Source organism: Telopea speciosissima, chromosome 10 (assembly GCF_018873765.1).
Source record: "Telopea speciosissima isolate NSW1024214 ecotype Mountain lineage chromosome 10, Tspe_v1, whole genome shotgun sequence".
Taxonomy (NCBI): Eukaryota; Viridiplantae; Streptophyta; class Magnoliopsida; order Proteales; family Proteaceae; genus Telopea; species Telopea speciosissima.
The window spans coordinates 47,638,695-47,709,253 of NC_057925.1; the positions used below are offsets into that span (position 1 = coordinate 47,638,695).

The window sequence follows — 70,559 nt, forward strand, 5'->3', positions numbered from 1 at the left end:
ATCATAAAAAATGGATGCATCAGATTTATCTTGTGATTTTTGAAAATATCACCTTCCATTGTCAAGATGTAACTACAAGACCTAGTTCTCACCTCCCCATTCCTCCTATAGAACATGATAGAATAAATAGGCAATGCACATAACTCTTTTCCTAATCATTTAAACTATTTCAACTTTAATTATTAATTTTATGGGAAAAAGAACGCTACCTAGTTATGAGATTTTCATCCTCTCAAGTGCAGTGCATTGTCCAGTGCACCTTTAAAGTGCATCAAACGATGGCCATTGCACTTGGGAGGATAAAAATTTCCTAGTTATGTGGTTCCTACTTCCAAACACGCAAAATTACCGTTCCACCCCCAATAAAATCTAAACTCCCATCCACGTTAAACCACTACGAGTGATCTCATTGGCCCCAACACTGGTGGAAGGGATACATCAGTGAGTGATTTCTTGCCCTAATTTTATTTGTAATCGAGACTTTAAGATTTAAAAATTAAAAAAATAATGTAAAATTTCTAAATAAATTTATATTTACGGAGACAGTTCTACGAGCAAGCGGTATAGAGGAGCACACCAATGAAATGTGATAGAATGATCCAACATCAATGTGTTGGTTGAAAAAGAGGGGAGTATTATGAGAAACCCTTCAAATAGGGAGGTATATATGAGATTCCACTTGGGAGAGAACATTAATGTGGGTGGGGGCATATAGTTTCATTTTTGAGCTGGCGTCGTGGATATCTTTTCCCCTTATAATTATTTTTCCTAAATTGGAGAAAATTTCTAAGGTAAACATACCACAAAAGGCACAACATGATCTGATAGTCCGTAGTGTCCAGATCACAAAAATTGAATAAAAGATTTGGAAGTACCCTGGATTGTTGATTTGTAATCTTCTTGGGTCCCCAAAGTACTGTTGTCTTCTAGACCACTAAAACCTTTATTTCTTTCCCTGATAATTCTTCTGAAAAAAAAAAAAAAGAGGCACCTTTGGACAAGTTCTTTTATACCTTTTTCACATAATAAATAAGGGGCATTGTTCTCTGTGCCACAGCGGAGGTTGCGCCCAGGCACATGGGGGTGGGCGCAATGATCATCTTGCCCCCCTAAGTGGCAGGCCCATGTGTCTAGGCGCAGCCTACGCTGCGGCATAGAGAACATTCTCCCTAAAAATTTAGGTTTGTCAATCGGTACGGTTTTGGTAATACGGTACGGTTTCAATACGGTACCAAAAAATAGGTACCCAATACCGATACCGTATCGTACCATTTAGGAATCCTATTTTCAATACTGCAACCGTACCGCTACGGTATGGTTTTGATACGATACGAAAATGGTATATATATAATACAAAAATGGTATAAATTCGATTTTTATAAACGATATGTATATGAAAACGGTATATATACAATACAAAAATGGTATGCATATAGTACGAAAACGGTACGATTTCATTTTTGCATGTTTACACCCCAAAACGATACTGTTACGATACAAATTCGATAAAATGGTACGGTTTCGATACACACCGATAGTATGACCATAAAAACCGTTATCGTACCGTACCGTGGTCAATACCGTTTGACCATACCATACCATTTTTGCAACGGTGCGATTTGGTGAGATTTTGCACGGGCAATTTCGATTTCGGTATATGATTTCGGTTCCAGATTGACACCCTTACCTAAAATAAAAAGATTTTTGCTTGCATTTTTGTAATTTCCTTCTATCCTCAATAAGGGAAAAATGAAAATCTTCTTACACTGCCTGATAGGAACCATCCCACTTTTTCCCTTCTCAAGACATGGTTCTCTATTTGAGAGTGTAGCCTTTACTAGTGCTCCTTATGTTTATCTCTCCTTATCCCTAAACAAGGGGTATAGATGTCTTTTTATTGAAAAGGACAAATATAAACACATGATTGCGCTATTTTAGTCAGACAGGCATAAATGTTCATCACAAATGACATAAACAACCCTGCCTCTTCTATTTGACAGAGTCGATGAAAAAGAATCTCTTGTGTACGAATACCTTTCCCTTTCATTTTTATAACTAATTTTAATTTTCAGGAGCAATCAGACAGATTCTATTGTAATCCTTGGAAAAAATCGAGGGCAAAACTTTAGTGTAAATCCGTATTGTGCAATAGCCCTTTGCAAATGCATTTCCCACAGTTGGATGGTCCAGATTTGATCTCTTTACTTTGCTTGATGTGAACGTCAACAATATCAAACAGCCTAGATGCAGCAACAAAGATGCCCTCACTCAGAATCGTCTGATCTGATCTCTCTATGTTTTCTGGAAGAATCAGAATCAGAGTCAGATCATCATGGATGATAGATTATGGATGACAGATAATATATTTTCATAAAAATATTAAAAAAGGGATATTTTCGTAAATCAACGCATCAAATCCAGAAAGGCTAAAAGACGACATATAAGTCGGAGAGTCCTATCGGAGGACCCACGTACCGTCGACCCCCACAAAAAATTAAAATTTTAAATTAAAGGTCAAAAGTGATGGTCTGTGTCACACCCTCGCACCCGCTCTTGAAGAATCGCCATTGTCGAATCTTTGGAGCTTCATATTTAACCAGTTTAGAAACGAACCTGAGAGATCAAACCAAATGTAATTTTTTTCTTCTTCTTCTACACTTCTAATGCTTTCCTTCCTTCCTTCTTCGTCTCCGTACGCCTTGAGCTGATCTTTCGTTCCGCCATGGTTTCGCTAGCAGGAGATAATCACTCCAATCGATTTCTCTCAACAACGCAGACTCATTACTCTTCCACCGCCATTTCTTCTCTTCATGGTTCTAAGGTTCAGAGGACTCCCGGTCGATCCATGCGAACGATTCGTTCAAATCTTTTCCAAAACGATTCTTGTCGCTCATTTCCTTCTGCTACCGACGGAAATTCCGCTGCCGTCTCCGAGAACTTGTCGGAATCTGTTATCGATTTCAGATTGAGAGAGCTCTCTGTGGAGAGCAACAAGCCAGTCAAGTTCTCCGTTGCGGAATCTGATCTCCTCGACCTTTCTCAAGCTTTCACTGATTTCTCTGTTTGCAGTAGTGACATCTCCGGAGAGTTGCAGAGGTTAGCTTGCCTTCCATCGCCTGATCATGTTCACAACCCTGACGCCGTTGATGTGGAATCCAATTCTAACAGTGAAACTTTCCTGGAGTCATGGTTAGGGTGTATGCAGCGCGAGAATATCTCCTCAGAAATCCTCGACAACGCTCCCCCGGTAAATCTTGAACCAGCCGTGAAGGCATGCGTTGAAGGTCTACAGTCTCCGTCCATTGCTATCAAACGCTTGGCCGCGGCGAAGCTACGTCTTCTCGCTAAGAATAGATCTGAGAATCGAGCTATCATTGGTAAATTCGGTGCTGTTCCTGCCTTGATTCCTCTCCTCCGCTGCAGTGACCCGTGGGCGCAGGAACATGCTGTAACAGCTCTTTTGAATCTCTCCCTCCATGAAGACAACAAAACCTTAATTACCGATGCCGGAGCTATAAAACCTCTCATTTACGTTCTTAAAACCGGCACCGAAGTGTCGAAGCAGAACGCTGCTTGTGCTCTGCTCAGTCTCGCGTTAATCGAAGACAACAAGATTTCAATCGGTGCATGCGGAGCTATACCACCCTTGGTTTCTCTGCTCCTGAACGGCTCCACTCGTGGGAAGAAAGACGCGCTTACCACGCTCTACAAGCTCTGTACGGTGCGGCAAAATAAAGAGAAGGCCGTCAGCGCCGGAGCCGTGAAACCACTCGTGGGGATGATTTCGGAGCAGGGGAGCGGTTTGGCGGAGAAGGCTATGGTGGTTTTGAGTAGTTTGGCCGCTATTCAAGAGGGCAAAACGGCCATTGTCGAGGAAGGAGGGATTCCGGTTTTGGTTGAAGCCATCGAGGACGGATCGATCAAAGGGAAGGAGTTCGCTGTCTTAACGCTCCTGCTACTTTGTGCAGACAGTGTGCGGAATAGGGGGTTGTTGGTTAGGGAAGGTGGAATCCCTCCGTTGGTCGCCCTCTCTCAGTCGGGAAGCGCTCGAGCGAAGCACAAGGTAAAAATTATAGTTTGGGGTTTTCTTACTCTCTATTTAGGGTTTCTAATAACTGAAATTTTGGTAGCGAATTTCGATTGCAACTTGAAAAGCTTTCGGGTTATTAGCCCAATTTGATTTGCTCAATTTCTTCCTGTGTAGCTCACAAAATCTTTGTTTCAGCCAATTAAAGTTCTTGCCTGTGTTGTTCACAAAATCCTTGTTTTTTCCCTTCTTCTAATTCAGAGATGAGTTGATTCTAACTTTGACTTTGGTTGTGTGACTCCACAGGCTGAAACATTACTTGGGTATCTGAGAGAACCGAGGGAAGAGGCATCCTCTTCTAATCCTGTGTAGTGGTAATGAAATTCATAAGTGGGTTCTTGTCTTCCTGACTGTGTACATAGCTGAGTGAGTGATCTTCTCATGGTTTTGTTTGTACAGTCTGTGAACTGACTTAGGTTTTGTCTTAAACTAAAACTAGATGTTGAGTGTTTTATGTCTTGGTGGGTGATCCTGGGTTTTGTATGGGAGATCCAAATTTCTACTGAAACACATAAAAGAGTTTTGGTTTAGGCCTTACAAGATCGATCTTAGAAACTGTGTTCCAGTAGGTCCATAGCAGGGAAGGAGTGAGAAATGGAACTAGAAGGGCTGGAGTTATATTTGTTATAGATTTTTGTGTGTGTTGGTGCTGGGTGATATAATCATATATAAATGTGTTGTGTGACTTGTGTCTTTCGTTGATCTATCCTTCCTTGTTGACCAGATGATTAGATCCTTATCCAATCCATATTTCTTTCTCTGAATCCGCTTCCATAAATTATATTGTGAAATCAGGAACATCTATGGACTTTTTGACCCAAGAAAGTGATATAGGTGGTGGGTTCCTATTGGATCCAGAGGTCACTATACTCGCAACCACCATGACAGCACCAAACTACCTTCAGTTTTCTTCAAATCCGTCCTCGGCTGCAGTGATTGTAGTGGAATTACTCTCCTGGGTGAAGAAATTTTTTCTTCCTTTCTCAAGTGAGGCTTTCTCAGCACCACAGTTTGTCTGCTGTTTATTTATGGGGATAGTATATCTCTAGACCAACGGTTTTCTGCGCCCAAGGTTTTAAATAACGGTAGTGATAACGGTATTAGTCTTACCGTGTAATGATATCGATGTGGATCCGTTGTATCGGATTCAATTTGACAGTTTTGGCCTCAATTTTGGTAAGAGATTTATTTTCTCAACATTCTACCCCAATAAGAACCGGTAGGTATCAGTATAGGGATCAATTGATATGCGTGATCCGATTCTAATACTTAGAACCCATTGACTTGCTATTTTTATTCATTTATATTTTCGCAAAAAAATGGCTAACCAACTCACAAGGGTTTTGATCCTTTTACAATTTCCGGTTCTGTTTGAGCTCATCATTAATTTAAACGAGATGTTTGTTTTGTTCTAAGGTTCTAAATCTCGGTTTCGATGTCAATTTTGACCCTGGCCGAAGCTGAGATTTTCCAGGTTTAGTTGAGCCCTGGTTTTTTTGGGGCAAAACTCGACGTGTCATGGGCTGGTTAAAACTAGTCTATAGCAGTTTTGCAAAAAAGGTTCCAATTTTATCGGAGGGAGAAAACGCCATCGTGATCATAACCGTCTTGGGGCATCTGGAATGACTCCTTTGCCTCCTTGTAAAGGCAGAAATTTCGGGCGCCCAAGGCGGTTATGTGTCTAGGCGTGGTCGTACACTTAGCACATGACCGGATAGCGTTCTATTCCCTTTTATCGGATGTTTCCATTTTAAAAAGATGTTTTGAAACAATAAAACTTGAGAAAAGGTGCGTTGGGCTCCTCTGTAGCGCGGCAAGGAGTGTAGCGTATATCCTACGGTTCATAGTGTTTGGGCATGCAACCCAACACCTCACCTGTGTGTTGGGTTGCATGCTCGAACACTGCGGGCTATCGAATGGTGTGCTACAAATCATTTCACCCTAGGGTGCCCAACATGTGTGATCCGGTCTCTTCTTCGTAAAAGATCCTATTGTCCTCTTGTGAGCCAACCTTATGAATCTGTGATTGATGTATGATGTTAGTTTATTGAAAGTTGGTGACATGCCCAATCCTCTCCCATAAAACTTATATTATTTGGAATCTTAAAGGAAGATTTTATGAAAATACTCTTCGGACCAAACAAAAAAATTCTAGGAACTGAACTTAGACTCCAACTCATCATTTTGACATTCAGCCGAATCCCCACAAATAATTGTACATTCCATGTACTATGGTCCAATTGCTTTGTAACTCCAACTTTTCAAACTATTATTTGAAGGGACAATTTCTTAGATTTACTTAGATAATAACGAAAATCATAAGATAAGTAAGTTTCAAATTTGTTTTACCTCCATTATTTTCCATTTTGAAAATATTTATTTAATCTTCAAAGTTGATTAATACTCATGTCATGTAAGAATAAAATAAAAAATAAAATTAAACTTTCAAAATTATTCTAAATATCTGTTTTTTAAAAAACAATGGGGAAATACGACAGAAGGGTCGCCATAACTTTTTCTACTTTTTTTGTTTTGTTTTGTTTTGTTTTTAATTGTTTCTTTAACTTTTGTTTTGTTTTGTTTTTATTTTAAAAAAATTTATTAAATCCCCTGAAAATGGTGCGACACTCAGAACACCCCTTCTACACTAACCGTGTATAGTCTACTGTTAATTATTGTTATAAAAGAACTATTTTATCCTTGTACTAAAACTTTAAAATTAAATTTACAATACTACCATTTTCTTCATCTTCAACCTAAAATACTCCATCGCCTGTGCTTCGCCGGCAACACCGCCATCGCCGCCTCTGCTTCACCCTGCAACACCGCCGTCGCCGCCAGCTGACGAGAATGCACACCACACCTCCAGGGAGCGGCATCGGCACATCGGCATGTCTCCTGAACAGAAACTGATTGCAAGTTTTGAAAAAATGAAAACAAATTGGAATCATAAATTAATAACGAAGCCCTTTCCTATTTAAAAGTTCCAGCTTCCAAATCCTTATAAATTCTATCAATCTTATCTTTCGAAAGTTGAATCACAGATTCAGAAAGGAGGGAAAGGGGGATTGGAATGAGAGAATACTGAAAAGTTTTTTCCCTTTTACTTCGTTCTGCGCTGTTCTGTTCTTCTCCTTCTTCTAAAACCCTAGATTTGATTCAAATATGAACGAATCTCCATCTCCATCAATCTTGCCTTCAGATTGTAGATGCTAATGGGTCCGACTCTGATTCTGTCACCGACGACGAAGATCAGGTAAACTTTGTTATGGATTTGTTTGAACGACGACGCATACAACAATCGTATGTTATTGATAGCAGTAATGACTCGGCATCGGACCCGTTGGCCGAAACTCTTATAAATGAATCGAGTTTAGGGGTTCTTTAGGCTGGGAATCGTTATATGAATATCGATTACGTGGAGCTAGGGTTAGGGCTGGGTTTCACTGTACATGGTGAGGAGAATCAGAACTAGCTCCAAGAATTCAGAGCCTGAACCTCCGTTTTTGGTCATCGCGAGAACGACCCACCACCTCCGCCACCAATCGGGGTTGCAACAAAGCTGTCGGCAGCATTATCCGACTGCGGCCGAGAGATCTCAACAACATCTTCTCCGCCGATGGTTGCGCTTGGTTCGATGGTGGCTGCGCTGGTTCGATGGTTGCTGTGTTGGATGCACTGGCCGCCGATGGTTGCGCTCGGCCTCTCCATTACAACTGACGGAAGCAATTTTCATTCTTTTTAAATCAAAAGGGTAAAAATGTAACTTCACTTTTTTATTTGAGGAAGAACATGGATATTGGGGGTTTTAGATTTAAGGGTAAAATAGTAACTCTACACTAGTCAAGGGTAGTTTAGGGATTTAACAGTGTAAAACTAACAGTAGGGACTAACGTGAGTATAGGGCTCTAATGCAGGGGGTGATCCGAGTATCGATCCATTTTCAAGGGGTGTTTCATAAATTTTCTTTTATTTTTTATGACTAAGTTTCTTTCCACCAATTGTGAATGAGATTCCATTCACCGCGGGAGGGGGGGGGAGAGGGCGGGAATAGGTATTGTGAGGGTATTTTGGAACATATTAAAACCCTAGGTGGGGTTGGTGAATGAACCATCTTTTATTTTATTTTATTTTTTTAATATGTTTTTATCATTTTCTATTCCAACAATTAAAATGTACTGCCATTTGGATTCCATACTATAGCTTTTTTTTTTTTTTTTTTTTTGAGGGATAACAATCACTTTGATTTCTATTCCTACAATTAAGGTGCACTTTCATTGGATTTCACAATTTTTAAAACACTTAAACTAGGTTGGGGCAATTTTAAAAGTTTTCTTTTATTTCATTCTAACGTAATATGAGTACTAACCAACTTTGGGAATTAAGTAAATCTTTTTAAAATAAGAAGTAGTGGATGTAAAATAAATTTGTAAACCTAATTATCTTTTAATTTCCATTCTTATCTAGTAGATCTAAGTAGATGGAAATGATGGCCACGAGTTGGGAAAAAATCAGAGATCACAGACTTCCCATTGCAGCTAAGATTTTCAGGTCCAAAATAGAACACCAAAAAAGGAAAAAATCATCGAAAATTCCAATACCATTCATTTTAACTCATAAAACGAGCTGCAAAATAGGGATTTTGTTTCAAAGTAACTATCAAGGGCCAAAATTTACGACATTTCTTGACAATGATGTAGTTTGGTAGAGATTTCCAAGCTCCAAAGCTGAGAATTTGATGAAGAAAAGGAATAAATATTATAGGGCCCCAATATTATAAAGAGGGGGGGGGAGGGAAGGAGATTTGGGGCCTAGGATGGATTTGGCGGTGGTCGGTGACTCGGTGGGAGTACAGGGCAAAGGTGGTGGGGGTGGTAGGGGTAGGGGTGGAGAGGAGGACAACAGTGGGGGTGGCGTGAAGTTCAGGGGGTAGGGGTGGGCAGCAACAAGAGGTGTGGTTCAAGAAGAAGAAGTTAAAAGGCAAGTTGGTAATTTTAACTTCACTATTTTCAATTGAATAGATGATAAAGGTAAAATGGACTTTTCCATTCAACCACTAACAATAGGCTAACACCCTATTGACCTCTTTTATTCTAGTGAGCCTCTTTGGGCTGCAACATGGTCGGGCCTTTTAAAACCCCAATCCAATCTTGAGTCCCCTTAGCTGGGCTCAAACCCGGCCCGATCCGACCATGACTCAAGGCCAAAAAAATCCAACCTTGACCCTCCCTTAGGATCGGGCCGGGCTTACCCTAATTGCCCCTGACCATGGGAGGGGGGGGGGGGGGGAAGGGAGATGCATGGATTGGTCAGGCTGGGAAGAAGAATAAGAATAATAAAGAAAGAAATAAAAGAAAGAAAGAAAAAAGAAAAAAGAAGAAGACAAGGTCGGGTTGGGTTGGGCTCAGCCCGAGGCCTCGATCCTAACCTGGCTCGGCCCTGACTCAAGGTTGGAAATTCCCAACCCTAACCCGTCCTCAAGATCATGGTATCTCAACCCAGACCCTGCTCGAGCTTAGGGCGGGCCATGGCAGGCTCGGGCAACTAGGGCTAAACTTGCACCCCTGGAGCCTCCCTTATGCATGGATGTAGTTCACGATGTTGGCACGGATATTGGTCGCCGATAATACCAGTATTGATATTGATACCAATATGAGATCAAAACATTGTTTGTCATAAAAAAAAAAAAAGTGTAAAAGTTTTCGTGCACAGTCGTGTATGGTGCATGACCATGTCTGCACCGTTGGATGAAGATGAAGGATTGTGTACTATAATACGATCATACCAATCCAATGATTGAAGGCACACCATACACGGCCGTGCTGTATATGATATAATAATAAAACGGACTCTCTCTTGGTTCACTCCCCCCACCCGTGTCGCACTCTTGCTGTTTCATACATTGCTCTTCACCTTCCCAGCAACTCCATTAACTCTTCTTCCCGTTACTTTCTGCGGATTCAGTGAGGTTGGACACCGTGCGAACGGAGGAAGGCTTTTCCACATCTGAACCCTTGGCATCGCTGCAGTCGCCCCATTTCCCCTTTTTTCTTCTTGCTTTTCTTTTCCTGGTGGCCCTGGCTGCACTTTTGCTTGCTTTGTGCTTCTGCTGCCAGTTTTTCCTTCTTCACCTGCTTGAGGAGTAACCCTGCTTTGATAGGCCTTGCTCTCCTTGCTCTTTTTCTTTTAATTTTCTCTCTGCTTGATCCCACTATTAGGAGTCTTGCTCACTTTTTCTTTGGTTTTTTTACGGATTATTGTCTTTCTGGTTTTTAATTTTCTCTCTGCTTGATCCTAGTGTAGGGTCTTGCTCTTTAGTTGCTGGGTGTTTTTTCTTGTCTTTGTCCTGCCCTACAGGTACCCTCGCGGATTGGCTGGACCCTCCTCCCGACGCCCCTACCGAAGCCGTTGTAGGTTGGACTTTGGATTGCCTTGGCCCAATGTAATTGATGTGGATGGCAAGTCTTTTTCATTTGGGTTACCTACGCCGTCGTCTGAGGTGCTACGTGACCATTTTCTCAAGATTTGGGCTACCTTAGCTGCCACTGATTTCACCTGGGTTGGCGAAGGAATGTTCGTGGTGCTCGTGTCCTGTATAGCTGCTCGTGATCTTTTGCTTTCCTTGTGCCCCTGGTGGTATGATCGGCTTCTGTTACAGTTGGTACCCCACGCTTTGGATGATCCCCTGTATGCTAGTGACCGTGAAAACATTTCAGTCTGGATGCAAGTTAGTCCTGTACCTGTGGAGGCCTTCTCGTATGACACCATTAAGCAAGCGGGTTTCCGCAGGGGCAAAGGTTTATGTTTGTACCTTAAGTCTGAAATGGAAGCGGCCGGTGCGTACTCACTCCAAGATTCATAACAACAGGGGTGATATTCTGCCGGTTGGGTTATCTTATGATGCATTTCAGATTTGTGGATTTTGTGGTCGACTATGCCACCTCTCTGCGATTTGCCCGTACTCCGATGGTGTTTCCACCGGAACTGCTTCTGTTTCCTCTTCGGGGGGCCTCTTTGATACGGCTATCACCACTCCTTTGCTGATAAATGTCACTGGTTTAGAGGATCTTTCACCACTTGCGGTTGATTAAAATATGGGTACTCTGTGCAATGTTGTTGGGCCTTCCCGGCCAGTTCCTTCGACGCCTATTATTACGGAAGTCAACGATGAGTGGCACCCTATTGCTGAGGATCATGGGTTGGTCATTGCAGACACGAACTGGGAAATTTCTGATTCTGAGGTTTCGGGAATTGGTCTTAATGCTGGTTGGTTTGATTCTGGGTTTGAACTACCTGTGGTGACTGTTACTGTTGACGCCTTCTTGTCGCCCACTGCTGCGTTTTTTTCTTCCTTACTGGAGGATCATAGTCCTGCCTTGTTGCCTGCGCTGATGCCTGATGTGATGCTTCCTCCTTTGCCTTTGGCACCTGCGACACCGACTGATCAGCCACTGCCGCTGGACGTTGATCCTTACTTGGGTATTTGCTCCAACCCTTTGGTTTAGGAGGTGGATGTCGGCCAGCCAAGTGTCTTCGAAGGGAATCCTGTGGAGAGCCTCTCCCCAAAAAATACGCAACTTCTCTCACCCTCCTATTAACCCGTCTTTGGCCCATGAGTTATCTAAGTTTCGCACCTCCCTCCATTTTGCCTTGTCTCGCTCCACTAATCCTGTTGCCCTTTTCTCTTTGTTGGTTGACTGTCTTGATGCGCGATGTAATGTTATCTACGCTGATCTGTCGGGTTCTTCTGATCGGAGCAGCCCCACTCCTGGTTCCGCGGTGATTCCGGCCTCACTGCATCCATTTAGTATCCCTGCATTAATATCTCATCTCTTTATTTTTTTAACTATCTTGCTGCCTACTGCTTTCTGCCTTTGCGAACTTCATTACCGGGTTCTTTCTCGGTCGTTTGCGGTTGTGCGAATTTTCCGATGCTGTATGTTTTCTTGTCTCTGTTATTATTTACTTATCATCATGCTTGTGTTTGCTTGGAATATTCGTGGTCTCAACAATAAATTCTCTTTGAAATGCCTGAACTTCCATCTTACTAAGCTTAAACCCAATATATATAGTTTTCTTATGTGAAACCAAATATGTGGACCATGAGAGTTTGCATAATAAGGGTCTGTTCTCCAATTACAATTCGGTCAAGTGCTTGAACAGTCTGGGTATTCATGGAAAAAAAAGGGGGTTTGTGGGTCCTTGCCCAACCACATGTTACAATCCTCTCTGCTGTAGCCATGGATAACTTTATTGCTCTACATATTATGGATAACCTCTTCGGTTCCTGGTGGTGCATTGCTATCTATGCTCCACCACAACCTACGGCCGCATCCTCTTCTGGGAACAATTGGCGATTTTTCTCAGGACTCTGGATCACCCGTTTTGTGTGTTGGGTGATTTTAATGAGTTGCTTTCGCATGGAGATAAATTGGGAGGCACACCATTCCATTTCTCACATTCCAACCTCACTCTTCAACAGTTACTCGCAGATTTCTCTATGGATGAAGTTCTACTTCCTGGTTCTAGATTTACTTGGACCAATAAACAAAAACCTCCTAATTAAACTGGTGAAAGAATGTCTGGACAGAGTTTTTGGTACACAATCCTAGTTTGATCTTTTTCCTCTTGCTTTCCTTTCTAAATTGTCTCCTATTGGATCTGATCACAATCCAATCTTGTTTTCCACTACGGGTAACCGTCCCTCTTTTAAAAAACTGTTCCACTTTCAGCAAGCCTGGGTTCATCACCCCGAGTTTTTTTCCTTTTCTCACTTCGGCTGGAATTCCATTTCATGTAGTAACCTCTCAGGCAAACTTGCGGCTTTTTCTTTTTCCTTGAAAAAATGGAATAAGGATGAGTTTGGGCACGATTCATTTCTGAAGAACCAGCTGTTCACCTCTTTCTTGAATTCCTCTGACAAAGATACACTGGATTTTGATTTGCTTTCTTCGGTAAGTAAGAAAGTTAATTGGATTTTTTATGCTGAAAAAGCTTTTTGGTTACAAAAATCGAGACATTTTTATATTAAAGATGGTGATCATAATACTAAATACTATCATTCTGTTTCCAAAAACAATTTGCGAAAGAGGAAAATTGCTTTTTTACGAGATGATCATGGCTCTACTTTTTCCAACCCTAAGGATATTGCTCATGTTTTTGATACATTTCTTGATGATCTGTTTCAAACTACTAGTCCTCTTGACGCAAGTTTTGTAGAGTGTTTGTTTCCCCCTATCGTTGCTAACGGTCAGCTGGACCACTTGACTTCTTTGCCTAATATGGAGGAAATTAAAAATATTGTGTTTTCCTTTGGACCTTTGAAAGCACCTAGTTTCGATGGTTTTAATGCTGGTTTTTTTCAACAATGTTGGGATTTGGTTGCTTCTGATTTATTACTTATGGTTGTTGAGTTCTTTAATAATGGCTCTCTCCCACCTGGTACCAACCATACACTTGTTTGTTTAATACCAAAATCTGATATTGCAACCACTATGGGTGATTTTCGTCCTATCAGTCTCTGTAATGTTACCTACAAGGTTATTGCAAAATTAATGGCAAACAGAATCAAAGGTTCTCTTCATTCTTTCATCTCCCCTTGTTAGGCTTTTATCCCAGGGCGATAGATCAATGATAATATCATTATCGCCGAGGAGATCTTTCATTTCCTCAATCATTCCCGTAGTAGGAAGGGTTATGTGGCTATCATGATTGACATGTCGAAGGCTTATGATAGAATTGAATGAGGTCTTCTTACTTCTATTCTTTCCTTTCTAGGCTTTGGTGAGAAGTGGGTTAGTTTAATTTCTCACCTAATTTCTTCGGCTTCATTTTCAATCAAGGTGGATGGTAGCCCTTTTGAATATTTTACGGCTTCTCGCGGTATCCGTCAAGGGTGCCCTCTGAGTCCCTATCTGTTTTTAGTTGGTATGGAGGTCCTATCTAGACTTCTCACCACTTATCGGGATCTAAATTTGTTTCGAGGTGTTAAAATTTCTAGACATGCACCTGAAATTTCACATCTTTTCTTTGCTGACGATATTTTCATCTTCTGTCATGCAACTTCTGATGATCTTCTGACTATTAAAGCTACCCTGGACCTTTCTTCTGACCTGTTAGGCCAACAGATTAACCTCTCCAAGAGCTGTTGTCATTTCAGTCGATCTGTGCCCCGGGATATTAGACACTCACTCTGCTCTCTTATTGGAATTAAGGAGATGACTCTTGACTCCATAGCCCTGGGTACTAACTTGTTTTGTGGCAGGTCTAAAGTCAAGGATTTGGACAGGGTGATTACTAAGATGCAGAGGAAACTTGCGTCATGGAAATTAAATCATTTGTCTTATGTTGGACGATGTGTCCTCATCAAATCTGTGCTGGCTTCTACCCCAGCTTATCTTATGAATTACATCCGACTTCCTCGCACCATTTGTCAACGTATTGACTCCATTTGTTTGAATTTCTGGTTGGGTAATTATGGTAGAAACAAAAAGAAATCCACACTTGTGTCTTAGGATAAGATGTGCTTACCAAAAAACCGTGGAGGTCTGGGGTTTCGTAAGGTTGAAACCCATAATCAAGCTCTCTTACTGAAACTTGGCTGGAGGCTCATCACTGAACCTTCATCTTTGTGGGCCCGACTACTTAAAGCCAAATACTTCCTCAAAGTTTCTCTCTTCGACCCTGCTACAAGGGTCAAGAAGGGATCTTAGACTTGGAACAGTATTTCCCACATAATTCCTGACCTGAAGAAACTGGTGCAGAAAAAAGTAGGTAATGGCAACTCTACATTTTTTTGGTATGACAAATGGGTACCGGGTTTTCATGGTAACCTCTCTAGTCTGAAGACTTCTCTGATTCTGGATTCTGATAGATATCAGACGGTTAGTTCTTTTTTAATTGCTAATGGATGGAACTCTGATCTGCTTCAACAATTGCTTATCCCCCCTTATGGTTTCTCATATTCAATCTTTAACTCTCTCTAATTCTAAGGATAATTGGTGTTGTTCTCTTGCCAAAAATGGTATCCTCACAACTAAATTAGCTGCTCGATACCTTACCTCTCACTCTGACAATTTATCTGTTGTAAATTTTCATTGGTGGAGGTTTTTTTGGAAATTACATCTTCATCCATGATTTAAAGTTTTCTTCTGGCATTTGATACATGCAGGACTTCCTACCAGAGCTATCCTTTCCAAATGGATCTAGATTGACTCATCTTGTGCTTTGTGTGGACATGGTGTTGAATCATCATGGTACCTTTTCGTTTCTTGTGATTAGGTTAGATACATTTGGGCAGTAGGACCCTTGGGCTTAAGAACTAATTCCATGGCGTTTAATAATATTCAGTCTTTATGTTTGTTTTTTTACTCCCTTTTTAGCGTTTTTATGATAACTTGTTATTTTATATGGTTGTCTAGGAATAGAACTACTACTGGTTCTGGTGTGGCTGACCCCATGTGGGTGCTTCATTACACTAAAAAATGGATCATGTACCATGATTTATTCCCCCCCATGTTTGCTTCCCCTCATGGAATGGTTACATCGGATTCTACTCCTCCTTTTGGAACGGTTCTTTTTCAAGTGCCTATACTCAAGTTTGCTGTTTTGTTCTATGCAGGATGCTTTAATTCAGGACTTAACCATGCTGGCTGGTCATATTTCTTTTTGATAAATGGCAAGATTAATTTTTTTGACACAAGAACTATAGCTCAACGGGAGGTATTGATCATGCTGCCAACATTGGGTTGAAGATTAAAGAAGTTTGGAGTGATAACCAGTTCATCTCTGAAACTCTTCCATCTCTTACCAAATGTACTTGGCCATGGGTGTTGTTTAAGGATTTCCTATACATATCTGATCACACCCCCGATGTAACTTTTGTTAATATTAGTAACCATGTGTGTCTTGCATACGTTAGGAACCTGGCTAGAAATGCCTGTAACCTTGATTATGATAACATGTAAGTTTGTGTGTGTATTTCTTCTCATCATCAAAAAACAAAAAAAAAACACTATGCCTACCCTTTGAAAAAGAGTCAACTATCATATAACCGACCATAAATTGAACTTGTCATGCGTTTCAAAGTGTAATTAAGTCTCCACTGTCAAACTGCCATTCGTATCGAAGCCATCGCTGTACTTCACAATTTATTGGCTGTCTGGCTGGCTGGTTAGATATAATAGGGAGACCGAAATGGGTTGGGTTCCCCGAGTGTCTCTGGTGGCACCAACCTCGTCATTGGGCCCAAACAAATTTTTTTTTTTTTCCAATGAACTGCCCAAACAAATTTGGTATAAACTTTTTCCCATATAAACTATACTGTAACCAGCGCATTAATAACCATCTAACCTTTTGCTAATTTCAATGTTAAGTACAAATAAACTACCAAATAAATGAGGGTGTTACATGTAAACTGAAACCGTTCATCGCAATCGAATTGAATCATTCAAATCAGAATTGTTAAATTATTTAATAAATGGTTTGGCTTTGGTTTAGAAAAGTTAATTGCGAGTTTGAAATATATTTTTTGGGATAAGACCATTATTGTCAGTCATTTCACACGTGATTGTGTCTGTGCCTAAGTACACACTACGCTGTAAGGCCAGTTAGCATTTTTATTCTTTGTTTTTTAGATGAAAACCTTCAAGTTTGAATAGTTTATAAATCGTTAAACCAATTATATTTAACCTGATTAGACAATTTACGGTAGGTCTCCATATTTTGGTAAATGCACTTAGAATTTAGAATAAATATGCAAATATGCAATAAGGAAATAAGGAGTTTAAAATCGAGAAACTGTTTAAGATCCGTTAACAGTTTAAAGACCATTTATGACCATAACACCTCAAACTGGTAACAAAATGGAGATCAAAACCGTTTAATACCAGGATACCAAAACTGTTTACGAACTGAGAAACTGAAACCGTTCAATAAATGGTATCGATTTCACTTACAGGAAGTCAGAAACCGTTTAATAATCAATTTGGTATCGATTTCTGCATTCTACACTCTGAATTAGGGATGTAAATGAATAATCAAAATCCGTTTCCGTATCCATGTCCGTATTTGTTTAGCACTATCCGAATCCGTCCGAAAGCTAAACGGATGCGGATACGGATAGGTTATAGCTATCTGAAAAGTTATATTTACATGTAAACGGATAAAATATCCAATCCGTATCCGTTTAGCACTCTCCGAATCCGTCCGAAGGCTAATCGGATGCGGATGCGGATATAGCACTATCCAAGCAGAATCCGACCCGTTTACATCCCTACTTTGAATTGAGTCAAATCGAACTGTTTAACCTGACACCGGACTGTTTAACACCCTTACAGATACATGCACTCAAGGTTATAAGTATCAGTATCGGAATCAAAGGCCATATCGGCCTACGATAATAACGATACCAGTTTGGCATCAGGCTGTATCGGTCCAGGATCGAAAGAAATTTCAGAAAAGAGATTGTGTGTGCTGGCAGATACCTTGATCCATGCTTGCGCTGGATGGAAGGTTTTCAAATATGCATCTAAGAATAGCAGGAAGGCTCAATGCAAAAAAATTGCAGATAGTTGGAGGACTTCTAAGGTTTTGGGAATCAAAATTTGGGCCCACAAAATTACAGCCCATAACGTGCATCAGATTGCCAACCCTTGGCAATGCTGGTTACCCACCTGTACCCCTCGCTAAAGTAAAGCAATAAAAAAAAGTATTACCCAGTGCACGAGGCTCCCACCAGTACGGGGTCTAGGGAGGGTCATAATGTATGCAGTCTTACCCCTACTTCGTAGAGTGGCTGTTTTCAGAAACTCAAACCCATGACCATTTGGTCACAATGAGCAGCCTAACCGTTGCGTCAAATAAGGAACCCTAGTGGTTGCTTCTCTCCTATTTGTGTAATAAAGGCTGCTCGCATTTTTGAATGATAAAAATAGTTGTTTTTATCATCTGAGAATGCAAAGTTGACCTAGATACCAAACACAGCCAAAGTAATCATTTCTAAGATCAATCTCAATTCCGGGTGATTCGAAATGACAGATTCAAATCGTTTTTATAGTGTGCATAGTTTCTCTATAGCTACTCGGTGGGTGCGAGTATAGGTAGGGATGTAAACGGATCGAATTCGGTCTGATAGTGGCATTATCATATTCGTATCCGATTATATTCAGATGGATTCGGATAATATCCTATCGGTTTTCGGATGGATTCGGATAATTTTCGGATAGTGATTTTTTGAATATAGGTTCTCCAAAATGGATATGAATACGGATCGAATATGATTTTTTGACTATCTGTTAACATATTTAGCGTTTTTAGGATGAGGGTTAGGGTTGAGACTTGAGAGTTCAGTAACTACCCTTTCTTCTACTCTTCTTAGTCTTTTATTCTCTTACATTTTTTACTTTTGATTTTTTAATAGATATGTAATTCCATGTATCACATTGGATAAAACAATATATATAAAACAATAGCAAATCTAGAAAAAGAATCACATTATTTTAACTTATAAATTTATAAAAATAAGCTAACAAAATCCAATAAGGTAACTTAAAACAATAGACAAACACAGAGTTATATTTCAGATATTTTATTACCATTGAACTGCTAAACGAATCGGATAATAATCGGTCAGATAGGGGGATTATCATATTCGTATCCTATTAATTTCGGACGGATTCGAATTCTCCTAAACGAATACAAACGCGGATCGAATACGAATTTATGAATATCCATTTACATCCCTAAGTATAGGAAAAAGAAAGAAGAAAAGGTTTTGGTGCTTTCTCTCATGCATTCGTCGTACGTGGGTTGTGGTGTAACGACGTTCTCTCTGCCAAATAAAGAAGGGAAGGAACAACATCAATATAAATTGAATCAAAGCTAGTCCTGGACATGAGATTTAAAAACAAAATTTTGTTATTATCAACTTAGCATTTTGGGGGTAAAAACATGACTAATGCACCAATAAAAAACAAAAATTCTTTGGTAAAATTGGAAAATTTTCATCCAAGCGTATCATTCACCCATCCATATGGTTTTATGTAATCAAGTGTGGTCCGGTTTCGGCTCCTTGTCGGTTCGAAGACCAAAATACCAGTTAGTTAAGCCCGTGGACTCAATGGTCCATTTTTAAGATGACACCGTCAAGCCTGGGCGACTGATCACTTCTAGATGGGCCTAAGAAGATCAAAGGCCCACTTTTCTTTTATCAAACTAATGGGCCCCAATTTTAACGTGAGAGGATTTTTTTTTGGGGGGGGGGGGGGTTGGAATTTGGGTCTGGAAAGGAATGGGAAAAGTTTTAGGCTGGCCCAGGCTTGGCATGGCCCCAAACCATTGGCTTTGGGTTTTGAAGAGAGGCCCAGCACCCACATCTATGAAGTGGAGGGAAAGAATTGCAATATCCACAATCTTAGTTATCCATTTCATTTTGCTAAAGGGAGTGAAATAAAATGTTGGACAGAGTTTCTCTCCACCAATGGTGAAGAGAAAATCTCTTCATACACCCCCATCTAACTTTTTGATTAGGTTAAAAGAAGGATATTTCGGACCATGAACAATAGGGGATGAGACTTAATGATGAATCCATGCCTAATCAATCAATAGTGTCACATCACCATCTCTTCACTCTGGGTGAAGGAAATACTTAATCCTGAAATGTTTGGTTATATTGATAATTTTGTTCAAAAATTTTAGTTTAACTATTTGTCTATACCAATTAAGGCATCAAAACTGGAGTGGGTTTAGGAATGAAATGAAGATTTCTTTCATATGACAAAACAAAAACCCGGATTAACCCTAAGTTGGAATTTTTTTTATGGGCTTCTTCGATTATAATGAGAAAACTTATAAAAATGGAATTTGGGATTGCAATTTGGTCCCAAAAGCTAGAATGTAGTCTAGTCCTAGTGCACTTATTTATGTTCACGTGGAAAGATGATATGATCATTTTAACTATTGGATAGAGTGGAGACAGTCTTGATTAGCCACATGTAAATTTTCAGAGCCTAATTTCAACCTTACTATCTTCTCATGTATTGGCATGCATTCTAAAGGGTGTCAAAAATAAGAACGGACCAATTAAACCAACGTTTATTGGTTTGGTATTGATTTTGATTTTAGAAAACCGTTAAAAGGCCAAAACTGACCGTGGGATTTCTCTTTTGCCCCAAAAAAACAAAGAGCGTCTCCATTACTCATAATATGGTTTAAATAGTTAACAAAATAAATAATAATAATAAAAAGTTTCCTCGTTCATATTGTGAGAGAGAGATTTTGGGCTAAGAATTTGTTATAAAAAAACGGAAAACAATTTGCAAAATGTAGATCGTTGTCACTCTCTCTTTCCTCCTGACATTTTCTCTCCTCCTTGACCATATAGGTCAACTTGCATACAAATTATTCGGTATTTTCTCTCTCTTTGTTTTTTTTTTTGAGTAAATTATTCGGCATGTTCTTCCATGCAATCATTTGGTTAGAGCGGGAGATTCCAATATATGTGAGCGGTGTAGCCCCCCCCTAACAAATATAACAAACTAGCGATTTCAACCAATTATGCTAGCAGTTGTCTTTTGGAAAGGTTTTGTTAGAGGCGAAGGATGAATTGGTAAATGCAAATGAAGAAGGGATTCCTTGGGTTTACAACTTGGGCCACAAATGAAACTCAAATTTATTGGATTTTGTTTTTCATAAATTTGGGTTGGGGGATTTTCAGCCTAAATGTTGGGGTATGTTTGAGAAATCCTTGCTCAAGAAGTTTTGAACACAACCTAAATTTATACAAATGTTCACGTAAGTGTGCATTCTTTGCCTAGAAGAGAGATCACTAGGCTGGGCTGCGCATTTGAGATCATGAGCTGGGACAAATTGTTATAAAAAAGTCAAAAAAAAAAGATAAAGTTACAAATTATTTGACATCCTTAATAAGTGTCAACAAGAAAATTCCTTAACTAAATATACATGTAAAAATAGAACGGTAGTGATTCTCTGAGCCACCAGGGTACCCTACACTCTGTCACAATAATTCTTTATTCATTTTTAAAGGAGAGATAAAAAATGAATCAAAACTTTCTGTGAATAAACATAGGTTATGCAGATTATGATACATTCTTTTCCCTACACACAAATATACATAAGGGAAAATATAAATTCTCATGCCGACTGCAGAGGGGTAGCCAACACCCTCTCTCTCTCTCTCTCTCTCTCTCTCACACACACACACACACACACACACACACACACACATATAAAATGACTTCTCCACCCTTATGTAAAAACTGATTTGTCATTCCTCATTGATGCGCTCCCCTGCAATGACATATATCATATATGCATCTACCTTATCGTTGTTTCGTCTTTTTTTTATTTTTTTGGAACTCCTCTATCCTCATATGAGTCCATTGTTGCTGTTATACTTAACTTGTCTCAATTATTTAAATCGTGTGTATTCTCTCTTATCCCTAGAGAAGCAAATGTTGTAGTTAACTCTCTAGTCAGGAAGATTTTATCTACTTCGTGTGTGACAGTTTGACCGTTATCCACTCCATGATTAGTGAAACTGTGTTCATGTCCAACGATCGTGTTCTACACGAGTCCTTCCATCAATAAATTGCTATTTACCAAAAAAAAAAAAAAAAAAGTCTAGGCTTTTAGCTCTCTCTTACATATAAGGTAGAACAAAACTTATAAATAGTATTGGATAAGAAAAGGACAATGGTGATTGTTGTCAATGGTACAAACTTCAAAGAGACCTTAACAGTGACTGTTGGAGAATAGAGAGTCACTCAGTCTAATTAAACAACTTTCAGGCTTTCTTTCCTTTCAACACTACATTCATTTTGGTTCAATTAAGTCAAGCTTTGGTTGCTATTCTTCCAAGGCACTTCGAAAATATAAAATAACAGAGAGAGAGAGAGAGAGAGAGAGAGAGAAAGAAAAGGGAATCAGACCCTAGGGATCAACTTAAATTTAAAAGAAAAAAGGACAAGTGTGTGTTGCTTTTATCTTTTTAAAAAATTGATCCTTTAACCCATCTTTAGCTTTTTTTATTTCCCTCTTCCCAAAATCTTTAGCTTTATCATTAAAAGAATACTAGAATGCTATAATGGTGGACTGGTGGGATTAATTAAATAGCCTTTCTTTTTAATTTTCCCTTTTGTTAAAATAAAATTTTATGTTAATCTTTCACTTTCTACAATTCTACATGCTATATAAGGTATAGTCATCTAGAAAGCCTATCTACATCAGTTGTTGCCTCTCCAATTTGAATGTAATAATACAAAACTTATCATCATTGATTGTTAAACATGTGGCTTGACTATCCAATGAGATGTTGAAAACTTCATCTTTTTTTTTAATTTTTTTTGGATTTTTGTGTTTCTTATTTTACGGTTTGATGAGGAATATTTCAGATATCCTACTACCCCGAGGAGGTGGTCCAGAGTAAGGGTGAGGATCATATATAATATAGGGATCATTTTTATACTCGTATCAAATATGTGTGTATGTATATATATATATATATATATTCCATTCGTTGAATGAATAGATGACCTTCGAGATTTTTCATACCAACTCTAAGTACATAAGATGAATCATTGAATATTTTTTTTGTTATTCTTCCATTTTCAACAATCCAATATTTTCTAAACATCCTCAAAAAGGCTGAATCAACTTACAATTTGGTGCCAAATTTACTCCTCCATGCTTGCTACTTGGGTAGTACTAAATGTGGCAAAGGCAGCTAAGAGGGAATAATTTTTAGAGAAGTTTTTGATTCTCTAGGTGACTATAATCACATTTTATGTTTTAGGGATAACAATTTCATGATTTTTTTTTTGCTCTGTCGGAATGTATTTGCAAATCAATAAACTTGTATTAAATATCATATTTGGCTCTCCTCCAATCGAGACGGGAGTTGGAGAATCCAGTCCAGCAAAAATAGGGGTATTTGGGTCATTTCATAGGCAGACCCCCTCCCTATTAAATGATCAAACCACCCCCTTGTTTTTGCTGGGCTGGATACTTCAACTCCCGCCACGGCTGGAGGAGAGCCAAGTCCTTAAATATCAGAGCTAGCTACAAAATTATCTATATCCTTACAGACCAATGTCCTTAACTTAGTAAGCTTTGCTTTTTTCAGCCAAGCATCTAGTGAAGAGGATTTAAAGACTTAGTAGAAATTAGAAAAGTTATTACAAACCAGATAAAGTTCAAGTAGTAAATGAAAGAAGGGCCATGGCCAATTCATCCCATCCTTCTTAAGCATCATAAGTGGAATCCCATTTTCCTGCATTCTCCAATCCCTTGAAGGAGAGAGCCCCAGTTTCGGCCTCGATCTCATTTCTTCTTTGGAACCCAGTCATCAATCCTGAATTTCTCTTAAAAAATAACACAAATTTTGCTTCTTGCAGAGAGAAAACTTTTTCATTTTCTACCTGAATCATTTATAAGATTTATTTATGGGAAAATCTTAGTGTATCCAAAATGGTAAAAATAAAGAGTCGACAAAGGATGTCAATCGGTTCAATTTTGATTATTCAGTTCAGTTAAGATATAAATGTTAAACTCAAGAATAATAACTCATTTTCGAAACCAAAATCGAACTGATTCGGTTTGCATCGGTTTCGATTTTATTTGGTTCTTTATTTGATTTTAATTCAATTTAATATTCGCTTTAGATCCTATTTTAGGTGTTGGGACCAACATTTTACATCTTCATCAACAAAAAAAATAATCCACCTTTCAAAATATTAAAAAAAAGAATAGAATTTATCATCCACGATGATTGAAATATTAAAAAAATATATAATTTTACCCGGTTCCTTATTTGGTTCAGTTCAACAATTTTAGTCATGAATCAAAATCAAAACGAACTGAGAAAACATTCCAGCCTTTGAAACTGAATTGATTTACTTTGGTTTGGTTTTAAATAGTCAGTTTTGGTTTGGATTCTATGTTGAATCTCTTACGAGTTGTAATCTTATTTTCTCCCTTTTAAGATAATACTTCTTTTTTTTCTCCAATGAGGGTAAATCCTGCCATTTCACATAATACTACTTTAAATATCTTTAAATTTTTTTTTAACCTTATATTAAATAACTTTCATGAATAAGATCAAGAACAATAAAAAGAAAGTTACAATTTCTTAAATTACCATCATCTACTTATATTTGACTTTCATCTATGATAAGAAGCATTTATACCAGTCAAATAATACTTTACAAAAAGATCATTCTAGAAAATCAGAATTTACAGCAAAGATTGCTGTGGGCATCAAATCTTCTCATGTCCCTATCAAGTTTGACTAACTAAAATTAATTTATCAAAATAATTGAAATTTTTTGGTATTCGACTAAAAAAAATTTCCACTCTGCCTAAACGATACAACGTTGCTTGGTTTATACACTTATTTGTGTCATTGAAGGGTGATGTGATGATAAAAATAATCACAATTACAATAATATATAACACATTTGTGATTTTTCGATAACCCTTTTTTTTTGAAATTCGATTTCTCATTTTGATATGATTTTAAATAATGATCAATGTGAATACATGATTCAATGGTTGTGGAAACAAAGGAAAATCAATATGATAACAAGACCCCGGCCACATCAATGTCATTCTTACATTTTCAGTCCAAAATGAATAAGAAAAGTAGTTCAACATTTAATCCAATGTTTCATAATTTATAGAAGGAGAAAAGTTCGCAAGAGGTGGGATAGTATTATTGAGGCTTCAGAGTTCAAACCACGAATGGAAATAAAATTCCCCCTATTGGACGAAGTGCTGAATTACCTTTTAGTATGTGATTTATGTCTCTGCTCCGTCTTGAGACCACCATGGTTTGTAAGACCAAAGAATTCCTCCCTTTAAGAAAATTGCCATAAGAAAAAAATGGATTTTGAATGATTTTCCTCCACGATGTCACAGGGTGTATCAGTCACTGTCATTATCGATATTGATACTAATACAATATGGTTTGGGCCGAATCGGAACCATACTGGGTGAGTCATTTTTTGACCGATACTTCCAATCTATATTGGTATCATATCGATATTAGATACCAACTATAGAGATATTAGGTACCGTCAATATGTACACCAATAAAATACTGAAACTTAAAACCATGCTTCTCTCCTCATTTTGAACTTAAAATTTTCCTATGATATGAATATATCCATCTCGCAACTTGTGAAATGCTAGACATCACCAGGCATGGTGACAGTTTAGTTTTTCTAATATATTAATGAATTTATCAAGGTTTTCTTTTCAAAATTTTCAAGGACATGACCCACCCCAAATAAGCCAGAGATCTAAATCAAATACCTCTTTTCTGAGGCGAGTGTCAAGTCAATGTGAGAAAAGCTGAAAAAAGGTCGGTTTGGTGAGTTGGACGAGGAGACCCGTCTGCCCTTTTCTTGGCCCATCTCTTCTCCTCCTCAAAAGTCTACTTTGATGGATAAATCCACCACTCTCTCTCTCTCTCTCTCTCTCTCTCTCTCATTATATGAGAAAGTAATTAAAAATAAATAAATAAATAGAATGTTCTTTGTGCTGCAGGCTGCGCTTAGACACATGGACAGTCTGTGCAGGGGCAGGGTGATCATTGTGCACACCTCCATGAGCTTAGGCACAAGTTACGCTGCAGCACAAAGAACAACGTCCCACATAAATAAATTATGTGTGAAAGCATAAGGGACATGGCCTTTCTTTATCCTTTCTTGGGTCTAGTGTGGCCCAATAGGGTTGTTTGGGTGTTGAGACGGAATCCTTTATAAAAAGAGGACTTGATCATCCTAGTTCTTCCTGGCCATCTTGCCGTAGGTCCTACTGCCTGTAGTTTTAAAGGGTAATGTGATCATTGGCCCAGGTCGAATAATATCTTGGGAGGAATTGATAGCAGGGTTATGAAAATCGGAATCGGAGATTGAATCGGTCAGTGTTGATCCTAAACAATCGATTCCAATTCGAATCGACCAATTTATTGATCCAAATCCGATTTTTTAAACCATGCTTGATAGAGAAACGGCCCCATAATCAACCAGATCCTAAATTTGACCCATTTCTATCCCTAATCGAACTTTTGATTTGGCCACTTCGGGTCATAGGGTTTTTTTTCTTTTTTTTTAATAATTATTACTTCTACCTTTTCTGTGTCCCAGAATTTTATTAGTTTCTCATATGGCCTTGGCTAGAAAGCATATAGTACAGGTAGCCCCCCAAAAGGATGTTTTTTTTTTTTTATTTATTTATTTTTGGTGCAATTCAAGGGTCCATGGGCCATCAACTCCATCAGGGCCCCACAAAGAGGCAAACAAAGGACCCACAAGGGGTCAAATATGGTACCCAAAGGGAGGTTAAACTTAGGACCTCTACTTGCTTAGGTATGATTCATTGCTAATTGAGTCTCCTTAGGTTTCATAGTGCTTTAAGGTATGAAAAAGGTTTCCAACATAGGAAGGGCCAAAATGGTCACTAGGATTGGTCCTTTCTATGATGGATAGATGATTTGTTTGGTGGCCTAATCATATGGTATGATCTTCTTCTTCTACCTTTGGATTCTTTGATTGTCTATAAGGCTCCTAGTTCCTGCATGGCCCACCTAAGAAGGGTTTTCTATGTGGCCCCAATATTTGTCATGTAGTAGTTTGGAAGAGGCACGGATATTGTGGACAGGTATACTCCAAGGTCTCTACTCACTTATCAAATTTTAGTCCATGCGAATTTTACCAAGTGATAGAATAGAACTTTGAAAAAAAAAAACCAAGACTTGGGAAAATGCACATTAAAGGCCTAAGATACAAGTCCGAATGCATACCAATACACTAGGGTATTGAATGAATTTATACTCGCAATTTGACACATCACTAATCTAGACCATTTCTTCTTTTATCCATTAATCTTCAAAAAAATAGCCATATCTTTTTTTTTGTAATAATAGCCATACCATCTCTCCACATGAAACAATAAGAAAGGGCCACGTAGGGATTCCTTAATTAGGTTGAACAGAACACCTTTTTCCTTCTTTTTTTTTGGTAAAAAAATTACTCAACAAAACTATCTGTATACAATTTTCACATAATTATTTTAGGGGAGAGGCTTTGTATCGATCATAAACACAACTGTCAGATAGGGATGAGCATCTCCCATCCAACGGTTGTGTGCATTATTCACAAAACATTTTGCCTTATTTAAGGGAAAATCTTGTAGTAATCAAGGTTGCCAACAACAAGATTGCAACATTGCATTTTTCTAATGTGGATAATTCTTATCATTTCACATTAGAACTGAATTAACTTTTGGAAAAATTATATTGTCACCCCCTGAGGTTTGTATAAAATACAGAGCAACCCCCTATGTTTCTAAATTATACAACCACACCCCTTGAGTGGATGGTGTTAAATAATACATTTTAAATATCAATTTTGCCCTTTTGTAAGATTATAAACCAAAACCTATTGCAAGACAAGTTATTTATGTAAGATGTAACCCTCCATCGTTCTTTCTTCCTTACGGCCATTATACATGTAGAAAATAATATGTCTCGTTTATAATAAGGAACAGTTCTCCTTCAACCTCACAACTGAACAATGAGGACTGCAAACCAGTTCCGTAAGGTAAGCTGTAACTTCCTGAAAATCAAAGAGATCAGAATAGTGCTTCACCGATAGAATCGCCCAAGCCTAGAAAGTGATTCCCAAACCAGAAAATAGATTTCCAAAGCAACATGGACAGATCGATGGGTGAGTTGTAGAAATTTCAGAAAATAGAGTAGGTCTTTTTTTTGTAAAAAAACAGTTGAATAAACACACAACTAAAGCTAGGATATATAAGAGGAGAGATCCCACGTCGCAGTTCTTGGTGATGGTCTCAATAGATATCACCGATACGATCCTCACACTTCTCGATTTGTGTAGTAGGCAGGGGATGGTGTTGAACACTGTCTCAGAAGATCGCCATCTGGAGAAGTTGCAGAGGACCAGAACCCTAATCTGATTCGAGTAACAGGGCAAGGGAAGGGGGTGGGAAGGAGATGGTGCTCACACCCCTAATAAGGATATATTAGTCATTTTAAGTCATCAATTACCAACACCGTATCAATTAACGAGAATAATATAACGGAATGGGGCCGACTGCAACAACTAACCAAAGCTCAGGGGGTGTAGCTATATAATTTAAAAACACATGGGGTTGTTCTGTATTTTATATAAACCTCAGGAGGTGATAGTGTAATTTTTCTATTTTATTATAACTCTTTTTTATCTTTTTTAATAATTTTTAAAAATAAAATAAGAATCAATTATAAAAAAATTACAACTTGTGGGGACCAAAACTTGTTTGTTGGCCAATTTAGTGATAAGAGGGTGTTCCTATTATTATTATTTTTTTTGGGGGGGGGGGGAAGAAGTTGTTATATTATTAAAAAACAAAAAGAATTGAATTCAAATCACTACATGACTAGATGAGTCATCAACAAATATATCTACCAAGTTAGACAGGTATAACGTGTTGGATTGACTTTTGTCACAACCGTCAGTCTACCTATGTAGAAAATGGATCTGACACTTGGGCCCCCATGTGAAATGACCATATCCCCCTTGTTTTTGTTGGGCTGAACCCTACGACTCTCGCCATAGTTGGAGGTAATCAAATTGACAAAAAAATACTGAAGAGGGCAGGAAGAGTAGTTCTTTTTCATATCTTTTTAATTAACTATTTTTTTTCATAAAAAAAAAAAATTAAGTGGGCGGTTTTCTACAAAATTGATTCCCATGCTTTTAAACTATTACCTTTAGGGGGGGACTTTTGATAATTATATCAAGTAATGTGATAATTTTGATTATTTGATATCTAAAAAGTACAAGTAAAGATTTATTTCTACCGAAAATTTGGATCCCACGTGGTAGAATGGTTGGTAGAGCTCCACTACTCACCACCTAAAACAAAATTTTCATTAAAAATTACTCAAGGAAAAGGGTTACAAAAGAAATTCAAATTATAGAGGAAACACTTCAATCTAGGGGTGTAAGTTTGGCCATGATGGCTGAACAGGGTCTGGGTTAAGATACATTGGCCCTAAGAACGGGCCATGATCAGAAATTTTTGGCCTCAAGTAAGGGCGAGGGTGGGTCAGGGTTGATGCCTTGGGCTAAGCCTGGCTCTACCCAACTTAACATTGTCTTCTTCTTACTGTTCTTTCTTCTTTTTTCCTTTTTCTTTCTCCTTATTCTTCTTCTTACCAGCCTGGCCAGCCCATGCATCTCCCTTTCCCAGCTTGTTCAGCCCATGCACCTCTCTTCCCTGCCATGGTCAGGGCCAATCAGGGTCAGCCCTGCCTGACCCTGAGGGCAGGTCAGGGTTGGAATTTCTGGCCCTGAGTCAAGGCCGAGTCGGACATGGGCCCAACTAAGGGGAATCTGGGATGGACTGGGGTTTTAAAAGACCTGGCCCAACCCGACCCTATTGCAGCCCTACTTCAATCTTTTAGGACTGTTTTTGCCTTTGGTTTTTATCAAGAAAAATGAATTTTTTTTAATGATTTTTATCTAAAAATAAACAAAGTTAAAGAACCAAGAAAAAAAAAATTATATATTTTTTGCATAATTGAAAATTCTACTTATTTGATTTAAATATCTGCTTATTATTCCCAACTCAGTTACTCAAGTGTGCTTTATCCTATAATCACTCCTTAGGTGAATAGGTAGTAATTTAAGGAAATCTAAATTTCAAGCTTCAAGAGGTCTCCAAGTGGTGGTTAAAGCTCTAATTTTGCTGTTCTTAAAAGACTTGGCTAGTAAACATACCCACCATAATTTGGATTAATAAACATGTACAATGGATTTGTTTTGCATTAATAGCTTGAGCAAACAATTGGATGGAAGTGAGTTTGGACATTTTGTTACATTTCACATGTTGAAATATTTATCATTTGGTCTTAGTAAAGTGGATTTGTTTAAAAATTTTAATTCATCATTTTGTCAAAAGTTTTAAGAGCTAAATCTCTTGTGGTTACCCCTTGAATCCAATATAGGGAGCTAGGTAATTTATCTCCTAGTGTCGAGAGCTAATTTAAGCATTTGTATTATGTTTATATTAATTTGAAATAATCTAGTAATTATTCTTAAATATAAATAAAATCCTAAATTTTCGTAATTTTTTTTTTCTACAGAGCAATTTCCCTTGAGTTAAAATTTACAAAATGAATAAAAAGGATGATGTGGCAATTCCAACCATGAGTAAATAGATCTATGTAGTTAAGATTAGTAGCATGGACCACCAACCCAATATGCAACCAAAGCGATAGACCTTGTTTCCAAATTTAATAGGACAAATCCAATTATTGAATCCAACATGCAAATTAGTTAAACTATTTTTTATAATGGGTGTCATGTGATGTTTCCTCAATGGCCTATATAAGTAAGCTTGCTTTTGTGGCCTAAATATCAATCACATTACAGCTTTTATTAATTCACATTTTGTTGATATAGTGGTCCTGTGTTTAATTTATTCACGGGTAAATTTCCAAGTAAAATAGATTGCCACATGATGATATAATTTTTTTTTAACTAAATACTAAAAAAAATTAAAATTTGTACTATTACACTCAACAATTTGAAACAAATGAACAAAAAATTAAATACATAATAGATCACATGATTTGAGACAAGGCATTATCTCGTCTTTAGTATTAATAACGAAAGGGTAGACACTAAAAAGACTTTCTAGATTTATCACTTCATTTTGTGAAGTTATTATTAACATCAACATCACTTATTTTTTAGTGAGATGTAAAAGGCAATCAAATTTGTTTAAGTTATTGTCTGTCTTTAGATAAAATCCATATATTGTTTTTATAAAATTAGTATAATAATTAAATTATTAGATTTTTTTTTTTTTTACATGATTTTTAACTAGGACCAAATGAAAACTTGAATAATTAGTGCTTGCGAAATAAGGTGAGACCCCAACATATGATTGGAAATGTTAATTGAAGAAGACCACCAAATATAACATTTAGTTTATCAATTGAACTCTCCATCTATCAAAAAAATTAAAATGACAACTATAAAATATTTTGAAAATATTTAATGAAAATACAAACAATAAAATGTATTGAAAGTTTCTTATATTCTTCAGTCTTTACTGGCATTCACCAATCATCTTGTGTGTGAAGTTTAGTGTTTCACAACAAAACCTCGCATAAAACCTATTAAGATAAGGGGGTAGAAAATAGAAATGACGAATTTTGAATAGATTGAAAACTAGATAAACCAAGCTGTGTTTATAGCATGTTTACTAGGGAAGTGATTCTGAACCAACCCTTAGCCTGGATGATCCTGTCAGTGGCATGTGAGACCGGATCAATTTCCATTCTTTAGTTCTGGATATTGTATATCCAAATCTCGCATTTATCATATTATCTATCAGTGTTATGTATCCTATTTTCCTTTGTTTGGCGTTGGGCTCGCAGCCTCGCATGAATGAATAGCCTTGTTTTCTTTAAAATAAAAAAAAAAAAATCTAAATAAAAAACTTACCTACAATAATTTGAAGCCATCACATGGGATATGTTCATGTGGCAAATGTTGCAGGGCGACAAGATAAGCCTCACAAAGGTGGGTATCTTTACCAATAAATAAAGAAGAAAATTTTAATGAAAAAAACGCTATAGTAGTATTCCCATTCCATAAATGTGAAGTAGAGACAAAGATTTGGGTTTTCACATCTTCAGTGGATTTGAACAACTTCCAAGGAATTCTCTTCAAGTGTCGTTTAGTTTTTGATTGTTTTCCCAATTTGCAGGTATAATTAGAGCAAACAAGCTACAGCAGAGTCACATCCACTGCGAAGACTCCTCGATTGACGAACTAATCAGTAATCGGTGACATATTTTCTCGATAGGAACCCAGCCAAATCCCCCACGAATTCTTCTGAAATCGGTTTGACTTTGGTGCAAAGTGAAAAAGAAAGAAACAATTTCACCATCTCAATTTGAACTTTCCTTTCCTTCCTCTTTTTCTTTTCCCTTCTCTCCTTTTCTACTTTAAATTCTAGTCTTATCTGTTGATTTTCGAATGGTTTAACATCAAACTTTATCGATTATTGCTTCTAGTACTGTCTGGGTTACTGAGTTTTCTCTTTCCTTGTTATACTCCCTTGGATTCTGCTAATGTTTCAATCAAAAGAAAAATCTTAGGCTTTATCGGATTCTGTTTGTGTCTGCTATTACTGTTTTAGGGTTTTGGTTTTACTTTTAAGCTCGGGATCTGGGTTCTGAACCAATTCATCTGAAACTCTTTAAACTCTTATTGTTAAGCGTTCTTGGTTTCGTCTTGAGAACTTGTATTTTGTTTGGTCCACAGCTAAAGATTTTCTGAGTAGAAGAGTCTTTGATTCTAGTGTAGGTTTCTGCAGTTTTGCTGTTGGATTTGGTATTTATCAATTAGGGTTTTGTTTGCTCCTTCCTTCTACACCAGCTATCTGTGTGTGTTTGTGTGCTTCCGTGTTTAGTGACCATGGCATCCTCAAAGTCGTTCGTGTCTCTGTACGAGAACTCCCCTGTTGTTGGCGAGCCCTTTAGCCAGAGACGGGGTCTTACCCTCCAGAATTCCGGCAGCTTATCAGGGGGGAATGGCGTCCATGAAAAGGAAGCCATAGTAGCAGATTCTGAAGGCTTCATCGGTGTTCTTGAAGTTTACGTACATCAAGCTAGGGATATCCATAACATCTGCATATACCACAAGCAAGATGTCTACGCCAAGCTTTGCTTGACGAGTGACCCTGAAACTACTGTGTCCACCAAGATCATCAACGGCGGAGGGAGGAACCCAGTTTTCGATGATCATCTACAGCTCAAAGTTCGGACTCTAGAGTCATCTCTCAAATGTGAGGTCTGGATGTTAAGCAGGGTGAAGAACTATCTTGAAGATCAGTTGCTGGGCTTCGCATTGGTGCCTCTGTCTGATGTCCTCGTGGGGAATGGGAAGCTGGCACAAGATTTCTCCCTCTCTTCCACAGATCTCTTCCATTCTCCAGCTGGGTTTGTCCAATTGGCGCTCTCCTACAGTGGAGCATCACCAGATGTCTTGGAGATTCCCTCTCCGGTGGCGTCTGCGAATGCGAAAGCTGCCGCTGCGCCTGATTCTGAAATACCGGATTCAATCTCCTCTGAATTCGATAAGATCGAGTTCCCAGATCCTAACATCGTCAATGAAAACCAACTGATGGTTTCTGAGTATTATGGTATCCCATGTAGCCCCTTGGACTCCCAGAGCTCCGAGAGCTTGGCCACTTCAGAGACCGATAATCACCTTAGTTCCAACGTTGGTGATGGTGCTCATGTGGTTGAAAGCTTCTCAACGGGTAGCTTGGATTCCCTTGAAGTTCAGAAGAGTGATACTCCGCCGAGCAGTGTTTCGACTAATGGGTCTCCCCCTGCTTCAATTCCTAGAAGTTTTCAATCCGTCCCTGATACTCCAGGAGATAGAAATTCTTCAGTTGAGGAGCGCCAATCTCCAGTGAAAGAGAAAGGAGCCAACGTTGGAGAGGCTGATAGTGAAGCCTCTAGTGGAGTGCCAAGCAGCAAATTTTCGAAACCGCTCGTCAGTGTAAACATTGAACCAGAGCCAACGATGGTGCAGCAGGATATTGTGGACATGTACATGAAAAGCATGCAGCAATTTACAGAGTCTTTGGCAAAGATGAAACTCCCACTGGACATTGACAACGAGCCTAACAAATTGGGAACTGCAACTCCCAAGTCAAACTCTGATCTGAAATCACCAGCTTCGAAGGGCACTGGCTCCAGAGTGTTTTATGGAAGTAGGGCTTTCTTCTGAACTCTGACTTGGGTCAGTTTGATGGATACACAGGTGACTTAGATTTTAGAATCAAACACTAATAGTAGTAGCGAGTAAGGGAGCTTTGTACTTCAGTTTGTAGTGGAACTTTACTTTACTTTTGTGTGCTGGAATACTCCAGAGGTGACTGGGAAAGAACACTTTGTATGTGTTATTACATTTGTTCTTACCACAGTTCCTATCGCCATGTATTTGATTAGTCTATCATCATCTTTCCTGCTTTTTTCTAGTGATTTGGTTACTTTTTCATTATCTGGATTGTTATTTGTTCGAATTCAGAAACGTCACCAAATTATGCATATCAAAACCCTACAGCATGTATCATGAAATTCCAGTTCAAGTAATTAATAATGTCTTGAGGTCCATCTAAGCTATGACAGCTCACATGAAAAATGCAATAGAAAATCAGACTTGGCCAGGCAATGCATTTAGCGATAATTAGCTTTACTCTATTCTTACATATTTAAAGCTGAGGATACAATGGAGTCAATACAAGTTTATCCAATTCCCTTCAGATCTTTCTTTTGTTTGGCTAATTTTTGTTTGAACTGACTTGGAATCCTGGTTATTGAAATACATATCTAACAGAAACTTGAAAAGCCTGAGACATGAGGGGGCAGAATTGAAGTTTCTTTTATTGGACATTCTGCCTTGCCCTTCCCTTCGTTTCAAATAGGCACTTCAATTACTTCATTCGCTCTTATTTGCATATGCCTCCTACAAATCCATGCAATCTGCCCATCATCTATGTATCTCACTCTCCAGAGGCCAAACTTCTCAGCAATCTGTCTTCCTGTTATGCATCCTTGATCCTTTAAGAAATCCACAAGCCATTGCTGAGCCATTCTTAAATTTTGTTGAAAGTCCCTCGAGTTTTCTCCACCTCTCTGTCTTGCTCCCTGCATCCGTCCAATAGCTGCAGCCCCCATTGCTCCAGCTGCCATCGCCCCAGCTGCCCCCGCCCCAGATGCCCCATGAAGAAGTGAAGAGTCAACAAGGTGAGCAACTTCCCTGCTCAAGTCGGGTATCATCTCTCCCATCCCTGCTGCTAAATGGACTCCTATCTTTAGCGCAAAAGTTAACAGTGTCATGAATTTCTTCATATGCGGAACTAAGCACTTTACAGCACTGTTGTCAACTTGCATCAGATCGCACCCTATCTGATCTTCGACCACGTGCATTTCTCGCCTGTATTCACATAGCATTTGAAGACGCAGTGCCGACATGCCAGAAAATATGCTGGTAACAAGTCTTCTGGAGTAGTTCTCTGCTTTTACAAAGTAGAACATGTGTGGTAGTTTTCTTTCTTCAAGTTGAACATTGTAATTCACAAGGTAATTCACTTTGCGATGAAGCTCAGTCAATAATCTGTGCTCATAATATCGCAGCCCTTGTATCTCCTGTTTTAAGTCTCTGATTTCCTGTTCAATTATCTTCAGCCTCTGAAGAACTGCTTCAACACCCTTGGCAATTCCGGCAAATGTTGGTTCCACTGTTCCATCTGGTTCATCACCTGCTGCTGCTGAATTAGGGTTTGGATCATCAGGGTTGTTTTCTGGTGTGACTGCCAGTTCCACAGCAAGATGGTAGAGGTCATGATATCGTCGATGCAGTACTTCTCGGAAGTCATCATCTGATAGGAGATCCCTGGCATAGTCGAACCCAGCTCCTAAAATTGGTTTTCCTCCATCTGATACTGAACTCCAAGTATGCTGATAATCATACATGCTATCTGCGGGAACTGAGAGCAGTGCCTGTTTTAACCGTTGGAGAGGCATGAACTGTGTTTTCCTGTATCTGGGAGGGGTCAGACATTTCACACATTCCGGCCGGAGAATATTCTCAGTCAAGGTCACACCTTGGCAGAGACTCTGGATTGTTGGGATTATGAGCTCCCTGAATAGTTTGAGAGTTTCTGTTGGATTCTTTGTGGAGCATGCTAGGACATCAATGAAGTATCCCAACTGCCCTCCAAGCTCCACTCTAACATATATGCCATTGATGGTTATTGAGATGAGATACTTCTCCAGACTGTAAGTTGCTCCATGCTGATTCATTGACCCAACAATCTTGTTGTGGAGATGCACCTTCACAAAGCAGATGAGGTTTGGGGGATAAGAAAGAATAAGTTTATCTGGCAAGCAAATGAGATGGGTTTAAAGCTGCCTGCAGGTGTTAAGTATATTGTTTCCTCCATTTAATTTTGTTTTTACAGGCACCAGGTTCCTCCAAGGAGAGTCCCAGGGTAACATAAATTAGCCTTAAATTTGAACTTTTGGTGAACAAATGTACCCAATTTGAAGTTTGAAACAACTTGTAAATGTAATATAATTTAAAAAGTGCTGAAAGAAAAAAGAAGACAGAAACCTGTCATCCCATATAGCAGCAACCTAACAATTTTGTTCTTTTGTGGCCCAACAAATTTCGTAATTGAAATTGATTCTTTTGTCACATTATGATATTTCAACCCCTTGAATAGCCCATTTGAGAACAATTGGATTATGACAAAATTTGCAAAGATTGGCTCTCCTAATTTTTGTTGCTATTCAATGCTGTGTATGAACAGTTCTTTAATGTTGGATAGGTGATTGATGAATTCTTGCCTTGAAATGAAAAAAAACTATGTCAATGTGATCTGTTCGCGGTTTTAAGAATCGTGATCTGATTGACAGTATCGCCGATTTGTATTGGTATTGATCACGGCCAATACAGACCAGCCAATATGGTAAGGGTGTGGTTTTTTTTTTTGGAAGAAAAATGCTGTTTCGATCTGGAATCAGTATCGGTATTGGAGGCACCCGACCGATACTGTCACTGATTCCATGAACTATATCCATGGATCTGATCACTTATCATGGTTTCCTAATATTCAACTATTGATTTTCCTTACTGTACTTTTCATATGTTATGATGTTCCCTCTACTTTGTGCAAAACTCACTTCTCTTGGTTAAATTCATAGAACACAATTGAAAAAAAAAAGAGATGAAAAATCAGAGTACATTTGAGAAGGCAAGGGGGAAGGGGGGGGGGGGGGAGGGGGAGGAAAGAAGGCTATTACCTGCAAACGAGGAAAGAAGCCAGGAGTGAGAAACATGTGGCTTGAATCAACACACTCAAGATGCCTCCCCACATAAATGCAGCTGGGTGTGCTTATTTGCCATCGTTGTGACCTTCCCCTACCCTCTTCAAGAATAGAAGGAATCAGAAGCAGAGAATTTGAATCCCCAGGATCTTGTTCATAACACAATTCAAGTTTCTGCATCATTTTGACAAGATCACTTGCCTCCAAATTCTCAAAAACTTTTGAACCCATTCCTGGGATGTAACTCTGTAAACTTGCTTTAAGAATCTTCTCCAGCTCTCTTCTGCTCACAAATCCATTATTCTCAGTTGAGCCTTGCCTTCTTACATCTAATTTTATCAGTTGGCCAAGAGCCTCCCCACAGAACCACTCATAATCTAAGATTAAAAATCCTAGATCTTCAAAATAGATCACCTCACCAATATGATGAAGAGATTTTGCGACCGTCTGCCTCCTCATCTCCACCTTCTCCACACTATCACGCCTTGATCGGATTCTCAATGCTGAAACCTTAACCTGACACAGATCACAAAATTCCTTCCACTTCAATGCTGGCCTGTTGTAATTCTCTGACCTCCAATCTGAAAGAATTTGCATTAGATCATTGCAGAGCTCATAAACCTGGGGAACTCTTTGGAGTATGGTCTTGCTTGTCTTTCGAACGTGATGAGCAAGTTTACTCACTGAACCAGTTGATCTTCCATCAACTGTAAATACAGTTGGATAGAACTCGACAAAACCTTGGAATCTCTCTCTCAATCTCTGAATTGAGCGTACAGTAACCTGCAAATTCTCTGAAGGTTGAGTGATTTTGTCTAAGTGAGTGAGGACTACAGTCACGTTTGGTAGCATTGATTGTGGCCCAGCTTTTCTTGAGTTTGAGACTATGAACCTCAGCCAATACAAGAGGTCTTCTTCTATCTCTCCAGAGTTCTTCGGTTCTCTGTTGTTGGGCTTCTTGAACAAACTGGATATGATCAGAAAGAATGAAGCACTTCCATGCCCAGGAAACATGAGATCATGAAGGGCATAGTATTCATGCTGACCCGCCAGATTCCATATTGAAATCTTGGTGTCCTCATCTTTGAAAGTCTTAATTTTGATTCCACCCGTTCTCACAGCTTGTTCAACTGGGTTCACCAGAGTTCTAACCTGGTCCAAGTAAGGAAGCTTTGAAGAAGAGAAGTTCTGTGATACTGAATTACAAAGTGTAGTTTTGCCTGCAAATCAGACTTAAATGAGTTTGTGTTTTTCCTATTGAACTTTCAAAATCATGAAGGAGAGAAAGTTTTCAATAAACCATTTCTAACCAACTCGAACATGGAACAGAAACAAAATTTGGCAAATAATTATACTTGAAATTGAAGTATGCTGAATTCAGGTTTACTAATCAGAACTTACCTGCAAATTCTTGCCCACAGAAGAACACTCTGCAACTCTTAGGTGCCATCAATTGCATGTCCTTGAGTAAATCAATATCTTGTTCCAACTTCCCATTCTGGCCTAGTTTCTGATAAATCATGTCAGCTTTCCCAGAATTCTGCAGAGGTGTCCTGTTGAGATTGATATCTTCTATCCAAGGATTAACCTGTAATATCTCCATTATTGTCTGCAACATCAACTCCCCTTGAACCCCTTTGCAACCCTGTAATGACAAGAATCTCAGGGTGGCATTCGTCTCCAAGCTTTTAAAGATTCTGATAAAATCTTCTGGTCTCAAGCTCTCATCATCATAAATTCCGAAACGAACCAAGCTTTGGTTGGTTGTGAGCATTTGCAAGATTGCAGAGAGCCCATCTCTTCCAATCCTGGTTCTCCCTCCTCCAAAAGTTACCGACTTCAGTGTTGTGTTTGCTTGGTATTGCAGAGCTGAGAACCTGCTCAATGGGCAAAGCAAATGTTCAACTCCCACTCCACTAAACCAATTACCATCAAGGTATAAGCTTTCCAAGCTTTGGTTCTTGAAAAGCCCTGCTGCAACATAGACAACTCCCTTGTCCTTGAGGCAAGTGTTTGATAAGTTCACCTCTTTGAGACTTTGGTTCTGTTCTAAAACCCATCGGAACTCCTTAGCCCACCTCGATTTCAACCGAATTCCAGTCATATCTAGGGACCTGACTGTTGTGTTCCATCCAAGAGCACAAGCAACCCTGCAAGAGCCTGATGGGTCAAGCCTGTAAATGCGAAGCGCGCTATTCTCGGGTACAAATTCTACTACTTTGGTGGTTTTTTCTCCACTTTCTCCACTCCAGACATGAACTTCCATTGCCCGGTTCCTTGCTAATACAGCAGAGATCAATGGGGTCGCTGTGATCAAGTGTGAATCAAGGATTATCAAGAGCTTCAGGGTCGAGTTAACTTCGATCATTTTTGAGAGCTCCTCAGCCCCTTTCGACCCAATTGAGTCCTCCCATATCTGCAACTCTTCTAAGGTCTCGTTCATCTTCAAAGCAGAAGCAATGAACCCAGCCCCAATGGATCCAATAGCAGACTCAGATAAGATGACTTCTTTGATTCCTCTATTGTTCTTCACCATTTCAGCTAGCTCCATTAGACCCTCCCTACTGAATCTGTTCCTCCTGAACACCATTTGCTTGATGTTCAAGTTCTTCTCAAGCAAAGCATGGAGACTTTGCAGTTGTATTAGCTCCCATTCAACTCCATGGAATTCCAAGTTCCTGAGAGATGCTTGGGTATTCTTTGCTTCCCCTATTACTGTCAGAAGCTGTGAGAAGTATGAGAGGCTGTCTTTGTTTCTTGAGATGTTTATGTTCATGGAATTGTCTGATTCTTGGTAACAGTTTGAAACAGGCTGGGAAAGATAGAAGGAAATGCTGTGCAGGTTTTTGCTTTCTGACTTGATTGTTTGAAGAGCCCATTGGAGATCTCTGAGGTTTTGGTTGGATGCCATTAAACTCTTGGGGTTCTCTTAGCAAACTGGGAGGGCAAGAGTTTGTTTGCAGGAACTGTGAAAGTGGCAGAAATAATATATATATATATATATATATATAGAGAGAGAGAGAGAGAGAGTGTGTTCTCACTAATTCTAATTTATGGAATCTTCATTTTCCAGACTTGTAAGTTATCCCTCTGGGTTCTCTGTTTCAAAAATGGGCAAGAACACTTGAACAGCTTAACAATTGCTAACAATTTTTGGGGCTATTTTCTTATATAGCTGTTTGCCACTTGAATCCTTCCATTGCCATAAAAGTCTAAAAGATAAGAGAGGTTCTACTTTTTTGAACTTTTGGGCTGTAAGCCTGTAAGGAAGAAATTCCTTCCTCTCCTTTCTTGTTTTCCCACTGGCAAAGGAATAAGGAATCCTATGAAGCACGATCAAAGGTAAACGAGTGTAGGAGACAAAGTGACCACAGTTTAAGGGAAGCAGTCAATAGTCACGATTGGATTAACAGAGAAAAATGGAGTGTGGTACTGTACATATAATATGTATTATACGTATTTAATACGTGTTATCATAAAATACACATTGTTGCCGTATCCATGGAAAAATCAAAAAAATGTACATGGTTTGAGGTATCGGTGTCGTATCACCCGTATTGGGCGATACGTAACGATTTTGCTAGTTGTCGATCTCGATACCATACCGATATCATTTTGGTGATACTGTCATGGGTAAAACAGTCAAATCCTGTTTTTTTAAAAAGGAAATTAGGGGCAAATTTGTCTTATACAATCGATCCATGCCGATACCATATCAGTATCGTATTGATTTTGTAGGTGATCGATCTTCGATTCGATACTATACACTAAAACCATGTTTTTGAACCATACGTGGAAGGTACACGGAATATTATACACATATAATACATGTACTAACTAACCATGGTCATTACGTCATGTGTCCTTTTGTTTCAATAAATGCCCCTATCAAATTGACCGTTGGATGAGTTTTACTAAACTTTTTAAAATAATCATAAGATGAGAAACTCCTCTAGATGGGGCCATCATGGAAAATCTCTCATGAAAGTCCAACTTCCTAGCAATTCAGTTGGTGCTTAAATTTTCTGGACCAATTGTCCATTCCATCATCTATAAGCCAGGTGAGTTTCAGCCCGATTGTCTAACCCAATTTGCCCATGAGATATATATAAAAATACAATTACATAATTTTACTTCAACAGTTGAAAATACAAGTGAAAAGATAAGTCGTGCATAAATTCAACTTTTAATAATCAACATGTTATATACAATTGTCCAGTAGTAGGTTCCCCAGGATCCGTCATAAGAGCCTTCTAGTTTATGGGCAGTGAGTGAGAAAACGCTTCTTTCTTTTACAATACGAGATTGTAAAACGGTGAAACAAGAATTAAATAGACAACCCAAATTAGTTGGGAATAAGAATAAGACTCTAAGGTTGTGTTTGATATGCATTCTTGGAATAGATTCTGAGTCTATAACTTAATCTGAGATCCGATTATATTTATTTTCTTGCCTCATAAATGGGCTCTAGACCCAAAATCTATTCCAAAAGTTGTATACCAAACACAACCCAACCAAACACAACCCAAGTATTGAAGTGGTCCATCCAAAACATTATGTTGGAATTTTCAAATAATAGATGTGGAATTTTTAGTCCCACAACGGTTATGGAAAAGGTTTTCATTTGGCTTATATATGATTGTGAGCTATTATCACATGTTATGTTTAGAAAGGGTTGTTCGGTGCACTTGCGAGCAAAGACGGTGTCCGTCCAAATGGGTACACGCACGCGTATACTATGTACTTTGTACGTGCGCATCGTCGCCATAGCTTCAAGATGATTACTGTCTCTGAAAAACAGTAGTCAAGTGCAGACCTATTTTATCTTAGGAGATAGATTTACTGCAACCCAGCGTTCTCGTTCGACTCAGACAGCCTCTCCGTCCTCTCCTTTTTGTATCAGATTTCTAACTCATTATATTTGTTGTCAGAAAGGCTGCGTAAAATTGAGTAATCCATGAGTTGGTACTTGTGTGTGCCTTAATGTAAAGGTGGAAAGTCTTTTTTTATATTTTTGGTAGAAGGTGGAAAGTCTTGTGTTCAAATATTGGATGGACCCTTTTTGCTTATACGTTATGGGATTCAAATTCAAATGCTCATCCTTGGCCCAGCTCTCCTACCAATCATGTCTTTTTGTTTTAGGCACAATCTGACTTGGGCTGGCCATGGGCCTAAATTTTATGGCCCACATGGCCAAACTTGTCCTAGTAGGCCTGAACCATCTTTTTCAGGGGACGCTCAAGTAGGCCTGTAAACGGATCGGATTCGGCTCGGATACAGATCGGATGTGATCGGATTCGGATATTTCTTGGTCGAATTCAGATACCTCTAAACGGATTCGGATGGATTCGGATGCGGATCAAATTCGGATTTTCGACCATCCGTTTACACCTCTGCCTTGTGTAACCCGAACCTTCCTCCCCCTAGTGGATACAATTCACTCTCAATCCATAGTTTTAGATCATGATTCTCTTTTCCTCATATTCTAGAACCTGTTGAATCTTCAAAAACCCTCAAGATCATTATTTACTTAATTTTTTATAATTAAGTATTTGGATTCGGATTTTTATCGGAGTATTCGGATTTTTTTCCAGATATCTCTAAACGAATTCGGATGCTTCGAAACAGATACGGATGCGGATCGAATTCGGATTTTCAGTTATCCATTTACAGCCCTACACTCAAGCAGCCAAGGAAAGTACTAAATAGAGACCTCATAGGTAGTTATTTTTCCTAGTAGGACTGATCTATGACTACGATTGCTTCTTTGGTCGTAGATCAGCTAGCGCTCAAATAGAGGTACAATTGTTGCTTCTTTGGTCGTAAATCAACTAGAGCTCAAAACTTTTTTCTTTGCAGAATGACTTGCTTGGTTGTCTAAGGCTATTGCTTGTTCCTTCCAGACCTGGCTCACTTCATCAGAATCAACTATATAGAAATTAAATAGAACTAATGTAAAGAAAGCTTACGGGTGGAATATCGGATTCAATTGATCAGATCTCTTTTTCAATCATCAAGAACAAAAAGACTCAAGAAAGATGGAATCAAATTATAAACTAGAGGATCTGGCAAAGAATGTTCTACAGCAATGTACGTTACATACTCGTACCCTTATTCATACCCAATACTAAAGCCAATAAAACTTCGACCTAAGATTCTCTTAATCCATGGTGAAGAGAGAATCTCTTTTTACTACTTCCATCCCTAACCCAACATGAGGCCCAAAGTGAATATGAAATAAAAAATCAAATCATTATCCTCTCCTATTACAGCATGGTGCTGTAACACAGAGACCATGTGGTACAACGGACCCCACATGATACACATGGCCTCTACGTTACCGCACGATGCGTTACAACACCGTGCTGTAACAAGAGAGAATAAAAATTGTCAAAAATCACAACTATGATGATGCCCCTACGAATGGTTTCATCATGGTTTCATCAGTCTACGCTGATGTAGGCATCACATGACCAGACAGTGATATCTTGTCCAACTAAAAAATATGGAGTCAACCACAAGTCAAAAGGTAGACAAGATTTTCCACCAATTCCGGAGTTGGGTCAAGTATATTCAGACCGTGGTAGGCCGTTCACTAATAAGTAGTCCACAACTATAAGTGAAAAAGCAAAGTTAGTAGGGTCTGGTATCACACGTAAAACATTTAAAAGTGTGATAAATAATGTCACGATTGGATGTGACCCTCCATTCTTCTTAAGCTCTTACAAGTTACAACTGATGTGAAAGTGAAACCAAAGAAGACCCACCAGCCCACCACCAACCTATACTGTTCCTTTGTACTAACTGCTTAAATAAGAAACTCCACTGAACCCAGATATCTGAAAGCACTTCAGTTATGGAAGGATGAACACAACTGTTAGGGTAGTTGGATGGTGCTCTACCATTAGAGTGCAGACTCTTAGAGATCAACTTTCCTGTCTTCACCTTGTGCCTTAAGACACATGATTTTAGATTTTTTTAAAAAAAACACTCTGGTAACTGTAGCAAAAAATTATTTACTCAAGGAAAAGCAAATCCATCATCAAGATGACTGTTATCCCAGTGTTAGTAAACAACTGGTCACAGCTGGAATATCAGTAGATGAGGCTCCCTCTTCTCTTCTTTTCTTTTTCCATTGGTGGGGGGGAGAGATGGGGAGGATGGGGGAGGGTTCAGTGCCCACTTTTCAAATTAGCTCACCCATGAAAACATCCAAGCAATCCATTGTCTCATCTATGAAAACCTTCAAGCAATCCAATTACTATAGATGGTCTTGACTAGATCCTACTTCCTATGGGTCAGATTACAGCTTCATGTCCAAGTCACATTGATTGCATGGAGGAAGCTCACCCCTAACATGTCCTCCATGTCTGATGATATTCCATGTCCATCAGCAGGATTTAGAAAATGGGCCTGTCTTCTTATCATATTTTCTAGGATGACTTGGTTGATAAAGTATTAAAGTGTGTTGAACTATAATACAAAAGGAGAAAACAAGGGGGTGGGAAAAGAAACCCTAAACCAATCTCTGAGTTTTAACTCCCAAAGCCAAATTGAGCCACAGTATTCATATCTCCCAAGGATTAAAATCCTCTGCAATTCCTTCATCTTGCGGTGCTAGCTCGATTGACCCAGAGTGTTTTTCTTTCTTCTCAAGCTCGGCACTGTTGGATGTCGCATCTTCCACATATCGGGCTCTCAGGCCCAAACTGCAAGGCACCGCAAGATTAAGGCACTGCAGAGGATTTTTTTTCCATCTCCCAGCCTCAAAGCATAAGAGACTGTACAATTGGTAAGTGACAGTCCATATCAATCTCATACACAAATAAAGTTTTAGTCTTGCCAAAATGAAAGAGGATTTTTCTATAGAAATTGAATCAGAATATTTGGTAACTTATTATTGGGGTCCCATATGGGAATCCCTCAAAAGTTGCACACTAGTAATAAACCAGATCCTCTGGTACAATCGGAGAAGAAACAAAACCCAGAAAAGGAAAAGAAATGAAAAGAAAAGGAAACATACCTGACAAAAACCAACAAGTTTGCCAGAGACATTACAGCAGAAAAAAATTAAAGAAAAAATAGTCTATTGTATAAGTATCGTTGCGTCATCAGAGATGCACGATACAGTAATTGGAACCACTCTTTCTGAATACATCCCGCAACTGATTTTACATCTCAATCAAACCCCAATAAGGAAAACCTAAATTCAAAACTCAAATTACTCAAACCTTACACAAAATCCCTTGTAACAGCTTCTTTCTGAATTCAACTTCTTCAAAACAGCAATCCAGTTAGCTCTAGATAATCAATTTCCTTTTTACTGAAATATATTAATGACGGAGATGTATGAAATTCACAGTCATTCACCTGGTTCACCGGATTTCCTTCACCTAAAATAAGTTCCTGACATCCAAATAATACTCCTAGGCAGCGATTCCTGAAGCAAGCAATGACCAAGAATGTGTAAGTACCACGAGATAAGACTGTCACTAATCAGAATTATGAACCTATTTGAAGATCAGACCAACAGATCATTATCAAAGTGCACACTTGAAAAAACCATTCTCGTGTATACATTTTACACTCAAATCCCAACTCCTCCAACCACCACCAATCACAGAGTACCCCCACTGGAACTCTTTGTTTCCAATCCTATTTCCTGGTCAGTAACCTATCATTGAACTGGTGGCACAATACCACAAGTTCAGAACAAGTCAACCTCACCCACAGAAGAAAATTTTTGATTGGGTGGACACAATCTTTATAACACTATCAAACAAGGTAATCCTTCACCAAAAGATCAGGAGAACAACATGTTAAAAACCAGTTGAACAACACTGAGGTGGAAAGAATTAAGACAAGATGCAGATCCACACTAAAGAACTCTTATCAGACACGCATGGACTAGTTCTGGTAGAAAAATATCTTTTAGTACAGGCTGTGATGACAGAAAGAAAACCAGCCACTCTAGAAGATTACATGACCCAACCAACTGGAACCCGTTTGGGCAACAGACAGCAAAGGTTTATACATGTATTTGAATCAAAATCAAGTGAGCTCGTTGTTGATGCCAAAAGCACCTACCTATCTATTCTGAAGTAGTTAAGTTATGACTGAAAGAGCAGTTTACATTGGTTTATTATTGATGAGGCACTACCATAAGACATGATGAGATAGATTAGACATCGATATGGGTGTGGTCTCCTTAGCATTGTTCTTTTGAGGCCCCGACTGTACAGGGTGGTGCACAATTTGCTTGAAGTTAGCTCTAGTCAAAGGCTGAATTGGGTTTTTTCATGTCCCTAAACAACTCCAGTATTCATAACCATTTAAATAGCCTAGCTTTATGTTGACAGCAAAGGTGGTCTTAAATAGAATTGAAGGGAAAAACAGGATCCATGTAGCCATTTCCATTTGGTTTGGAAAGAAGTCCTTGTTGAATTGACTTCAATCCAATACGAGAGAAAACAAAGACCAAGATGAGAGGGCAGCCGTTAGACTGCCCGCTATTAAAAGCAGACAGTCTTGGTTCCCTGTTATTGATAGAGTGAACAGATCTGCCATTTCTTGAAAGCTCTCTTCTGATTCAAAATCGGGGTGTAACGTCTATCCCCCCCCACCTGTTCCGGTCATGGAATAAATGAAATAAATCTTTTAAAAAAATTTGGATTTTTGTTCAAGAATGAAATCTTATGGAACAACTTTTTATTATTATTTTCTTTTCCCTTTTGATGGACAATATGGAATGGTAGCATGGTTGCAGTTCCAAATGCCAACCTCATTGCCTACTATTGAACAACCAATGAGTCAATATGTATAATAAGAAAATGTTCCAAAGGCTTTGAAATTGTTGGATTATAGGATTGTGTCACATAAATTACAAGAGGTGGCCCATCTACTGGATGGTCCAGGTTGAGAACTTCGTGTATCACATGTCAGTCAAGGACCTAGAATCCCACAACTCATTATGTATACAAGTCTGTAGACTTAACATATGTTCTTTATTTAGATTGGCATTCTTCATGTAAATAAAACCAAAAGATTTTTTTTTTTTTTTTGGGGGTGGGGGGGGGGGGGGTGTTAAGACAAAGATAGTTTAAAAGTAGAGTTCTTTGAATTTCAAACAAGACAGTGACAAAGAAGAAGAAGATCCCTTACCTCTATTTGATTGTCTATTGGTGACACTGTAACTACCAACATAGCCTGCAGAATTTTTAGCAGAAACATCTGATGTTGCATTGCCAAGCCCATAACCAAACGAACCAGACCCATCTAGCTCTGAAGATGCAGACCGCCAAGTGGGGTCTCCATAAACTGAACCACCACTATAAAAGTCTCCGTATGCCCCATCATAACCACTGTTTGATGCAGCATATGATGATGTTGGGGCCACACTGGTTCCACTGTTTCTTCCATATCCTCCCCCACCCAAACCGAAACTGCTATCCCCACTTCCATAACCAAGATTCCCACTAGAATAGCCAGAACCAATCCCTCCACCTTGAGCCAAAATAGAAGGAGATGAACCCCAATTTGCTCCACTATTGCCAAACGAACCTCCTCCAATGCTACCACTTCCAGAACCCATGTAAGAACTAGAGCTTGCAGAGTTTGTGGCATAATTAAGTCCTCCATTACCCCACACATTTCTACTTGCTGAGCTTAAAACAGAACCACTTCCTCCATTGCCCCCATTATACCCAATAGGACTGCCAAATCTGTTTGAGTTCCCACTGTAATATGGATTCAATCCCCGTCCATAGCCAAGACTAGCACTGAAGTTTGTGCTGCCCCCATAGCTGGGGCTCATCCCTGGTTCAAAATTCAAACCCATTCCATAACCAGGAGGACCAAATGAGGGAAAGCCACTCCTACTACCAGCAACTGGACCAAATCTACTATCCATCCTAACTCCATAGCCACCAACTGAGCTTGGATTATATCCCTGAGTGTATCCAGTAAGGAAGCTATTCACCCTACTCAATCCATAGTTATAACCACCAAGTGGACTGCGACTAGGCCCTGGGGACAACTCTTTGGGAACGGCCCTCTTGACTTCAACCATTTTGCCATTCAGTTCATGAAAAGTTTTCAGCAACACCTTCTCCACCGATTCCTCTGAATCATATGTGATGAATCCAAAGCCTCTTGGCCTTTGGGTGTTGTGGTCATACATCACTACCACATCTGTGATTGTCCCAAACTGATCAAAGTACTTTTTAAAGTCACTCTCTGTAACCGTGGATGCTAAACCTCCTACAAATATCTTTTTCGTGCGGGCAGGACCCGGTGATCCATGAATGCTACTGTTGTTTCTATTCAGAATGTGTTGATCATCTCTAGGGACAGCCTTCTTTGCCTCAACCTGAGAGTTCAGAACCAATGAATACACTTGTACATTTCTAGTTCCTAAAAAAAATAAGATCTTCACTGACTCATTTAATTGCAGGACAGCATATAAAAATGCAGAAAGATGCATGTTGCCCCAAAAAAGAGTGTCTGTGTGTGTGTGTGTGTGTGTGTGTGAGAGAGAGAGAGAGAGAGAGAGAGTCCTTTTTGCCGCAATTAGGAATTGGTTAAAATCAGAATCAGGTTGAGAAACCAAAATTCTATGACACAAATTTTGACTCATAATGCTGGAAAAGAGATTAACTTTTTGGTACTTGTCAAGGTGGTATGGATATGTAACATGGCTGTATTGAATATCAACGTAAGTTTCAAATTGTGTTTTTTCTTTTCATGACAATTATGTTAATTGGAAAGTGATGGAGAATCTAGTTACTTACTGTTCTACCATCTATCGTGTGTTTTTCCATTACAACTCTCTCTGCAACAGCAGGGTCTGCAAAAACAACAAAACCAAATCCACGAGCTCGACCTGTGGTCCGATCCTTCATGATGACAGCCTCCACCACTTCCCCATAAGTTTTGAAATATTCCTTGAGACGATCTTCATTTGTGTCCCAAGAAATTCCACCGATGAAGAGCTTGCCAAGATCCGATTCCATTTTCTGCAACACCAAATATAAAATTCTCTCATCAGCCAAAATTTACAATTTCAAACACACAACTGCACAAGTCCTCGATACCCCCCATTCAAAATTAAAGAAAGTGAAAGCAGATTTTATTTTCTTTCTATAATCACAAAACCCAGTTAACATAAAAATGAAACGCCATCCATCAGATCCAATCCATAACATATAATTCAACATAAAAATAAACAATTAACCACAGAATACAATTAACAGTAAACCAAAAATATCTAAGCCACTGAATTGAAATGTAGATAAAAAAAAACCAATGAAGGTAGAAGAAGCATACCTTATCCGAGAAATGACCCAGAACACGGTTAGATAGTATATCAGATATGAAATGGGTATTCTCCAATTTAATCCAGGAACATCGGGTCCTTCATGGACCAATCAACCCGTAATCCAGGATTCCTGAAAGAACAAAAAAATCCCACCAAATGAAAATTAAGAACTGAATCCAAAAAGATCCATTCGTCGTAGATCGAGATGTAGAACTAAACCGAACCAAAACAAACAAGGTAAAAACAAAAAATAACTCACCGATTGGAAGAAACCAGATGCAAAATCTCTGGCAATCTAAGATCTGAGAGGAGGCATAAGAAGAACAGAGGGCGTGTTCATCCTCCCCGGAAAGGCCCCCTTTTTTCTATTACTTTGTTCTTCCAATTCGATTGATTCAATTAAAAAAATTGAAATTTTTATACAAGAAGAGAAAAGGTTAAGGTGTACAGAGATGGGTTTCGAATCTGTGAGAAGGTAAGAAAGTATATAAATAGAGGAAGGTCGCTAATCCTTCTCTGTAAGAAATTAGGAGGTGGATATGGGTGATGATGTTTTTTTTTTTTTTTTTTTTTTTTTTTTTTTTCTCTCTTCTTTTTTCTATTTATTAGTTAGATTTGAAAAATAAATATGTCTTTTTCTCTTTTAAAATTTGTTGGAAGACGAAGCGGATGTGAAATGGACGGAAAGGATTGCCCACTGCCCCACTCTGTTGATCTGCTTACACATTCCGGTCCTATCTTTTCTTTTTGTCTATTACACACACAATGCTGTCTCTAACCCATGATTTGATGACTTCTTTAACATTGATTTGCAGACTTCTCCATTAACCTTAGATGATAAATTTCTTAGTTCAAATCCAATGGAGGAGATCTTCTCAAAGGTGGGACTTTCAACTTTGGACCCACAGCAGCTAGGGGTGTCAATAAGTGGATTCCATTTGGTTTGGTTTGGTTTCGGTCAGGCTGAATCGGTTTCGTTTTGTTACTGGGTCAACCCAAAACCAAACCGTTAAGACAGGTTGTGGTTACAATCGGTTTCAGTTTGGTCTGATTTCTTATCGGTTTTTATTATTTGTAATTGGTACGGGTGCAAGTTTGGCACTGCTGGCCCGAATAGGGCCTAAGCTGAGATACCTGGCCCTGAGAGCAAGTCTGGACTTAAAATTTCTGGCCTTGAGTTAGGGTCGGGTCGGGTCGGGTAAGGGTTGAGGCCTCGAGCTGAGCCCGGCCTGGCCCAACATGACCATGTCTTAAGTTATATGGTAAAATATATATCATAAACTTTAAATGCCACTCACAATTTGTTATATATTATACTATATATAAAGATAATAAGTGATAATATATTTTATTATAGTATTATTTTATGTAAAATTGATAATTTTTTTCCTAACCCAACCCAACTCAGTCTAGGCCATGCATCTCTCCTTTCCCCCACTCCATGATCAGGGCCAATCAGAGTCAACTCAGTCCAATCCTGAGGTGTCAGGGTTGGATTTTCCAGAATTTGAGTCAGGGTCAGCCAGGGCCTGGGCCCAACTAAGGGGACTCAAGGTTGGACTGGGGTTGTAAAAAGCCCGGCCCAACCTAAACCTGTTGCAGCCCTAGTAATCAGGCTACTATCGGGTCCAGTTTGGTTTTTGAGGTTACATGCATAATACATAACTGAAGGATAAACAATTGGGAAATCATGGGTTTTTTGGGTTTTCAATTTCTTATCGGGTTACTATCGGTTTTATCTCACTTTTTTATTGGTTCGGTCCAATTTTCAGCTAGATCGATGCATTCAGTTGGTCTTGCTTAGTTTTGATTTCTATTGGTTCCATAAAAACCCCAACCCAAAACCAAAACGATAAAGGTATGGTTCAATTCAGATTGAACCGGTCAATTTTTATTAGTCCAACCGGTTTGGGCTGAACTTGACAACCTTGCACATAGGGGTGTCAATCTGTCAATTCGGTACGATTTTAATCGGGACTGAATTGGTTTTGAGGTGAGAATGGATAAATCCAAAACCAAACCAATTGGAAGATTCGGTTTGAGTTGCGGTTTCTCTTATCATTTTGATATTGGGTCAGCCCGGTTTAAGTTTGTTTTTCCACGTACATATATACATAGTTATGCTTAGGTTCAGTTTTCTCAGTTGGTATCGGTTTTTGCTCGATTTTGGTTCGATTTTCATGTTGTGTGTGGGTTTTGATTGGCCCAGGCAATCCAGTCTTCAGCCGGTTCTATATTACCACAAAGTAAAGCTGGTCTGATAAGGAATCAGTTTGGTTTCGGGGTTGACACCCCTACTTACACAACACAAATAAAATGCAAATGAGATTTTTTATTCACCGAATTTGAAGATTCACCACACCATCATAGGGCTCACAAACTACAATAGAATATTAGTATTTTCCCAAAATACCCTTACAATATCCATTCGCACCATCTAAAGTCGTGCGATCAATAGATTCTCATGCAACATCGGTGTAGGAAAACTCGATCCAAAGGCAAATTCCATAAAAAAACAATACTTGATCTTGGCTTAAGGTTGTTCTTCTTTTGACTTTCCTGATAATGGAGAAAAGAAATGGTGGTTTCATGCTGGTATTGTCAATTGACTCGGATCTTGTTCATGTCTATTTATGTGGCTCTCTCTCTCTCTCTCTTTGCACTCAACGAGTCCCTTTGTGTGGCAACTGTAATTCAAGCACTATACACCCATATAAACCTGGTTTTTCGTTATAATATGCTCAAAACAATAGAAATAAAAAGAGAGAGAGAGAGCAACAAAAATGCAAATAAATTGGAAGGGAAAAAGAATGCTGCTTGATCGTCTGTGAAATTATCGGTTAGTTTCTCTTGAAATAAAAAATTTCATGTGTGTTGATGCCCATGTGTGCACTGTCATTGGCCCCGTGTTAATGCAGGGGTTACACAATAAAAAAGTGATCTCTTGTCCTAAAAAAACAAAAGAGAATTTTCTGAACAAGCAACTTAGAGGAAGGGCACCAATGAAGAGCCATTAATCAGTTTCTTACATAGGAGAGCAAAAAAGTTACATCATGAGAGAGAGAGAGAGCTGATGCGCTAATTTAGCCTCGGTGGTCAACGTAGAACACTTTTTTCCATAAATTAAAGCACCCACGGTGACTGGGGAATTTCTTGCCCATAAGTTTCTATTCATTGGGATCGATATTGAGAACAGTGAGCATGACACTATCAACTTTGTAGTGTGTAAGAGATAAAATAATATCATAATAATAACCCTAGATGAGTGGGTGAACCCTACTCCGTGCTTGGAAGAAAACTTATTAAAGTGTGACATTATTTGGTGGTGAGGCAAACAATGAACTCGGTCGTTCACTTTACTTTTTGAATATAAACTCAGTATTTTAATCATGTATTGACTTATTTTAGAACCAAATTTTAGGTTTAATTGTTTGTTGGTTCAACCAGTCAACAAAACTAGCCAACCTTTCATTCCTGTTTTTTTTAGAAAAAAAAAAATAAAAAGCAAACTTATCTACTAGGGGTGTAAATGAATAGCCGAAATCCGTTTTCGTATCCGTGTCCGTATCCGTTTAGCACTATCCGAATCCCTCCTAAAGCTAAACGGATGCGGATACGGATAGGCTATAGCTATCCGAAAAGCTATATTTACATGTAAACGGATAAAATATCCGATTCGTATCCGTCTCCGTATCCGTTTAGCACTATCCGAATCCGTCTGATAGCTAATCGGATGCGGATGCGGATATAGCACTATCCGAGCCGAATCCGATCCGTTTACAGCCCTACTATCTACAAACCATACAAGCAAAATTTGATGATTACTAAACTCATATGAGATTTAATTAAAATGGATTGTCCAAATTGGTTTCTTAAACTTCCTCTCTCTCTCACTCGCTTAGTTAAAAAGGAACCTATTAATAACATATCCATAAGAAAAAAGGTGCATTTTTGAGTTGTTTTGACATGTGATGGCAGATCAGTCCATTTGTAGATATTTGATTTGGACATGTGGAAACTAACTGTCCACTTGAAGAGAACCGTTGGTTGTGGCATTGTTGTACCAAAAGAAAAGGAAAAATAAAAAATAAAACAATATTTAATTAACAAGATAAAGAATATCCAATATGATCAAGATCAATTGGTCAATATCTACTTGGATAATCTTTATGTGAGATAACTAATATGTCATAACTGGCTTCAATCTTCAAATCTTATGGTGTCGTAACAAAATGAATTTGTTCTTCTTTGTTTTTAATATCTACTTTTACATGGAAAGGTACACTATCATTCTCTCTTTATCTCTCTTTCTCTTCCTCATAGGAAATGACTTCATTGCCCTTCTATGTATGTGTTTCGCTGCAATTTACATTTTATTGTTGTGTTTCCTTATATAACTTGTTCAGAAAACCCTTGGTGAAAATGAATCTTAAAATGATGCAAAAAAGAATAGAAATCGTAAACAATAATCACACAATCGAACACAAGGATTTATGTGGTTCAACAAGATTACCTACGTCCACAGTGAGATGAGATTTGTTTCACTATCAATGAAGAATAGGGTTACAACCATTGGTCCTCACGTCAGATTGTTTTACAGAGTAAGAACCCTCTCTACATATTTATAGTAAAACCCTATACATGAATTTTATCAAAAATTTTCATATGGTCCTTAAAAATTTTCCTCGAAAATGGCCCTTTGGAATCAACTACAAACCAAACGACAAAATACAAAACATCATAACCCCAAGAACCCTCTCCTTAATATTAATATCTATTTTTATTTGGACCGATTTTTCCTTCAGTCACAATAAATTGGAATCCATTAACTGCAGCCTGAAGGATGGACGCGAGAGGGTATTTGGGATTTATATTAAACCTAATATGGGTATATAAGGAAAACTTTCTCGTACTTATTATTATTATTTTTTTAAGAGTCAATCACTTTGTCCTTCATTCAATAATAAAAGAAACTAAGAGAGGTTAATAGGTTATAATCTCAACAAGTGGTTAGACGAAGATCTTGATTCATGCATCAACTAAATATACCTAATCCCTAATAAATAATACATCAATTTAAAAAGAAAAAAGACTTTGGTGTTGACTATACTGTCCCTGTGATGCACTCCACGAATTTTCAATCGATTTCTATTTTTATTTTTTTTAATGCCAAACTCCATCAACCCCCCCCCCCCAAAGTACATCTCATCCTTTTTCTTTACTGTGAGAGGAAAATTCCATCTCTCCATGCTTTTATCCTTTTTAATTTGATGTCCTCAAAGTGGGCCATCTAATGGATTTTTATCCCTTACAATTCACTGTCCGGTCCAGTTCCCCTAGTGCCCCTAACAAGGGGGCAATGACCATTCCACCCCTGCCCAAACACTCTGCTCAGGTGGGGTCCATCCCCTCTTATTACAGGCACTAGGGAATTGGACCGAATAGGGAATTACAGGAGATTAGATTCCGCCATCTAGTGCACTAATAATTTATGAATCTTATGAGGTTATTTTGGATTATTGAGGAGAGAGAAATTTTCTTATCAAATAATCTAACAGTTGGGTATATAGCAAGGAGCATCGAGATTTCATATATGAACCAGACCTTAAAACAACCAGTTGGACTTTTTACATTTTGAAAGATGGAGAGCGTGTGTTGACAGATGCAGGTGAAGTTCCTACTCATGATGCTCGGGAAGCAGATCTTTTTGAGCTCCTTAAAGGATGGAAATGCGCTCAAGAAGAAAAAATTTCAATCAATCAAGTGTGGTTTAATCATAGAGACCTTTGTGAATATTTTACCTCTACAAACTACATTAAAATACTATGGAACCTTCTCGGACATTTTTTAGAGTTAGCGGAAGTTACTTCCAACTTCACTAGTATCCCTTTTACCTTGTTTGATTATCAGAACTATATCAAACCTAACCTTACATAATGTTGTTCAGTTTCTTTAATACTATTTCTTTTTCCCATAAAATAAAAAAAAAAAGAAAAAAAAGGAGCATCGAGATTTAATGTTTCTTTATATTCTTTTAAATGATCGAATGGACTGCCGCTTCATGGTGTCACCATACATCTTCAACAATGAGATTGGGCTTAGGGCGTGTTAGTTTCGGTCGATTTCAATATGGATCAAATTGGAATCAGCTTGCATCGGTCAGGGGTGCAAGTTTGGCCTTGTCGGTCCAAACCCGCCCTGAACCCGAACAGGGCCTGGGCTGAGATACCTCTCCCTGCGGGGCGGGTTAGGGCTGAAAATTTCTGGCCCTGCGTCAGGATCGGGTCAGGCTAGGGTTGAGGCCTCGGGCTGAGCCCGACCCAACCCAACTCGACCCTGTTTTAAGTTATACTATATATTATATATTGATATATACATTATAAACTTTAAATGGCACACAATTTTTATTATATAATATATTATATATGACGATAATAAGTGATAATATATTTTATTATAATATTATTTTATATAAAATTATTGATTTTCTCCCCAACTCAGTCCAATCCATGCGTCTCTCCCTTCCCCCACTCCATGATTAGGGCCAATCAAGGTCAACCCTACTCGACCCTGAGGGTGGGTTAGGGTTGGATTTTCCAGGTTCTAAATCAGGGTCGGGTCGGGCCTAGGCCCAACTAAGGGAACGCAGGATTGGGTTGGGGTTTTAAAAAGCCCGACCATGTTGCAACCCTAGTCTTAGGCTATGTTTGGTAACAGTTTGCGGAACGTTCTTATGCGTTCTTTCGTTCTTTGAGAACGGAAAAACAGGTAAATGATGTTTTACATTTTGGTTCGGTCTATCATTCTTAAAGAATGAACCGAGCAAGAAAGCGTTCTGTGGAGCTACAAAACACCTTAGAGGTGTTTTTCATTCTCAAGAACAACTTACAACAGCACAATCTGAACCAAAAAACTGAAAAAACCCGACATTTCCCAAAGGCCTTCACAACTTCTCTGTGGTTGAGAGAGATGAACTCCACCTTCACCGATCTCATCGCCCCCGGTGTCGATTTTGGTTTTGGCTGCGTCACCTCTTCTTTCTTCTCTTCCTTTACTTCCTCCACCGGTGTTGGCTCTGCAACATCGCTAGCGTCCGCAAGGCCTTCTTCAGTCTCGGCCTTCTTCTCCTCTTCTGCGAGCTTCTCTTCCTCATTCGCCGTTGGTGGAGGCGGTGGAGGAACTGTGAAATTGTTTTTATTAAGGGCGTCCTGGATGAGCTGCTTCAGCTCTTTAAGAGCCTTCTTCTTTGGGTCAGGTAGATCGAAGACGACATTGCTCACCTCTGGGAAAGTACCCGCTTGATTTATGGACTCTACCTCAGTGACCTCTGACTTCTCAGCCTCCTCAGTAGTAGTAGTAGCTGTTAGATAGATTGTAATAAATGAGAGATTAAATAAATAATTTGTTATTTTGTGAAAATTGCTTTAGTCCCACATCGGAAAATTACAAAAGTTATAAATGGTATTTATTTTATTACCTTCTTTATCTCTTGAATTAAATCGGAAAAGGAAGACATTCTACAGTGTATATGCGAGGACGGCGTAATCGTCCGCACACGCGCACGCACACATGCGGCGTGGGTAGTGGGCTGTAGAGGCGTTAGTGGCGTACGCACGCACTTAGCACTTTGCACGCTTGCATCGCGATGCAAGCGATCTGATCTGGTACGTTGGTTTTATGAAATGATCAAATCCGTCGGATTAGAAGATCCTAAGGTCACGTCTGATAGGATATGACTGTTGTGAACAGGTTCATCTCTGGTTTAATCTGGACCGTTAGATCAGATGGCAATCGATCTAATGGATACAGAATGAATAGATATGTCTATTCAGAAGAGGTGCTCCACTTCTATAAAATAGGAGTCCTGTGTTCAAACGAATTATCTCTCCCTCTTGCAATTCAGTATCTCTAAGTGGAGTTCTGTGTTTTGTATTTATTGCTTTGTTGATTCCTGAAGGTGAATTTGTCGTGGGGGGCAAATATCTCTTTTAAGAGAGCGAGATCGCGTTCAAAGCAGTTTGAAGTTTCCTTCTTCAAACAGAGTTTTTCTAATGGCTAGTTTGATAGGCTCCTCCACCTCTGGTACCTCCGCCACTGGTGCAGGTGGTGTTGTCTCTTTCTCAGTCTTAGCCACCACTACTTCCTCTACTTTTGTCTGGGTTTCTTCTGCCATGGCTGAATAAGAAGATAAAGATGGGCTTTTAGGGTTTCTTCGATCATATGGAAATTTGATTGAAAAGAGAGAATTTAGCTTCACGAACGGATTTGCCAAAAGGTCATACACATACACAGAACGTTGTTCCAAACCAATAATGAAGAAGAATATTTCTTCTAAAAAACGGATGTTCTTTGCAAAGATCGTTACCAAATGTAACCTTAGAATCAGCATATTCAGGCATTTTAGGGTTTTGCCCTACAAGATCAACTCCAGTTACCGTGTAGGTGGGTAAAATTTTTTTCTCATTTACTTGACTAATCTTTTGATGGATATAGTATATGGGGTCCATAATATGAACGTGTTAGATTGACTTTTAGGTTCTTGTTTTAGAATGTTCGTGTATGTTTAGTAGTATTTTAGCAGAATTAATGTTACTCACAATGTTCAATTTAAAGTTTAAAAATAAAAATAAGGCAAATAAGGCAACCGTTAATATAATATTTACCAAAAAAATATATATAATTGGGAAAGGTCGTTAGCTTACAACGACCCCGTGGCGGGAGACAAAGGCGGGGACCGCGGGATATATGGCTTGGGCATTTTGGTCATTTAGGGAAAAATTTGCAGCGAAAAACTGGTGTGCTATCGCTGGCGTTACACTTTCACGTTTTCACCTGCTCGGCTACCACTTGGAGTTTGAACGGCGTTTCTATTTCTGATTTTCCACCGATCTTCATGTTTGTTTGGTAAGAAATGTGTAGAAAAGAAAAAAAAAAAAGAGAGAATATTTTTTAATTTTAAATTTATCAATGAAAATGGGAAAAAAAATATTCTTCTTTGAAATTTAAAATTATCTGAGTAAAATGGTGGAATTGGTTTTCTTTTTCACAAGACTTTTTTTACCAAAATTGTTCGACTTTGTAAAAAAAATATTTAAACTTTTTTTTTAATCTTTTTTTTTTTTTTGTTTGTTTGTTTCTTTTTGGATTCTTGTAGGTGTCAAAAGGCCTAGTAAAGTGTAATACTTCACTATTTGCCACTTGGTAGTACATGAGTTAGTCAATGTGATGGAGGAACCCACATTCATTGCAGTGGTCAAATTTTAACCTAAAATAAAAATAAATAAGGAAATGGCTATTCAAAGTTTTAATAAAATGGGAAAGGATTCTTCAAACCTACAATGTTTTCTATGAAAAATTAGCCTCTCCAATTCCCTATAGCTCGACAATGCGGCAGTGCGACAGTGCTAGTGTGGATGTTTGACACGAGGTAGCTTGAACATCCAACTAATCTAAGCTCATTGACTATGTTGAGCTCAGATCGTTGGATGTTTGAGCTGCCACGTGTCAGACATCCATACTAGCACTGTCGCACTGCCGAGCTATAAGGAATTGGAAAAGATAAAAATCTCACGTAGAATTAAATTTTTTATTAATTTTTAATAGAGAGAAAACAATATAAAAACTCCAATGTTAGGAGGCTAAGGAAATGCCATATGTTCAGATATACTTTTCCCTAATAAATTTATAGAAATGTCATAAGATGGAAATGAATATAGAATAAAAAATGGTATCTGATACGGGTGAAATGTACCTACAACTCAGGGCACGACACATGGGCCTCCCAAACCATAATAAGAGGTGATGAATTATACAATCACTCTAGGACATCGTCAGGTCATCAATCCTAAGGTAAAAAAACAACACTAAATCCAGCACTTACTAAAGAGATCCTACTCAGAATAGGAAACAAAGACCGGTACATCGTAATGGCCAAGAAGATCTTATATATCAACTCCCAAATAGGGAAAGGAATCTACGCACTGGCACAAGAAATAGAAGTTTTCCATAATAGGACTGTCCATACTTAACCCATCTCCCAAAAGAAGACTACTACTTTGGGAAGAACACGTATCAGTGAGGGACTCTCATCACCGACTTAGAAGACAAGGTACTTATAAATAAAGCCTCCTCTGGGAAAGCAAGTATTAACAATCTCAATCTCTCAACACCCTTGTGATTTCGCTCTGCTATTCTTTATTGTGGTCAGAGAACTGACATAGGCATCAAAGAGTCCCCGTTGAAATCCAGTCCAGGCCTCTCACAGTGACCCGTTCTTGCATCCTGCAGATCTGACACCCGTCGTAGGTCATATCAACAGATAGATAGTTTTCTGCCCCAACAGTATCTCTTGTAAGTTTAACCACTGCAAACTACTCATTTTTAAGCTGAAATTATAATAATGCAATGCTATTTGTCGGATAATTACTTACAAGATCATACACACATTTACTGTCATGATGTGGCAAATAATGAAGTTTTATACTTCACTAGACTTAGTGATGTCTAAAATTTTTCTTTATATTTATTAATTTCATGCCAAATAAACACCTACCCTTCACATATTTGTGAACGATATGAGATAGAGGGGCCAGTGGGCCAGTGTGGGCCAGTGAGGTTTTGGGCTGGGTATGGCTAATATCAATGATCTTGTTATCACATGTAGAATGCGAAAGAAAAGGAAAGCTGATCAGAGACTTTTGTTGGTCTTTTTGGCCCACGGTCCGGTTCAACCATCCGGTCTGATGGCCTTTCTAGGTTCCAAACACTAATTTCCATGACAACGGCATGACTGAGGCCATTTTTATTCCCTCTCTGTTTTGAAGGACAGAAAAGGAGAAACTTTGAAGGCATGATTTTTGTGCTCACCGCTGCACCAAAAACTAACGCAAGCTTAGGGATGTCAAACTAAAAAGGCTGATCAGATCGAATCAATAAAAACTGAAATCGATTGGATCGAATTCTTCTGATTAGGTATGTGTTTTTTTTTTTGTTTTTGAGAAATCGATAAAAAGTGAAACTAATTAGACAGAATGAATGAACCCGAAAAAATCACTAGTTTTTTTTTTTTGGTGGTTAAAAGGACGCTTATATTAATAAGATAGAAAGTTACATATTACATTCTAGAGTACACCTTCCCCATGGCATCATTCTGAATCATCTCAGAGAGAGCCAAAGGAAGGCCATCCAAAGTACAATGAAAAACCTGGGCCGTATAAGTGAATCCAGCCAGATAATCCGCACAACTATTAATCTCCCTTACATGGTGAATGAAGGTGCAGCTGCGGAAAGTGTCCCACAGGTCACGGATCGCCTCAACTAACCACAAAACTCGCCAAGGCACCCTGTAAGTACCAACAATCATTTGAATTGCAACTTGCGAATCAGATCTAATTTGCACTTGAGCCAAATTAAGGGACCTTGCCCATAGTAACCCACGTCGAATCGCCTCAAGCTCCAAACAAATAACACTCGTCTCTTGTAACCCTCCTGCTAGAGCAAAAACCGGCTGCCCCAGATGATTCCTCCCAATGGCTCCAAAACCACCAGATGCATCCTTAATAGAGCCATCACAATTGATGGCAACCCACCCCACAGGTGGAGCTGGCCAGGTGTGTTGCGTAGCCAATGGCAAAGTAAACACCACCGGAATGCCCCATCTCACAAAAAAGTCCCTGTGTTGGCTAGTGTCCTCCATCTTCAAAACTAGACTTGAAAATCTGCCTCTAACATTGCTTATAATGCGATTCAAAACTGCTGTAGCCGAGCTCAGTCGCCGTTGATGCGTCCTATCATTCTTCTCTTGCTAGATCCGATAAACTGAGGAATTGAAAACCAAACAATATCGCCCTTGACCAAACCGATACATAAAAATATCTTACTGAAATCAAACTGAACTGATTGATTGACACCTTTATGGCCTAAATTCCTTAACCTCACAGAAAGACGATGCACATGGTTTGAGGTATCAGATCGGATCGGTATCGGTCAAGACCGATCCGATACTGATCCGATCCAGCTGTACGGATGAGGTAAAAGTGTAAAAAAAAATCACGAACCATGGGGTGAGCTAGTTACTCCATCTGAAACAATCATATGGAGGGAGAAGGTATATATACTGATAAATATGTAGATTTTTTTTTTTTGGGTGCAATGATAAACATATAGATTAGTAAATGTCATTACTAGATAGCTTTAGATATATATATATATATATATATATATATATATATATATATATATATATCATATATTATTATTATTATTATTATTATTATTATTATATAAATGTACGAACTCATGTTTTGTGGTCTTGATCAATGGGTTTGAATGAGATGATAGGATTGTCCTTTAAATGAAGGTGGGGTGGACACCCTTGCAACATACCACTCTTTTCCCCCAAAAAATAACCATCAGATCAAAATGGATTTTTTTTTTTTCAACTCTACCTTTCCAACTATTCTTTCAAATTATTAAAAGTAAGGCCAAATGTTCTCTGTGCAACAACGTAGGCTGCACCCAGACACATGAGGGTGGGCAAAATGGGCAGCCCATGTGTCTGGGCACAGCCTACGCTGCTGCACGGAGAACTTCCGCCCCAAAAATAATTATGAAAAAAGATTTATCAAAATTGTCAGGATAAGGACGTAAGGTATGTTAGAATCTCTATGATTATTTTTCTCACCTCAATATTTATTTATTAAGAAGTTTGTGGTACGAGAATTGAAAGAAAAAATAGGTGTAAAGGTAGAATTCGATCCCAAGACCCGGTCACAAAACTTGAGGTCCTTACTACTTGGGCAAATGACACCTCTTATTGTCTTTACGCAATGAAACAATGACACATCCTAAGGGGTTAGCGTAGTTGGCTTGGAGGAGACATGAAACTCCACCTCAGGAAACGAAGTCTCATGATCAAATCTTCGCCCCTGCATAATTTCTTGTGGCCACCCACCTGAGGCTCACTAGGGCTCAGAAGCTCCCGATTCGTGCGTGGCGCGGGGGTCATGTACGAGCCCAGGGGGGATTTAGTTGGCCTAAAAAGTCGGATACCCCTCCTGTCTCCAAACAAAAAAAAAAAAAAAACATTGAAACATGAGTCTTGGGATAGTGATTAATTCCTTGCTTCATTATCCTCTACATGATCTAAAACTCTAAACTTTGGGGGTGGGGGGGAGGGGGGATGGTGGTGTTACCTTGGTAGACAAATGGATTAGGTATGTGTATCAATTGAATATGATTTTTGCAAGACTAGAAAACAAACCGTCTTGGGTTTGGAGAAGTTTGATTGAGGGACGTAATGTGCTCAAATCGGGGGTTATTGTGGTAGGTAGGGAATGGGGTTGACATAGACAGTTGGTTAGATGGTTGGGTACCTTCACTATCCGACCATAAAATTTAAGAGTCCGGATCCTCTACTGTAGGGTGAAATGTTACGATCTTACTCTCTCACTCGAGAGTAATGAATTCTGGTGGGTATCCCACATCGGAGAGTAATGAACTCTGGTGTGAACTAATATAATCCTGGGCACCCTCATCTACTGAACCAGTTTTGTGGGCTGAGATCCAGGATCCGGTGGAAAATGTGCATCACACATAATTAAATTTTGGAGAGGGAATTTTATGGTCCAACACAGGAGGAATAAATATCATCACTTCAAGGGTATTTCAAACACTTCGTCTCATAAGGGGAGAGTTTATTCCATTTTGGTGGTCAATTGCTCCAGACCAAGCTATCTCTTCTATACTCAGCTGATCATAAAACTTTATTCCTTATTTTTATTTTACTTTAATAAATGCATTTGAATTTTGAAATAAGAAAAAATGATAAAGTAAAGACCCTCTTTGCTAAATTATAGAAAAAAAAAAAATTTTCATTAAACCAATCATGAGTACAAAATTTCTTTTGCAGAGTTTCACTTTCCTTCATTTTCTTTTAGATTGTAATTGGATGGAACCTTTATGAAAAGAAAACACAAACACTAGAACTTTAACTAGATTATCCCACTTTTTTTTCTTTTTCTTTTTCTGTTTAGGTTTAAAAGGGTTGGGGTGTAATGAATGGCACCATGGATGAACATGGAAAGAATCTAACAAGCATGAGATGGGAACGGCCAGAAAAGATTGGGAAAGAAAGGAATTATAGTTAGACAAAAGCAGCACAACTGGGGATGTAAAAGAGTTAAAAATAGTAATAAAAATGAGCTTAAAGCACTAAAGTGCAAGATTAAATCACTAGATTATGAAAGAAGAGAGAAGAAGAAATAGAATCAAGTTTGAGAATGACATCACTCTTCCTTTTGGGTAAATGCTTAAAGCTCTACTAATCTCCACGTTCAGTTTCAAAGTTGCAGTCCCATGTGCAATGCAACATTGCAACCTGTGTTTTCATAGACCACTTAATATTAATTGAATTAAAAAAAATTGATTCGGTTTTGGTTTAGAAAAACGAAATTCAATTTGATTCTGTTTCAGTTTTAAAGTTAAAATCACCGGTCTGAACCAAATTATAGGGCGTACGGCGTACCCAGTGCACGAGGCTCCCACCACTACGGGGTCTAGGAAGGTTCATAATGTACACAGCCTTCCCCCTGTTTTCACAGAGTGGCTGTTTCCAGACTCAAACTTGTGACCTCTTGATCACAATGGAGCAACCTTAACCGTTGCACCAATGTCTGTCCTCTAAATCGGTTCAAACCGTTGCACCAATTCAGTCTGAACTGAATTAGCCAAATAAAAAAAGCGACCTTGAATAGGATAAACTGAAACTGGGAAATTGTATATGGATTGAATAAGAAACCAATAAACCCAAATAGGTTTTGAACCAAAATTTCAAGACCGTATAGGAACCGAATTACACCAAATACATAAAAACTGAATAAGAACCTAGCCAAACCGTTAATTTTTTTTTTTTAGATCTATATGTTTCGGTTTCAGTTTTTGCATATTGTACTTTAAATCGAACCGATTGACACCCTTAATGATTCCTTCCGACATCGTCTCACATAATGAGTCGTGTGGCTCACAGTGACACACTCTCTCTCTCTTCAAACAAAATGTGAATCCCCGACTAAATGAATTCATCTCCCACCTCCCATTGTCTCATTGATGCAGTTTCCCTTTTTTGGTGTTGTGGGAAACCTCTGCCCTTATAATATCATCACGTGTCAATTTTGTTGGGAATGAATCAATAGTCTTTTGGGCCCAATTTGTATTATAAATGAACCCATCTTCGCATTTGTAGAGATGGGCTTTTGTATCAGACTAATAATTACCCAAAATATTTGGTGGGCCCATTTAGTAAGTTAATCTGTGTCTTTGCTGGTGCAGGGACTACACGACCAGTCAGCGATGTCTTGTCCAATAGGTTATTGTGCCCTGATTAATACGCGCGCTCGTTCTTTCTCTTTCTCCTTCTCTTCTTCAAAATGGAAAACCCTTGACAAACCCTACACCTCCCTGACTCCCTCCCTCCCTCCCTCCCTCCCTCTTCCAGCTTCCAATCCGCAAAGCAATGGTAGGAAAGTTTACCTAATTAGAAGAAGTGTCATTTCATCCAGGATGAAATCCTTCCTCTTCCTCTCTCCCAGCCTTTCAAGTATCCCTTGTCATCTCACTAAAACAAGTCTATCATCACTCTCTTTTCAAATCCTTCAAACCCTTTCTTCCAAACCCTCATCTCTCCGAAACCCTAACTTTTTCCGCCTGAGACCCTTCTCTTCTTTCAATTCCTTGATTTCAACCTCCGTTGAGGACCCAGGCTTGCGAACTGAGAAACCTCGAATTTCATATGGCGAGATACATGTCATCGTCGGCCCAATGTTTGCTGGTAAAACCACCGCGCTCCTTCGCCGGATCAAGACTGAAAGTAATAATGGCAGGTTCGAATTTCTTCTTCCTCTCTCTGCCGCTATCAGCTTCTTCTTTTTTCGTAACCTTTAGGGGTTTGAGAATGATATTCAAATTACTCTTTATTTCTTTGTTTTTTTGTATATTTTAAGTTTAGAGAGATACAATGGTCTTTTGGTCGACGGTCATCATCCTGATTTTGCTCATTTTGAACTTATTTTTTTCCACAGAAGTGTAGCAATAATAAAATCGAACAAGGATACAAGATATGGATTAGAGTATACTGTAACACATGATGGAGCTAAATTTCCATGTTGGGCTCTGTCTGAATTGTCATCTTTCAGGCAAAAGTTTGGAGTCGATGCTTATGACAAGGTATTTCAAAGTTGAGAATCTGAACCATTTGAATGCTGTTTAAAATTGATTTTTGCCCTTTTATTTGTTTTGTTCAGTACTTTTTTTTTTTTATCATGGTCGTTTGCTTCAAACCACCTCTAAGAACATATGATTTCCACACACAACTGGTTGGGGCGTAAATTTTGGAAAGGGCAAAATTGTGGAAAGGTGTAGCATTGATAAGTATATCACTTAATAATTGTTCATCTAATAGTCATAGGTCTTGGGAAGCCTTGAAACAATTTGTTAGAGGAGGAGCTCATTGAAAAGGCTGGGAAGTTTTCACATTTCAGACTGTAATTGCGATTTTTATTAAGTAGTTGCGACTGCTGGTTATAGTAATCTTCATGTAGCAAGTGTTCTAAGTTTGGTGCTCGTGGTGGCAGCTAGATGTGATAGGGATTGATGAAGCTCAATTTTTTGGAGATCTATATGATTTCTGTTGTAAGGCAGCTGATCACGATGGGAAGACTGTAATTGTTGCAGGCCTTGATGGAGACTACTTGAGGTACTCTCTGATGTTTGTCCATCTATAATTCTACATATACATCCTTGTTTGAGTACCTCTCTAGCTTTCTACTTGGGTCTCAGTGCCACTAGTTTTCTTATCCCTCCTGTAATTTGGTATCACTGAAATAGTTGCTAGCCTGAGTTCATGGGCAATTTGTTGGCAGAAGGAGATTTGGTTCACTGCTCGACATTATACCATTAGCTGATTCTGTAACCAAGTTGACTGCTCGATGCGAGCTATGTGGCAAGCGTGCTTTCTTCACCTTGAGGAAGACAAAAGACACACAGACAGAACTGATTGGCGGGGCTGATGTTTACATGCCAGTTTGCCGGCAACACTATGTCAATGGACAAGTAGTTATTGAAGCTACCAAGATTGTTCTGGAATCTCAAGAGATTCAATGTGATTCTTACCTTAAGGAAGCATCTCCCCTACCAAGTTGATATGGTCTTTCTACTTTGTAGTCTAATTTATTGTGTTAGGTTTTGTTACATTTGGCCCCTCACCAATCTGTACTCTTTACAGACTTGTACTTTTGAATCTTATCCCTCCTGCTTGGGTGAAACTCTGTATTTTAGGCTTTCAATGTGTCAAACTCTGTAGTGATTTTGGTGGCCCCCTTTTTTTTCTTTCAAGCAGGGGAAGCAGCACACCTAGCAGTGGAAGATGCCCCTATGTATTCTTTTGCTCAAACCAAGTTATTGTAATATGAAAACTGAAATCAGCATTAACATTGATTATCTAATCTTAAAATATTATAGAAATGTGTACTGCCTGTGGTTGCCAGTAGTATACTTTCCTTCTTATTTCTCGGAGTTGGATGTGAGAGAGTGAAGTAATTGTTCTTCAAAGGAAGAAGGAAATGAGTTCCTTTAGCAAGTATCTTGGAGCCAACGCAATGGATTTATGAATTTGACAATTTTATGTGAAACCATGGGAAATCAGGACTTTCATTGCTAATACTTTCTATTGACATTTTTTTGTTTGGTAATGATATTGACATTTGTCTCATAGCTGACAGGGTAAGGGTTTTTGTTAGGACTGTAAACGGATCGGATTCGGCTCGGATAATGCTATATCCGCATCTGCATCCGATTAGCTATCGGACGGATTTGGATAGTGCTAAACGGATACGGACACGGATATGGATCAGATATTTTATCCGTTTACATGTAAATATAGTTTTTTCGTATCCGCATCCGTTTAGCTTTTGGACGGATTCGGATAGTGCTAAACGGATACGGACACGAATACAGAAATGGATTTCGGCTATTCATTTACACCCCTAGTTTTTGTTCAATGGGTCCTCTCTGCCTTTCACGATGTGTGTTCAAAGGTCTACCTTTGTCACTTCAAACCGGTTGTTTCGCCCCTCTTTTTGCATATTAGGATATGACTTGGTGGTGAATGGAAAATCGCTTTTAAGCCGAGGGGTGGATTATAACAGCTTCCCAGTGTTGCTGAGGCAGAGCCATAAATTGGCTCCTAGCTTGACTTTGATAGGGCACACAACCTGTGAGAGGAACAAGGGTGGGAGAAAGAGCAAGGGTGTACAGAGCCACTAGGGTGTAGATGGGGCAGGCGACAGAGCTAGTTAGTAGCAAAGGTGAAGGCCTCTGAGTAAGCAGTTTCATATGTCTAATATGTGCCGAAGCCAATAGGGGTTGAGACGGAGATAGACCATGAAGCCTAACATATGTCAAATACAAGAACAACCTACCTATTCTATAGTTAAAATGGCCAAATTGGCCTAAAACTACAGCCCGAGGAGGCGAGGAGAGTATTTGTTTTCTTGTGTGTTCAATTTCTTTTTCTTTTTTTTTTGGGAATTGGAGAGCTTTAATAGGGGGGAGGGGGATAGGGGATGGGGATAGGCCCCATGGTGGTTCGAACTCATGACCTCAATTTCAGCATATCTAATTTGTGCATGAGTTCTAGTACATGTATCTTTGCATGCATGCCTATGTCAATGGGCATATTATGTTATGGAAGAGGGTTCTCTGAACAAATGGCATTGGGGAGCGTACCAATAAGGTGCGAAAAACGGTATTTGTTTGTACATCAGAGGGAAGCAAGGTCATTTCTTGCAAAGAGGAGAGAGAGACAGAAATCCTAGTGTACCCTACAACAGCGGCTCAGAGAGCCTTTTCCCTTGTGTTATGTACATGGTACTTGTTACTTGTCCAAGCTTTACAAATCAGAATTTATTATGTAGAGTGAGCATTGAGATATTCTCCAAAAAGTATAATTCCATTTCCAATTCCTGCTACATTTACTTGGTCCATAGGCTAGAGGGGCTTTTCTTTGTCTTGGATTTGCCTTTGCCCAACAAGACCAACCTCCGAAAGACCTTAAGTAAGCTATTGGCATACTTTCTTTGAGAAGCAAAACTTACAGAACCAATACAGCTGGTTACTTGTCCAAGAGGATTCTTCTTCTTACTCATTGTTCTACCCTCCAAACCATATGGACTAATGCTCTGTGGTTTGACACAAGTTGGCTCTGATTCCTTCGACACCATTTGCCACCGAAGGCTTCTTTTCAGTGACATGAGTTCCTGTTCAAGGTTTTGAATCCTGAAGCTTGTGGACTCATAATCCTTTCTTGAGATGACATCCTTTTGTAGCAAGAAACCCAAAGGCCTACTATTGGATTCTCCAACTGCTTCTTTGTATGGACTGTGATCTCCTAGGTTCTGGCTATTGGTGTTTGGAAATATTGAGCTGGAAAGACTTCCTGAGAGATCTCCACAAGTCACATACCTGAATGAGTCGGAACAATCTTTGAAGGCCTTGTGTGTGTTTAGTTGCTGAACAAATAGTGCTTGGACAATCAGACGCAATGGCAAGAATTCATTTTGAACAGCTTCAATGCAAGTCTCTTGTGATAGCTTCTGGCAGTTAAGGTATTTACAGACCGATGCTTTCTCTTCTTGGGATAAATTCAGGTGCTCCTATAAGATTACAGAAAAGAATTCTTCAATTGTGAAAAAAACTCAGATCAATAAAAATAAGGTGTATCATGGTAGTGTTTGCAAAAGATTACCGATAGGTAGTTGCTCATTGCTCTGTAGAGATGATCATGGTTCTGTCTATCAGAAATTGGTATGATCTCAATAAGATCCATGAATCTTCTTGGCCCCATCTTTGGATCTGAAGCTATTCGAGAAAGGTAACTGTCCCACAGTTCTGCAACAATGTTTGTCTCTTGGTTTGATGATAGTGATACATAGGATGAAACTATGCTCTCCATGGTAACCAATTCCATGCTGGATGAAATAGCTTCTATGCCACTTCCTGGAAGCAAAAAATCATCCACCTGTGCCATCTGCAATAGAGAAACGATCTGATCTTGCAACGCTGTCTTGCTTTCACTTCTTAGACCGACGATATTAATAGCTTTAGAAAGTAAAGCAAAGTAGAACCCGATCGGAATTACTCTGCTGGCCTTTTTTCCCATGGGCAGCAAATCAAGTATACCTTGTAGTATGGCAGAAACCTTATTGTTCGAATCCACAGCTCCATCACTTTCATCCATATTCAACCAAAACTGATTGGTCTTCTTTGAAAGAACCCATTTGTTTGCATAGAAGACTATTAGGGGACTCACATACTTCTCCTTCATTCCCTGTCTTCTTAAGGACCCAATTATCCTTTTGAAAAATTCAAATGGTAGAGCTATGAGATCTTTGATCCAAAGATCCTGGCCTGCAATTTCCTTCACAGCCTCAAAGCTCCAAGCTCGATTTGCCAAGGCATCTAATGTTACAACGGGCCTTTCACGTCTCCGTTCTGGATCAAGAATCTCCATGCAAGCCATGAAAGCTAGGGACTCAAGACAACGGCTCACAATCAAGAGCTCTTCAGACCATGGGAGTAGTGTCTGGCACTTTTGAAGGACAATAAGTGTATCATCCCAGCTCTGTAATGCAACTTGGTTCAGATACAAATCTGTACGCTCACAGAGGTTGCCACAATCGTAATCTTCTGTCATTTCGAGAAACTCTGCAGCACATCGTAGGGCTGCTACATTGAAGGGGTCTATTGGTGCTGAAAAACCATAGCTAAACAAAGCAATCATCGCAAACACTTTGGATCCTCCAGGAAAATTATGTGGTAGCTCTAGCTCTGCTGTTCCATTCAATGCCTTCTTGAAGTATCCACTCTTTGAGAGCAAAGGGTACTGTCATACAACAGAAACTGATGAGGACAAGAGGAGTAAATTTGAGCAAACTTATAATTCACATTGATCTTCAATTTCTTGTTTCCTTACCTTGTGCAGTTCAAAAACTTTATCATCAACCAGCACTCGAACCGACACTGGCAAACCAGTCTCTTGGCTCCTGAAAGAAGATTAACCCATACACAATCAAATGTTGAAATAGAAAGACAATTAAGATTTGTTGAGATTGGTAAGAATCTTACCATGCAATGATTTTGATCTTGAGCAAAGCAGC

General features: G+C 38.9%; 7 protein-coding genes across 10 annotated transcripts in view; 4 read left to right on the top strand and 3 right to left on the bottom strand.

The window, feature by feature from the left end:
* The window catches only part of LOC122642462 (cytochrome b561 and DOMON domain-containing protein At2g04850), a 16,751-nt gene extending 12,023 nt beyond the window's left edge, over window positions 1-4,728 (top strand). The window contains exon 2 of the mRNA XM_043835947.1: window positions 4,718-4,728. The gene's annotated coding sequence lies outside the window, so the exon portion shown is untranslated. The remainder of the gene's footprint in view (window positions 1-4,717) is intronic.
* Window positions 2,683-4,658, top strand: LOC122642461 (U-box domain-containing protein 4-like). The gene is made up of 2 exons (XM_043835946.1): window positions 2,683-4,063; window positions 4,334-4,658. The coding sequence occupies exons 1-2, from the start codon at window positions 2,723-2,725 to the stop codon at window positions 4,397-4,399; spliced, it is 1,407 nt and encodes a 468-aa protein (XP_043691881.1). The 5' UTR covers window positions 2,683-2,722; the 3' UTR covers window positions 4,400-4,658.
* A 27,744-nt stretch (window positions 4,729-32,472) lies between the features above and the next one.
* LOC122642475 lies at window positions 32,473-34,203 on the top strand. Its single transcript, XM_043835975.1, has 2 exons — window positions 32,473-32,548; window positions 32,580-34,203. The coding sequence occupies exon 2, from the start codon at window positions 32,608-32,610 to the stop codon at window positions 33,928-33,930; it is 1,323 nt and encodes a 440-aa protein (XP_043691910.1). The 5' UTR covers window positions 32,473-32,548; window positions 32,580-32,607; the 3' UTR covers window positions 33,931-34,203.
* Window positions 34,204-34,381: 178 nt separating this feature from the next.
* LOC122642471 (protein TORNADO 1) lies at window positions 34,382-40,018 on the bottom strand. Of its 2 annotated transcripts, XM_043835972.1 has the most exons (4): window positions 38,436-40,018; window positions 37,011-38,254; window positions 34,593-36,038; window positions 34,382-34,543 (listed from the first exon to the last, which is right to left on the bottom strand). In XM_043835972.1, the coding sequence occupies exons 1-3, from the start codon at window positions 39,943-39,945 to the stop codon at window positions 34,620-34,622; spliced, it is 4,173 nt and encodes a 1,390-aa protein (XP_043691907.1). In that variant the 5' UTR covers window positions 39,946-40,018; the 3' UTR covers window positions 34,382-34,543; window positions 34,593-34,619. The 2 variants fall into 2 exon arrangements, with proteins under 2 accessions (XP_043691907.1, XP_043691906.1); XM_043835971.1 differs by having other exon boundaries at window positions 34,382-36,038.
* A 4,888-nt stretch (window positions 40,019-44,906) lies between these two features.
* LOC122642474 (heterogeneous nuclear ribonucleoprotein 1-like) lies at window positions 44,907-49,911 on the bottom strand. Of its 2 annotated transcripts, none has more exons than XM_043835974.1 (5): window positions 49,610-49,911; window positions 49,359-49,480; window positions 48,824-49,070; window positions 47,196-48,402; window positions 44,907-45,474 (listed from the first exon to the last, which is right to left on the bottom strand). In XM_043835974.1, exons 3-5 carry the CDS (start codon window positions 49,043-49,045, stop codon window positions 45,461-45,463), a joined length of 1,443 nt encoding a protein of 480 aa, XP_043691909.1. In that variant the 5' UTR covers window positions 49,046-49,070; window positions 49,359-49,480; window positions 49,610-49,911; the 3' UTR covers window positions 44,907-45,460. The 2 variants fall into 2 exon arrangements, with proteins under 2 accessions (XP_043691909.1, XP_043691908.1); XM_043835973.1 differs by having other exon boundaries at window positions 48,824-49,048; window positions 49,610-49,910.
* A 14,997-nt stretch (window positions 49,912-64,908) lies between these two features.
* On the top strand, window positions 64,909-66,873 carry LOC122641558 (thymidine kinase a-like). 2 transcript variants are annotated; one of them, XR_006329930.1, is made up of 5 exons: window positions 64,909-65,228; window positions 65,427-65,571; window positions 65,979-66,100; window positions 66,267-66,597; window positions 66,634-66,873. XR_006329930.1 is itself a non-coding variant. In XM_043834831.1 (4 exons), exons 1-4 carry the CDS (start codon window positions 64,909-64,911, stop codon window positions 66,544-66,546), a joined length of 867 nt encoding a protein of 288 aa, XP_043690766.1. In that variant the 3' UTR covers window positions 66,547-66,873. The 2 variants fall into 2 exon arrangements, 1 of the variants encoding a protein (XP_043690766.1); XM_043834831.1 differs by having other exon boundaries at window positions 66,267-66,873.
* Window positions 66,874-68,368: 1,495 nt separating this feature from the next.
* The window catches only part of LOC122641725 (BTB/POZ domain-containing protein At5g48130), a 2,365-nt gene continuing 174 nt past the window's right edge, over window positions 68,369-70,559 (bottom strand). Inside the window, exons 1-4 of the mRNA XM_043835013.1 lie at window positions 70,528-70,559; window positions 70,376-70,445; window positions 69,149-70,285; window positions 68,369-69,056 (exon numbers count right to left, since the gene is read on the bottom strand). The exon at window positions 70,528-70,559 is cut by the window's right edge and continues 174 nt beyond it. Coding sequence (XP_043690948.1) covers window positions 68,376-69,056; window positions 69,149-70,285; window positions 70,376-70,445; window positions 70,528-70,559 — 1,920 coding nt within the window. The 3' untranslated portion in view covers window positions 68,369-68,375. The remainder of the gene's footprint in view (window positions 69,057-69,148; window positions 70,286-70,375; window positions 70,446-70,527) is intronic.

What these genes read in the sequence shown, in the direction of transcription:
- LOC122642475 (XM_043835975.1), top strand. Translation starts at nt 32,608, where the DNA reads ATGGCATCCTCAAAGTCGTTCGTGTCTCTGTACGAGAACTCCCCTGTT.
- LOC122641558 (XM_043834831.1), top strand. Translation starts at nt 64,909, where the DNA reads ATGAAATCCTTCCTCTTCCTCTCTCCCAGCCTTTCAAGTATCCCTTGT. An exon ending in ACTGAAAGTAATAATGGCAG is followed by an intron (nt 65,229 to 65,426) that starts GTTCGAATTTCT and finishes TTTTTTCCACAG; the next exon opens with AAGTGTAGCAATAATAAAAT. An exon ending in CTTGATGGAGACTACTTGAG is followed by an intron (nt 66,101 to 66,266) that starts GTACTCTCTGAT and finishes ATTTGTTGGCAG; the next exon opens with AAGGAGATTTGGTTCACTGC.
- LOC122642474 (XM_043835974.1), bottom strand. Translation starts at nt 49,045, where the DNA reads ATGGAATCGGATCTTGGCAAGCTCTTCATCGGTGGAATTTCTTGGGAC. An exon ending in ACACGATAGATGGTAGAACA is followed by an intron (nt 48,403 to 48,823) that starts GTAAGTAACTAG and finishes CTGAACTCTCAG; the next exon opens with GTTGAGGCAAAGAAGGCTGT.
- LOC122642461 (XM_043835946.1), top strand. Translation starts at nt 2,723, where the DNA reads ATGGTTTCGCTAGCAGGAGATAATCACTCCAATCGATTTCTCTCAACA. An exon ending in GCGCTCGAGCGAAGCACAAG is followed by an intron (nt 4,064 to 4,333) that starts GTAAAAATTATA and finishes GTGACTCCACAG; the next exon opens with GCTGAAACATTACTTGGGTA.
- LOC122642471 (XM_043835972.1), bottom strand. Translation starts at nt 39,945, where the DNA reads ATGGCATCCAACCAAAACCTCAGAGATCTCCAATGGGCTCTTCAAACA. An exon ending in CTGTGGGCAAGAATTTGCAG is followed by an intron (nt 38,255 to 38,435) that starts GTAAGTTCTGAT and finishes TCTGATTTGCAG; the next exon opens with GCAAAACTACACTTTGTAAT. An exon ending in GCTTCTTTCCTCGTTTGCAG is followed by an intron (nt 36,039 to 37,010) that starts GTAATAGCCTTC and finishes TGCTTTGTGAAG; the next exon opens with GTGCATCTCCACAACAAGAT.